Source organism: Patiria miniata, unplaced genomic scaffold (assembly GCF_015706575.1).
Source record: "Patiria miniata isolate m_02_andy unplaced genomic scaffold, ASM1570657v1 HiC_scaffold_19, whole genome shotgun sequence".
Taxonomy (NCBI): Eukaryota; Metazoa; Echinodermata; class Asteroidea; order Valvatida; family Asterinidae; genus Patiria; species Patiria miniata.
Genome location: NW_024037057.1, coordinates 16348745 through 16420833, shown reverse-complemented (window position 1 = coordinate 16420833; position 72089 = coordinate 16348745). Strand labels below are relative to the sequence as shown.

The 72089-nt window shown below is 43.8% G+C and overlaps 2 protein-coding genes and 1 long non-coding RNA gene across 3 annotated transcripts in view; 2 read left to right on the top strand and 1 right to left on the bottom strand.

Annotated features, from left to right (window-relative positions):
• The window catches only part of LOC119725488 (craniofacial development protein 2-like), a 571-nt gene extending 455 nt beyond the window's left edge, over positions 1 to 116 (top strand). The window contains exon 2 of the mRNA XM_038196894.1: positions 1 to 116. This exon is cut by the window's left edge and continues 182 nt beyond it. Coding sequence (XP_038052822.1) covers positions 1 to 116 — 116 coding nt within the window.
• Positions 117 to 31807: 31691 nt separating this feature from the next.
• Positions 31808 to 35707, bottom strand: LOC119725487. Its single transcript, XM_038196893.1, has 2 exons — positions 35578 to 35707; positions 31808 to 34227 (listed from the first exon to the last, which is right to left on the bottom strand). The coding sequence occupies exons 1-2, from the start codon at positions 35705 to 35707 to the stop codon at positions 31808 to 31810; spliced, it is 2550 nt and encodes an 849-aa protein (XP_038052821.1).
• Positions 35708 to 38453: 2746 nt separating this feature from the next.
• LOC119725922 lies at positions 38454 to 46824 on the top strand. The gene is made up of 4 exons (XR_005270760.1): positions 38454 to 38603; positions 40865 to 40951; positions 41569 to 41730; positions 45524 to 46824. It is a non-coding gene; the product is annotated as an uncharacterized LOC119725922 (long non-coding RNA).
• Positions 46825 to 72089: the final 25265 nt, after the last annotated feature.

Below are 72089 nucleotides of genomic sequence, written 5' to 3'. Positions count from 1 at the left end.
ATCAGGTAACAAATGACAACGGGGTGCGTATGCCAGATCTAATTGAGGACTACTCTCTTCTAGTCAACAACACAATGTTTGAGAAACGAAAGGGAAGGCTGTGGGCGTTACTCTGAATAGAGTAGTGAAGATTAAATGTAAGTGTACATTGTGATGCATCGTTGACTTCAAGACGGAATGATATGAACGGGCCATCTTGGATCTTGTACCTGATCATGGCTGGTACTGACCAAGGAATGTACGCAAAGTGGACCAGCTCCTCTCTTTGAATGCGTCGCAGGTGCATTTCCCTCAGCTGCTTGCGTTGGGCCCTGACTTTTGGTGTGACGTCGTCCGTTATGAAGATGTTGTTGCCCTTGAACTTGTTGTTCTTCAGATGTTTTGCTGCATTCTTTAAGATGAATTGGCGATCGCTGTATCGAAGAAACCGGCAGTGAATTGGTCTTGGGCGTGGTGAGCTGAGTGCTATAGCTGAGCCTGTACCGGGTGGTGGACCCGTGCGATGTGCCCGGTCGATCTCAATCTCGTCGGCACCCTGGAGCTTCAGATGACTGGTCAAGAGCTCATGGACGAAGCCCTCGCACGATTCCAATCAGGCCTCAGATATCTCAGGAATGCCTTGGATGACAACGTTGTTACGACGACTTCGATTGTGGATGTCATCAATCTTGTCTTCTAGGTTCCTGATGATCCGCAGGTTGTACTCGGTTTTTGTATTGATCAGTGTTTTGATGGCGTCATGACTTTCCTGGACAAACGTTACAGATGTTTTGAGTTCAGCGATGTCTGTGGTATTTGAAGACACCTGCTGATGGGTCTGTTGGTGCTTAAGCTCTAGGGAGCTCAGTTGTGATTCGATGTTGGAGATTGACGCCAGAACCTTGTCAAGCTTGTCGTCAATGATCGATAGCTTGTCACTGCATACGCATGACGCAACACAGCCGCCATCTTGGTCGCTGTCATTCGGGCTCGGGAGATCTTTTTTTGAGCTGGGTTTTCGGCGACTCCGAGGTGCTTTCGTCGCTGGATCCTTGTCGGTCATGGTAAGATGTGTCTGTCTAAGATGACTGTAAACACTAGTGGCAATATTTCTTCCAAAATGACGCAAAATTTATGTAAAAAGAGGGAGAGCGGATAGTACACAACCTTACTCGTCACGCATCACTTAACTTGACTGTCGTTCAATTTTATTCGGCGTTGCCGGCATCGCAGTTTTCTGCACTAATTTCTACATGTTCTGCTGCTCCTTTCTTTGATTTTAACATCGAGCACAGAGGATGAACGTAGCATGAACGTAGATCATCCAAAGTGATCCATGGATTGACGGTTCATAGACTTTTCCCTTCATTGACTGTCGTTCATTTAGACATCATTCAAATATACTATAAAGTTCATTAAGATTATCGTGCCATTTGTACTAAGGTTCTTTATGCTATCGTTCTTTTGTAAATACCCGATACAAATTTGTATGTATACATATTGTCTCATATTTTAGGAGCTATTCAATTGTGCTCTAAATAAAGTATTTCTTTTAGTGGAGCCACTCGGTTGGGCGGAGAGTGACAAATTTAAACTTTATTTCGCTCTCCCCGGTCACACTCCCTGGTTAGTCAAGGTTGGGCTGCACCCTCGCAACGCATCGCATCGCATCGAAATCTCTATATGGTCTTGGCGTAGAAGGGCTCCACCATCATGTGCACACTCAGGCAGGCAATCACCACAAGGACCACTTTGAGGTTGGGAATCTCCAATACTTCTCTGACCAGGCAGCCCAGGCGGTTGTTGATGTGAGGATTCTGCCTCTGGAACTCTGCCAGGTGGTCATAGTTGTATATTATTAGAACTGCTGCTGTCCTGGAGAGGTACCAAACCCGCTATCCTTGTTGGCAAACAGCACTCTGGATACATGCCTTTGCTCCAGGAAGAGGAGGAATAGCTTTTAGCGGCTCCAGGGCTTGTGATGAAATTCAGGAGCCACCAGCTTGGGGCACATAATTATGTCCAGTGCATTCTTGCTGTCTACCTCCAGATCAACCATAAAAACTCCTTCAGATCCTGCTCCATCTTCATATCTGCCTCCACCAGCCTCATAACCTTATTCATGACACTGCTGAAGCCCAGTGTAGTGTGAGTGCCACAAAATAGCTGGCCTGATGGTGTATGTTTCCAGGTCGTACATCTCTGCAAGCACGGCTTTGAAATTAAAAAAGCCCTGGTTGTGCTCGGTGTTATCTTCATATGTCTCAATAATTTATCAGTTTTATACAATAGATTGTATACTCATTTACATTTGTATCTATGCCCCAGACTGCCTGTGATATTTAGTGATATAGAGTGCATTAATAATGTTCTTAATATAAATTGTCAGTTATTTGCTCATCTATGAAAGTATTACTGACTTAAGTGGTGTGTTCAATATAAACTTTACCAAATCGATTGAAATGGGCAAAAAGGCATTCATGTCGCAATAATCCAGGATGGCTGTCACCCATTAGGAGTACACCATAAACAATGATTTACTCGGGTTCCTTGGTATAAAAAATATGGGGTTTGCCACCAAGGGCGGATCCAGAACACAATTTGGGGGGGGGGACAAAAAAATTTTTGGTCCCCCCCAAAAGTGGGTCAAAAAAAAATACTGCGTGGGGTTCGGGGCCCGCTTAAGGGTCCCGAAATTTTTTTGGATTCTAGGTGCTCTGTGGTGCGATCTGAGGCAATTTCGGACCACTTTAACCAATGGTTTTTTGAGGCAAAGATGGTGGTGTACTCATTGCCTGCCTTTATTGCGATGTCACATTAAAAAAAAATTGGTTTCGTGGGGGGGGGGGCATGGCCCCCTTTGGCCCCCCCTGGATCCGCCCTTGTTTGCCACCAAAATGAACTTCAAAGACAATCAGGTCCGAAGCAACCTCGTCCCCAGTGCTTACTTTATTTCCAACGTTGTTTCCAATTGTAAACCCTGGATAGGAAACTTCCTTCCTGCATCCTGATTCGATACCGCAATTGGCTAGAAATGGATTTATATCGTGTACTTGGTGTTGTTATTCACAATGTGCAGTACGTGTTTTCGCGATCATTCGTCCACGCCTTCTCGAAATTATTCATTTCCTTTCCCAGTTTGTTAATATTAATATGAAATGTGATACTGCATGTTGTCTCGTTAAGATCGTAACAGTTTAATTAAAATGAAATCATGTTTTCGTAACTCACGCCATGCTCGCGCTGCGACGAATTGATTCTGTTTTTACCCCAGACACCGCATACAAAAACAAACGCAAATGTAACGCACAGGCAGGCACCAGACTACTCCTAATTTGCATACGTGTTCAAAAATCTTGCACATGCAAATGATCCAATACCAGGGTGAGAGAGCAGGTAGTGGTGGACGCGTACTGCTCGACACCCTGGGGACGAGGTTGGGTCCGAAGTTATGATACAAATTAGGTCCGATCAGTGGCGTAGCCACGGGGGGTGGGGCGTGGGGGGGGGGGCGACAGCCGCCCATGAAACCTTGTCGCCCCCCAGTCGCCCCCCCCCCCACTGAGATTTTGAGTTTCTAAAAAAATAATCGTCGATCTACATGACGCCCCCCCCCCCCATGAAATGTTCCAGCCCCCCAGCCCCCCCCCCCCCTCACTAAAAAATTCCTGGCCATTTTGAAATCAAATATGGCCGCCACACGGTAGACGAAAAAAAAAATACCAGTAGATTTCTGGCTTAGGAAGGTAAAGTCTATCCAAATATGACAAAAATTACTTTGGCAGCAAAAAAAAATGCACAAGTACATAACAGCCTGTACTACACCCAACATCCCAACATAAGCATCAAGCCTACGTCGTGTTTCACACGCGCCGTGGGGGAAACACAGTAAGTTGATCTTTATTTATTCGTAAGGTTAGAAAAGCAGATCGGACGTTTTTGTAAAATGCATTTTTCTGCTTTTCTGCTTTTCTGCTATCAGAAAAGCAGATCGAACGTTTTGGACAAATCCACTTTTCTGCTTTTCTGTTTCTGAGAAAGCAGATCCAACGTTCTGTCACAGCGGTCTAAAAGTGGCCAACGGCGCTGCCGCAAGCTGCATATGCCCGGTAAAAAATGGACTGTTCCCCCAAAACGCTGCAAATTAGGCAACCAATACCAGCGGTCAAGCAATTTGCCCCTCCCGAACAGGCACATTTTCAACTGGCCCCTCCCGAACAGGCACATTTTCAACTGGCCCTGCAGTAGTTATGCTTAATGCACATTATATGCCCATTTTCACGGCGCATTATAATGGTTTTTGAGCGTTTACTTTTTGGAGGGAATGATTTCAAATGCAAATCTCTCAATTTTTTTTCGATATAATAATATTGCTGAACAAAATATGTGTAAAAAATTCCGCCGGGGGGGGGGGAGTCCCCCTGCCCCCCCCCCCCCCCCCCCTCCTCTGGATACGGCACTGGCAGGTTCGTACGTAATCCGCATTTTTTTTTTTCGTTTCTCATCAGGAAAAAGTGGGGGAGGGGCGATTCGATAGCCCATCCCCCAGTCATTTTAGGGGGGGGGGGGGAATATAATATGTACATACGCCCCTATTTTTGAATGTCTGGTCAATTATATAAGAGCACATTAAATTCAAGTTTGTACTTCTGGGATGTGGCACTTGTAAAATAGATTTTCAAATTGCATTGATAATTTTCTAGCATTATGCCTACATTAGTTATGAGCTTTCAAATGAGACATCGTACGACATCAAAAATCGGCCCACGACAAGTAAACAAGTATTTACATTGAACTTTTGAATTAAGAGTGGGGCCGGGACGCTCCTAATTCGCTCTGAATAGTGTGCACAATTTCTGAATTGGAGCCCGTCATTTAAACACACCTTTACAATAAGAATAAATACCTGAAAAAGCAAACCAATTTATTTTGCTAAAGGGCATTATATTCCTTCAAATTTCGTTCGGAAAAGAGAACCGAACTTTGGAAAAAGCCTATCTGCGCAAAGCCTAGTTGTTTACGTTGGTCCATTATTTCATGGCGTGCTAGATTTCATAGTACAGGCAATATAAGGTTTGACCTCAAACAAATTGCAACAGAATTTTTTTCACCACAGTGCATTTCTATAAGGTCCCTAAAATGACATACTAAAAGTCTTAAAAAATCGAGGTGGTGGAAATTTGCCTAATTTGCATAAATCCAAAATTAACGCATATGTTAAGACTTTCGCATTGATTTGGTCATATTGCTCATACTAGGTGGATTTTAGAGGTACTTTAAACAACAGTTTTAGTCCTTTTACATTGATTTACTCATTATTTAAGTCCTAGGTAAATTCCAAGATCCCTATGTTTCCGAAATTTTTCAAATGCCGTATAATTTGCATAAATGCCGTATATCAATTTGCATATTTAAAGTTAAAATAATGGATGCCATGTGTGGACATCTACCAATTGAGTGTTCCCTGATAATCCAAGTCAAATTTCACACCACAGTGCATTGCTATAAGGTCCCTAAAAAAGTTGTGAAAAATCCAAGTGGTGGAAATATGCCTAATTTGCATAAATTCAAAAGGCCGCTAATTACATGATTTTCATATGATTTGGCGCGGCCATAATAGTATATAGGCCGTTATGTACTTTTGCTTTTTTTGTTTGTTTAAGAAGTAATTTTTGCCATATTTGGAAAGAGTTTACCTCCCTAAGCCGGAAATGCATTGAAGACATTTTTTCCCAGCTACCGTGTGGCGGCCATCTTGGATTTCAAAATGACCGCCATTTCGAGCCTAATTTGTATCATAACTTCGGACTTGATTGTCACATGAAGTTTATTTTGATGGCAAACCCCATGTTTTTGATACCAAGGAACCTGAGTACATTATTGTTTATGGTGTACTCCAAATGGATGGCAGCCATCTTGGATATTTCAAATATATGGCCGCCATTTTCGGCTTATTTGCATAATAAATTTGGACTCGAATGGCGTACGAAGTCAATTTCGGTGGCAAACCCCATACATTTGATACCAAGTAATCTTAATGACCCATTGCTGATGATCTATCCCAGATGGATGGCAGCCATCTTGGATTTTTTTTCAAAATAGCCGCCATCTTGGATCTTATTTATAATAACATTGCACCTGAATGTCCTATGAAGTCCATGTATTTGAATGAATTCAAGTAAATCACTGTGGACGGGGTACTTACAGTTGATGGCAGCCATCTTTGATATGTCATAATTGCCGCCATTCTGAACTATTTGCATAATAAATTTGGACTTCAATGTCGTATGAAGTGACTATTGGTGGTGGCAAAGCCCATAAATTTGATACCAAGGAATCCAATTAGCACATTTAGGCATCCCAATTGGATGGCAGCCATATTGGATATTCAAAAATAGCGGCCATCTTTGATTTCATTTAAATAATAAGGTGGCACCTGAATGTCGTATGAAGTCCATTTTGGTGGCAAACTGCATATGTTCTTGATACCAAGGAACCCAAGTTAATCATTGTTGATGGGGTACTCCACTGGGAGTATACCCCATCAACAATGATTTTCGTGGGTTCATTGGTATCAAAAACATGGGGTTTGCCACCAAACTGACCTTCATATGACAATCAGGTCCGAAGTTAGATACAAATTAGGCCCGAAATGGCGGCCATTTTGAATTCCAAGATGACCGCCACATGGTAGATAGAAAAAAAAATGTTACCAATGGATTTCCAGCTTAGGAAGGTAAAGTCTATTCAAATAATTATGAGAAAAATTCCTTCTTTAGCAAAGAAAAATGCAGTGGCCAAAAATATGACATAATATGCTATCTAGTAATAACTCTCGTCCTAAGTTGCTTTTCGGGGTACTTTAAACAACATTTTGTCATTTGACATTGGGGTCATTCAGTGTGAAATCACCCCCCAAAACTTTTAAATTTGAAACCCCAACCTCTTCAAATTGGATCATATTTAGTTTATGAGGTAATTTCGGCTGAAAAGCCGAAATTTTAAGTTTTAGCACCATCGGACAAACAGTTTTCGCGCTACCGCCCAGGCAATTTTGGTCAAAATGGACATTGCTGCCATTTTTAAATGACCATATTTCTATAATCTGTGAGTCAAATGTGTTCATCTTAATTTCAAATTGTTGTTCAAAGTACTCCAAAAAGCAATGCAGGACAAGAGTTATGGCCAAATAAAAAATCATGTAATAAGTGGCCATTTTGAATTTATGCAAATTAGGCATATTTCCACCACTTGGATTTCTTTCCTTTTTTAAGGAACCTTATAGCAATGCACCATGGTGTGAGATTAATGTATGTACATGACTGGACTTGGATTATCAGGGAAAATGTTATTGTGACATGTCCACACATGACAGCCATAATTTTAACTTTAATCTATGCAAATTAATAAATGGCATTTATGCAAATTATTATCGGCATATCGCAAATTTGGGAAACATAGGGATATTGAAACTTACCAAGGTCTAGAATAATGAGTAAATTCGCCTGATGATCGCCACGCAGTGTGCGTGTGCGTGAAACCAATGGCAGCAGAATAGACTGAACCTATATGTTATATATAGATTCATATATATATATCATATTGCAGATAGTATATATATTACAGCATAATAAATGAATATAAATCATCTACAGATCTTTTCTGAAGTCAATGGGCATCTCAATAATAAATTAAGATCAACTCTCTGTGTTTAGTATTAAATATATTGTTGCAGCATCACTAAATATTCCATTATAAAGTAGCAAAAAAAGTGGTACTGGGTGTGGTTAAGAAACACATTAGAAAACTACTTTCCACCACTCGGATTTCTTAAGACTTTTAATATGTTATAGAGGAGATTTTTCTGAGTAATAACCTTTTTAAATGGTTTCTGTTGCAATTTGTTTGAGGTTACCCCTTAATTTTTAACATAATGCCTGTACTATTCATGGAAAGATCTTGGTCGTCATGAAATCGTGTTCGCAAGTAACCAAAAAAAAAACACACAAGCGCATTTTAGGCCCCCCAAAAAGTCTCCGGTTTCTGGTATGGAGCTTGCCCAAAAAGTGGTGTGGCGACGCGGCTTTTTTTTTCACCTGATTTTTTTTTGCCTCAAAGTCGGCTGATGACTGCAAATGGTGCCCGATTAAACTTAGTGCAAATATATGAGAGTCCAGAGAGGCCACATAAAGCTTATTCTCGATCATAACCCCATCCAAAAACACGTTAAAATTGTGCAGCAGCAGGATTCCAGTCAAACCAGTGAGTTTGGCGCTTTTGAGACATCATCTTTCATTGAAAAAAAATGTCATTTTGCCGACGCGCATGGCCGGCTACGGCGACGCGCGCGCATACCAGAAACCGGCCTTATGCAATGAGTCCGATTTTCATGCAGGTCGGACATTCAATCATGTGACACAGATTTCACGAAGTCGGATTTTCCACGCGGCGCGGAACGAGCCAGAATTGTTTACTTTAGACTGTATAGTGTTCCTGCGCCTGTATGCCAAGTAGTTCTCTAACCACTTTTGCCACTTTTCCAGTGATAATTTGATTTAAACACATTTGTGTGGGGATTAATATCTAGTATTGCTTGATAAATTATTTTAAATCTTTTTGATATTGAATTTGTGGCAAATTCAATTTAGTTTAACTAAGTACGAATATTATCGCGCACGAATATATTAACTAGCCTACCGTGTTATTTAGTTTGGCGCGGGATATTTTCTTGAGCTTTTAGCTCAGCTGCGAGCGCAGCAGTTATAGTAGTACATAGGGGCGAGGACGAGCCCGCGCCGACAGCAGGTGTGGGTCACTGCATCATGCATTGATTGCCATTAGCAAGACGGCCCACTGTGACTCGGGCAGGGCACACTCTGACACAAAAAATACAAAATCCGAGTTCTGAAACTCCAGCCCGGGGAATTGCTGCCCACTCCTTGGTGTCCGGGTGAGTAGGGGTTTAGGCCGGGTGTTTGATATGTCCTTGAGACGGTATTTTGCATTTAGGATGGGTTGCCATATTATCGCGGTACTTCACGTTTCTCGTTCGGAATAGAGATTGCCCACTAATCTTCCCGAATTGTCCTGTCTTTTGTGTAGTATATAACTCTTCCTTTTCAAAAAAAATCCGACGGTGGTGTGGTTTATTCCGTGCACGATGCCGGTGCAAATAGACATGCTCGGAGTGTGCGAATGGAGGTGGACTCCCTATTATCGCGGTATGCGGGAAGTGGTTTTTATATTATAGTGATCTCAACTTTTTTTATTTATAGTTAATGTTTGACTAACACATCCCTTGAATAAAGTCTGATATTTTCCCTGTAACATTCAAGTTGATTAAAGACTATATGTATGCAGGATGATTTCATAAGACCCTGCCCTTCCCCCGAAAGGAGAACACAAATCACTGAGGCAAGTCTACTGATTGGCGATTGGGGGCGCCATTCACTTTACACGATGTGCCGTTTTATTTTTGTTAACCATGTTAACGCGCTGTGCTTATTTTGATCCCGTAAAAGTTTTGGTAGTGGATATTTTGCCGGAGGTAACGCCGGCAAACTAACGTTTACTAAAGGTTTGCCGGCAGCAATCCATTTCAACAGAGGGCGCTGTACTCTTTAAGATAGGGCTGAATTATAATATGTATTAAATTCCCACCAAAGTTGTGTAGCACAATCAGTGCAGTGGATAAGCAATTGCTCTAGTGAGTGGGATGTCCCGAGTTCGAATCCTGATCCTCGCCACATTTTTAAGTTTTTTTTTTCCATCCCCAAATAAATAAGAATATTCTTCTATTATTATTTTAACATGTCTTAAACATTTTATTGCAGAGTATTACATTTTTTTTTCAGATTTGTGGCTCTGGAGGATTTTTTTTAAAAGGGAAATAAAAACCGAAATTATAAAATGGTCTGAATCCCATCTTGTGAATACCAGGTTACAACGATAATATTGGCATGGAGCCAGACTAAAATTTGTCACCGGAGTACAAAAAAACAGTAACTGCGCATGTTCAGTGCATATCCGGCAAACTAACGTTTACTGAAGGTTTGCCGTCTCCGGCAAAATATAAACTGCCAAAAGTTTTTACGATTTCGCGGTACAAATATCGTCCTTTGACTTCATTTTACATGTTTTAGGGAACCAGACAATGGAACTTTCATGGACAGAGCACCATTCAAGATTTATGTTAAAATATAAACGATACCTTTTAGCAGACACAGTGAGGGAAAATTTGCAAGTTTTGGAAAACGTTAATATTTATTAAAAATCCTTCAAAGTCCCGAAGACACAACATTTTTTAATCATCCTTTTTATACAACTCGCCGAAAAGTCCTTAATGACAGGTGAACTGGACAAAAATCGCCACTTGAAGGAGTTTTGGCAACGCAAAAAGAGAAATTTCCCATGCCGCGATAATAGGGAGTCCGACTATACTTTTTCGACGCCTATGCTATGGCATAAATGATGCATAGGCCTACAGTCTCATCAGACCCCTAGCCCAGGTTGGACGAAGTCTTCATTGCATATATGACTGACATCCATGATGAGAATTCTCTACGTAAAACCACCCAAAATTTTGACCAGATTTTTTGTTACGTTTTACCTCGTTACAGAAGCTTATTTCACGCCTAGGCCCTACATTTTCTATGTGTCCTTATCTATTGATCCGGGGGGTTCAGGAATTCCATATGTAATGCTGACCGACGTTAATCAGGAAAAAAAACTCTAGTCTAGTAGTAAAGCAACGTTAAACTTGTACGTTTTTGTAGTCTCTTTTCATCAGTTTATCACCGAGTCGTATGTCATGTATGTGTGTACGAAAGCGCGCACGCATGCTAGCGCCCTCCTTTGCTAAGTTTTGGTTGGAACAGTGACGTCACTCCAGCCAACCGACGTCACGAAAACGCTCAACCAATGACCAAAGCCGAAACATGTTTCTGGTAACTGGCGCGAAAACACGCTCGGTCATTGGATAAGTGACCACGCCTTCAAGTTAGTGCGCATGTGTATGAGGGCGGTTACTAAGCAAATCGCGCGTGCGCACTGCGTGTTCACGTTGCACGAACTCGGTCATTGTACGTGCGAGAAACTGATGAAACGAGAGCTTTAATCATCTACTGAGCGTGCATCAACTTTGGCGAAGTGCACCACGGCTGTTGCCTGTCATTCCAAAATCTTTGGCGCTCTGTCAAGTGCCCGGATGCAATACGCAACCGCGGATGAAGAGCGCACACAAGAGGGCGCGCTTCACTGCAGAGGGTTTCAAAGATTTTGGAATGACAGGTAACAGCCGTGGTGCACTTTGCCAAAGTTGACGCACGCTCAGTAGATGATTAAAGCTCTCGTTTCATCAGTTTCTCGCACGTACAATGACCGAGTTCGTGGCCGGAAGTGATCATCGATCCCATATAATCCTGTGGACAATAGACTGTTGACGCACGTGCGCTCTCGTGTGGCGAGTGGGTAATCTGTCGGACAATAGGACTTTAAGTGGCCGGAAGTAATGATTGATCACTCCGTGGGGGTTAGCCGGAACAGATCGATATTTCTTGAAAGGGGCCATCGTAGGCCGTGGTGTGAGGCATAGTTTTTGATAAATCGAAGGTCCAAGATAACTAATAATCCATGCGTATGTACGGAGACTGGTCGTCGTTCCATGATGATACGCAATTCATTATCTCCGTGCACCTATATTCCTCTTGTTATTCAATACAATATCGATGGCACTCTTCTACACTGCCACCAGAATCATCCAAGTAAAAAATGTATATCTGTGCGCGGTGATCGTAGAAATGGAAGGTTTTGACTTTAGCCAGAGCGAATGCAAGTACACATGCACCTGTATGTGACATCCTACTGCATCTTCACACTCGTCCGATCAGATGGCGCTTAATCCACGAAGGCTTAATTATTGATTAGGCTCTATATCTTTAAGTCTGTAGATGCGCGTACAATAAGGAATGGATTTTGTTGAAAAAGCATCATTATAGCCATAACAAAACGTACTTGCCTGTGGTTTTTAAAGGGACACTACGGCCTGGACAGTGCATGCTCAATTGAGCAATGCTATTCGAAAGATGATTTATCGGAAAGAGCATAACACAACCATTCTTTTACAACTGTTCATTATGTGATATTTCGAGCAAGAACGGAGTTTAGGGTTCTCCATTTGCGACCCCACCCCCCCCCCCCAAAAAACCAACCCAATTAGCAATAGTCTATCCATAGTTGAGATTTCAATCGTAAAGTGCTCGCCTTTTGCGGACGTATGAAAAACACATTGCAGCGGCCGGAAGTAATTATTGATCACTCCGTGGAGGTTAGGCGGAACAGATCAATATTTTTTTTCGAAAGGGGCCACCGTAAGCCGTGGTGTGGGGCATAGTTTAGAGATGTTGTCTGAGTTATATTTAGGAATATTCACTAATTATTTTTAACCTCTGCATTTCATACGTGAAAAAAAGTCAACGAAACTGTCGGATGGTCGAGTTTTAAAAAAGTTTGAAAAAATCAATTTATGTATTTGTAGTAAACAAACACTCACCGGTGAACAGCGTACTTGCACGGTAAAGTCCGATGATTGTTTTAACCATGGAGGAATTGTGTTAATAATAGATCAGAGAGCTAATGAATCATGCGTTCTATACGGAGACCGATGGTCGATCACCCCTCGATGACCGCACCGATCATGGAGCAAATAAATAACTCCGTGCTTCTGCATTGACATTTGCCTTGTCATATTGTGTATGTTATCCAGGTGCAATACCATTTGCACAATATTCTTCCACATTACCACCAGAACTATCTATGTACGTATATCTGTGTGCGGTGGTCGTAGAAAATACAAACTTTCAGCGTCGGCTCACTGGCAGTCGGTACGGTGTGTACAGTATGTACACGTACATCTGTATTAAGGGACTGACTTCATCCTACACATTGTATATTTACACCGTCCGATCAGATAGAGCGTTTCCCTAATCCATAAAGACGTAATTCTTTCAAGACGTGTTCATTATATCGATTATCTTTCACCGACTTAACCTATCTGTATGTACAGTGCAGTGGGAGATGGATTATTGAGCATTCTAAATGAAGTGAGATGAATCAATGAAGAACTCAGAGGAGATTATTCTCAGGTTCTGTGCCACTGCAGCTTTATTCATCAGGCATAATGTAAGAGTGAGCGCGGGCGAACTGTTCACCTAATGTGCTTGCGCGCATACAAAGTAGTGCTCATGAAGTATCACAACATCCCTCCCCTTTTGAAAGTACAATTTCAGGATTAATTACATGAAATGTGTAGTGATGGCTTTTCAATTGACAGGCATATGAAACATTGGTGGTCATATCTTACTGACAACTACAACTTTTGTTTCTCTGCAATAGTTTCTCTGCAATATGTGGCACACAGTCCTAGTACCTTCTTTTCGAACGGTAACAAATTTAACTTTAACAGTAACAAAGTTAACTTGAACAGTAACAAAGTGAACTTTAGTACTTTCTTTCTTTTGAAATTTGACTTTGGTACTTTTTTGCTTTCTTCCTTTTTGAACTGTTAACAAATTTAACTTTAAGCAACAATAAATGTACTGAAACGGGTTTAATAAACATATGAAACTTTGAGTTCTTTTTCAAATCGTGTGGGTTATTTTTTTGTTTCCATATGAAATTAAATGTGAAATATCGTTTCTGAACCAATTGTTTGAAGTATCTGCTATGTATAATCTGGGTGTGTGATATTATTCAGTGTATCTGGCTGGTTTTCGGATTGTGCGTCCAGATTTTGTTTTGCGAGTGACAGTCGGAGACTTGTTTCGATCTGTGTTGTTTCGGTCTGTTTTGTTTCGGTCTGTTTGTTTCACAGCTTCTGTGTCTAGCTTCTTGTTGGACAGTGGAAGTGATTCATCAGCGAATCGAACTCGTTTGGGCGTAGCCAGGGATTTCATCTGGCTGGGCATCTCACGTAGGTGCGAACGGTTGCGACGTAGTCTGTGTCCATTGGGTGTGGTGACTTCATATGATCTAGGTTCCTTACAGACTGTTGTGACTTCACCAGGCAACCAAGTGTGGTTCTGCTGGTCCAGGATTCGCACTCGTTGGCCAACATAGAGTTGTGGGAGTTCTTTTACTGCTTGTTTGGCATCATGGTCGGTCTTCATCTTTTGTCGTCTTGCCTCTAGCTGGTCTCTGATATCCTCAGCTTTCTGGGGGTTTGCTTGCAGGTGGTTGTTTGGCAAGGTAGTTTGTATCGGTCTGCCGAAGAGAATTTCAGCTGGTGACGGTAGTTTGGAGTCAACAGGGGTTGCACGGAGGTTCAAGAGTGCTATGTCGACATTTTGTCCAGACTTCTGGCATTTCTTGATCACTGACTTGACGGTTCTGACTGAACGTTCCACGAAACCGTTTGAACGTGGATAACGTGGAGACGAAGTTGTGTGCTTGATGCCCCATGTGTTACACATGTCTTCGTAGTGTTTGCCTACAAATTGGGGGCCGTTGTCTGACATAACCTCAGCTGGTACTCCAAGGAGGCTGAATGTGTGTGAGGTGATGCCAGCAACTGCTGCACTGGTTGTGCTGTTCAACTTGTGAACGACAGGGTACTTCGAATGATAGTCAACTATCAGTAGATAGTTGTCTCCGTGGATTTCAAACAGATCAGTGCCAAGTTTGGTCCAGGGGGTCGAAGGTACTTGATGTGGCTCCAATGGTTCCTTTTGCTGTTTGGGTTGGGATTCCTGGCAGTAGGAACACGCTTTGACAAGTTCATCAATATGGCGATTGATGTTGGGCCAGTAGACCGACTCTCTGGCTAGACGTCTTGTCTTCTCTATACCCATATGGCCTGTATGGAGCTGTTGTAAGATATCCGTCTGAAGTGAGTCTGGAATGATGACCTGTCTTCCTTTGAAGATTATTCCCCAGGAGATACCAAGCTCATCCCTGTATGGCCAGTAGACCCGTAGGTCTCGAGGTAGTTCCTTGACGGAGTCTGGCCAGCCACTGTATATTATCTGACACAGTGCACTTAGTACAGGGTCTCTTGCTGTTTCTCTCTGCAGTTGCTCTTGCTTAGACTGCCCAAAATGCACAAGGTCCATGCACATGGCATCTTGGCCTTCATAGACATCAAAACTGCCGACCAGTCTGTCTAGGGGTATGTCATCACTCTTTGTCGGGTTTGGCAATCTGCTCAGGGCATCTGATAGCGTCATTGTTTTCCCTGGTATGTACTGTACGTCAAAGTTGTATCCTTGCACCTTAATTAGCAAGCGTTGCAGACGAGGTGGTGCACTCGAGAGGGGTTTCTTCCAGATCATCTCAAGTGGCTTGTGATCAGTGTGGAGTGTAAACTCTTTCCCGAAGAGATAGCTATGGAACCTGGTGATGCCGAACACTAGGGCTAGTGTTTCTCTCTCTATGTTAGAGTAGTTGGCTTGTGCCGGGGAAAGACTCTTCGACGCAAATGCTATCGGCCTGTTGTTTTGAAGGAGGCAGGCTCCCAGACCCTTCTGTGATGCGTCGACTTCCAGCACAGTGTGTACTAGGGCTAGTGTTTCTCTCTCTATGTTAGAGTAGTTGGCTTGTGCCGGGGAAAGACTCTTCGACGCAAATGCTATCGGCCTGTTGTTTTGAAGGAGGCAGGCTCCCAGACCCTTCTGTGATGCGTCGACTTCCAGCACAGTGTGTATCTCTGGGTTGTAGTACTGGAGACACGCTTCAGTGGTGATGGAATATTTCAAGGCTTCGAATGCTGCTTGATGGTCATCCTGCCACAGATATGGCACATTCTTCTTCAGGAGATCCCTGAGGGTCGCTGCTTTGTCTGCCAGGTTAGGGATATATGCAGAGACATATGTGATCAGGCCTAGGAATTTTTGCAGGTCTTCCTTGTCCTGAGGTGTTGGAATGCTGTGGATGTCCTCAATTCTGCCTGGGTCCGGCCGGATGCCGGTGTCAGAGTACAGTGACCCAAAGAAGTTGATTTGGTTGGTCTTGATGTGGCATTTGTTGCTGTTGAAAACTAAGCCTTCACGGCTGGCTGTTTGAAGTAGATTCAGGAGGTTTGCATCGTGTTCTTCCTCAGTACGGCCATATACAGCAACAGCGTCAGCAATGCCGACGCATCCTGGAACCTGTTCTATGATGTCGTCCATGCACTGCTGGAAGATGTCTTGGCTGATGGAGAGACCAAATGGAAGGCGCTGGAAACAGTACCGGCCAAATGGCGTTCGAAAGGTGGTCAGCTCTTGGGATTCTTCCTCGAGCTTGACGGCCCAATACCCAGCTTTAGCATCAAGCTTCGAGAAGAATTTGGCTTGAGAAAATGCTGGGTTGAGTTCCTCCAGTGTGGGTATTTTGTGCGGACATCTCTTGAGGCTCTGGTTCAGCCGCTTAGGATCCAGACAGACCCTAAGTGTCCCATCTTGTTTCAAGCTCGTGGTTATCGAACTACACCAGTCGGTGTGATGGGTGACCTTTCTAATTACACCTTGCTGTTCCATCTTGTCGATCTCTATTTTGAGCTTCGGCTTCAGGTGTATGCTACACTTCCTGGGTGCGTCAATGCTCGGTTTAGCATCCTTCTTTAGATGAAGAGTTGCTCTGGCTTTGAAGTTTCCAATTGTGTCAAATTGGTTGGGGTACAACCTCATGAGGTCGTGGACCGACTTGATGGTGTCATGTGACAGATTTTGGGGTTCACCTACTCCTTGCTGTTTGGGTGATGCAGGGGGTTGAGGTGACGATTCAGTGGAGTGGATGGTGACCACTTCAAGCTCGCTGCACATGGGCAGGCCGGCTATGGCTGGTCCAGGGACATCTACGACGTAGAATCTGTTCTTTGTCCACTTCGGTGTCTTGTAGCGGCATAAAAGCTCAATGCACCCTAGGCATACAATCTCTGTACCGTTGTACGCCGTCAGCTTGGTCTTCACAGGCTGGACGAAAGACTTCCATCGACTTCCATACATCTGTTTGATCGTACGGAGTGGCAACGTGTTTCCTCCGGCTCCAGTGTCAACTTTTGTGATTAGTCGGTGTTTGCCGATGAGGTCGGGGCAGATAACGTCAAGCGTTGTGTATGCCTCCCTGTTGTTGTCTATCGAGCTCATGCAGAGGTTCGAGACAGTAACTGTGTGGAATACTGTTTCATATTCCTCTGAAGCTTCTGCTGAATGGATGGGTTGTTCATCTCTGTTGGTGTCATTTGGCTTCTGCTTGCCGGCATTGGATCGACTTTTGGATCTTGGTCTGCGAGTTGTATTTCCTCGCGATGGGCTGCGGCCACGTCTGGACGGAGATTTGCCCTTGCGTTTACCCTGGCTTCGGGTCTTTCTGCAGAATTTGGCCCAATGGCCCTTGGAACCACATGATTTACATGTGTCCCGGTAGGCAGGACACCGTCTTGGTGGGTGGGATAGACCACAGTTGCCACAGGTTCTGCCAGTGGGTCGGAAAGCATGGACAGCTGTATGTGACGCCTCCAACGTCTCAAGGCACTTTTTGCCAGCAAGGATGGCTTCGTACTTCCGTCCCTCTTGTAGCATGTCATCGATGCTAAAACCAATGGGTTTGTCTAGAAGATCTTTCTGGAAAGATTCAGATGTGGTAGACGCAATCACTAATTCGATGATGCGTTCCGTCATTTCCTCTGGTCCGAAGTTACATTCGTGTGCCTTTGCTCGGCATCTGTTGACGAAGTTGTCCAGGGATTCATCTGGTTTCTGGCGATACCGCATAAGCTCCAGGCGATGTATGCGGAAGTTCACTTTGATGTGTAGCTGCTTCTCGAACAACTCCCATAACTGGTTGGGGATCAGTTGTTCTTCTGCTGACAGGCTTGAAGAATTTATCATTTTGAGGCCTCCAGTTCCGACTGCTATTTGTATCTTAACAGCACGCTTGGCAGGATCGGTGATTTCCTGGTCCCTGAAGCTCAGGTCCATCCGTTGTTTAAAAAGCTTAAACTCTTCTGCGATGTCTGTGGCACCCCAGTTCATTTCTGGGAACTTGGCCATGATGCAGGGCTGTGGGATAGAAATCTCTGGGATACAATTCAATATGCTACAGCACACGAAATTGTAAACAATAGCAACTGCAATGTAGCTTAAAGGTAAGTGCTACGATTAGTGATCACAATAAATCACAACAATATAATTATTTCAATAATAATTTTGACTATTCAACAATATATTTGTCAAAACACATATTATTGTTCATATATGAAATGTCCAGAGTTCTTTTGGTGAGCAGTCCTTTCTCCAAGAATGTCCAAACACAGTTTGTCCTGCTTTTCCACAGAAATGAGCGATGTACTGTCAGATTTCCAACTTGACTTGATGTCCCGTACAGGCCTCCGTAGATATGATTGATGCACAGTTCCGGCACTGGCGGATGAATACGGCAAATGTTCACTGTGATGAGCGGGAAGCGCACAGTTCCGGCGATGATGCGGAGTGATAGGGTCAAAGGTCACACTTGACGTAAAGATGCGTGAAGCGGTTCACAGGGCTTGTGATGTTCACGGAACTATTTGTTCATACGCACAGCTACAAGAATGTGTGCACGATAGCGAAACAATGTTTAACAATATGAAGGTGATTCAAAGGTGTACATTGTTACGTGAACTGGCTGGGGAGGGGGGGGGGCTGATGATCACTCCCGTATATCAGACTTTTGACAAAGTTATTGTAGTGACTTGCCTTGGTCACGCGATGGTGCGACGGGCTGGTCCCTGACCGGTCGACCGTGTGTACGTGTACGGGTCGAGTAAGCTCGGTCGAGTCCCGGTGTGGTTGCGTCAAATCGGAGCTCGATCAGCTTTCACTCAGCTCCACGAAAAAGTCGAAAAAGTCCTCTGTCGCTATGATGCCGATGGTCGACTCGGGGCGAGGGGTTTTCTCCTTGTCCGTGCTGTCCACAGCACGGTATAGCGGTCCGTCTCAGCGTTGGCTCGGTGATGGCTTAGGCTTGGCTCAGTCCGGCGATGACTTCGGGCTAGGCTACGCACGCAGCTGAGTTTCAGTTACGTTGCGTGCGGTGTGCAGTGGGCTTGGCGACGGTGGGTGTGCGGCATACAGTGTGAGATGTGGTGTGCTGGATCTACGCACGCGGCGAGTACACATATGGATATGTACAGTTCAAACTGGCGATCACAGCGGAAACGTTGTTGTCGCGGAGACAATTTCTGCTGCTTTCCGGTAGTTTTCAGTTACTCTGCTTAGTTGAGAGTGATGGGTGTTCTCTGGCCTTTTTCACCACCGCTGCCACCATGAAGTGAGATGAATCAATGAAGAACTTAGAGGAGATTATTCTCAGGTTCTGTGCCATTGCAGCTTTATTCATCAGGCATAATGTAAGAGTGAGCGCGGGCGAACTGTTCACCTAATGTGCTTGCGCGCATACAAAGTAGTGCTCATGAAGTATCACAACACTAAATATCGCTTGCCAGGAGTTACGCAACAGTACTGAACGCAGACTCCCGTCGGACAATGGGACTTAATTGGCAGCGCACGGCATGTGCGGGAGCTTCATATATCTGTACGTGAAAGAAGTCAATGAAGTTGACTGACTAAACATGATTTCAAGCCTTAATACCCCTTTACCGTTGTCTGTACAGGAATGCACCGAACCCTAGTTGTACCGTCGCGCCGGACTTGTTTACAAAATCAAGGATATATATAACTAGGTCTTTTGTGTAAAAGCAATGGTATGTACTTCTATTTTATATTGAAGATTTAGAGTGTCATAAGGCAACTAACTTTTTTACCCCCAACAAGGTCCCAAAGATGGACATGGTGCGTGATAAAGTCATACATGAAGCATTAAAGACCGTAAATATTTCGGGGATTATTAACAGGGCGTGTCCAAACACTTATTATATGACTGCATGACAGTAGGGATTTCCCAACTGTAAGACAACACTAACAAAGAAAAATACAACTGCAGAAAGTGTATAAATGATAACATTATTGCTTTATTGACGTCGTTTCTCATTAAAACACTCGTGTTTTTTTAAATTTGTTTTTAAATGTATTCTTTGCAATTAAATCATCAGTGATCTTAATGTAACGTTGACTAGTCTTTAATCTTCACTGTCTTCCTCGTTAACGTCATCTTCATCTTGATGGAACAGGCCGTCAAATTTGGCCTGGTGTTTAGATATGACCCTGCTGGTGGGGGCAGATTGAGTGAGACGTCCGCATGTTGATTTGGTCAAGCGCTTCTGGTGAGATGTTGGAGGGGCGATTCAGTAGTTCTTGAAACTGCTCGCGCCACTGCTGGAGGATTGCAGGCTTTTGTGTGTGAAGAACCATGCCGTCGGCACTGAGAATTGGTGTAGAACCAATGGATTACGGGCCGTAGACTTGGAATCTTTTGAGTCAGCGAGCTTCTGGACCTCCTCTGCCATCTTAAGCCACCATCAGTCCTCCATGGCTCGCAGCTCTCTCTGGACTCTGGCTTTCGCATCATTGTAACGTTTGGTTGCTTGCCTGGTCCGGGGACCAGTCAGGAGGGCCTGATGTGCGATTCTCTTTTCTTCCAGGAGGGCCTTTATTTGCTGGTCATTCTTGTTGAACATGTCTGCGTGCTTGCGTTTTGGGTGACCCAGCTCAGAAGCCGCTATCTGGTACACGTCGTCCCTGAATTTGTCCATGCCTGTTCTCTGGTCAGTATAGCAGCAGGTGGCAGCCCTGCCAGACGCTCAGCCAAAGCAAGAGCCAGTGATCTCCGGCAGTGCGGATCTTACAGCTTGTCTGTGTTTAATTTCTTAGGTGGTGCCTTAAATTTGCAGTCCGCCTACGTCTAGCTTCGACCGTGAATCGGCAGATTGTTCGAATTATTAGAGATGCCATCGCTTTGATCGAGGGTGCTGCCAGCTGTAGAACCACCTCGGTGGGATATTGAAAAAGGTGTTGGTCACAGCTAGGTGTAGTTCGGTACAGAGGTTGAGTAATAGCTCGCTGTTCGAATTGGGCTTCCCTCTGCCAAACTTACCGATCACTCATGCCACAGCGCGTGATCGCTCCCCACACGCGCATTGAGGTCGCCCAGTAACACTAACATGTCCCACTTGGGTACAGCTTCAAGGTGATGACGCAGTGAGTGGTAAAACTCCTCCTTGATTGCATCGTCGTTCGTCATGGTTGGGGCGTATACCCAGTATAGTGTCATATGACCATTGTCAGCGGCTGAAAGTTGAAGGAGCAGAGAGATCATCCTATCGGAGATGCAGACAGGGTGGGTGGTCACCTCCGGGAGAAGTTGGTTGGCAACAGCAAAAGTGACGCCAGCCTCACGGCGCTTCCCCACATCTCGACAGGACCCAAAGTATGTGTAATTTTTCTCTCGTAAACTCCCAGCGCCACTGAACCTTGTCTCTTGGAGTGCTGCAATGTGGATGCCGTATCTTTCTAGTTCTCGATCGATCCAAGCTGTCTTCCTCTGAGGGCGCTCTGGGTTGTCTATCATTGTCCTTACCTTCCAAGATGCCAGTTTATACAGTCGTTTTGTTCTTTGTTGTGTCTTTCGGCTACAAAATGGAGATCCCGCCGGGCGTGGCGACCCGGCCAGGAGTGAGATGAGCGGGCTTTGTTTACTCCTCCTTTTATCGGAGCGTCCCAGGATTAGGGCAGGCAGTGCCTCCCTGAACAGGGATGCCAGTCGTCTGAGCAGGACCTTGGCATTCTGCCGCTCTGCAGAGGTGCCACGACTGTCACACTCAGACTGCCTACGTGCAGACTTCCAGCTAATGGCTCCCAGCTCCTCAAGCCTGCCACTGATGCTTTTAGATCCATTGCCGCAGGGCTTCTGTACTCCAGCCTTTGCTATGGTTTAAAGGTGCCAGAGCGCTCGCGACACACAGAGGTACCCTGAGATATCTCCTCCAGGCTCCAGCGGAACGTCGATGACGCGACGGCTGGTGGAAGGGATAGCTGGGTTTGAGTTTGGAGTGTCATTCTCCTAGCCTTTGACAGAATGTCTTCCAACAAGGCAGTGGGGGTTCAAAGGGGAGGCAGGCAGGCAGGGCTGCCGGCTAATCTGGTCCCAGACCAAAAGATTCTGACTATTCCTGATGAATCTTAGGTCAGGTAGCCTTCGGTAATACATTGTATTACAATTTACGTCACGTGACTAAAACGGGAGGCATTCCTCCTTTTTCCGAAACTGTCTGAAGTTTGCTGAATTTGTTTTGTTGACAATCAGATAGTGCCCGAGTATTTCCGAGTACATATAGGTTTTATTAACTACTCATTTCTTATTAAAAACTTTAAAAAATTTGTTGATAATTAATATTCATTGCTTTCATTTAGAAAACTTGAAATTCAAAGACGATTTTGTACATCAAGTATACTCGGATCTTATACGAGGGGCAATTTTTTTTGCTGCATCGTGAACTATTTTGAATTTGACAACCATTACCGGGATTTTCCAAAACTCGGCGTGGTCTCCTTTGGCTCTGCCTGCTAAACGGTGCTATTTGGGTGCCTAACTGAAGATTCCAGGTCAACATTGGTCAACGTTTTCTTACAGAAATGTCATAACTGTATTATCATAACTGTAGGCCTATGATATTTTGAAGCAAGTGATTTATTTACAAATTTGATCGGAACATTACTGCTATAAGCGATAAAGCGTATTCGGAAACGAAGCCGAGCTTTGAAAAAGGGCCGTCAGTGTTGTCATGTATAGTTTTAGCCATGGGGGCTGCCTGATCTACAATTAAGACTTGAGCGTCAGAAATAATTGTCAGGTCTGGGAACCAGACTAGGCTGCCGGCTGGAGGCACGGAACCAGTGTCTCCAGCCCGAGCGTTGACCCAAGAGATGCCGCAGTTCATCCGCTTGTGTGTCTCAAGCAGGAACAGCCCGGAAACGGCAGGAGGCCGCGGCTCGGGAGTCCAGAGCTGAACACCATTGACCCATGGCTGGGGCAGGGATAACGCAAACCCAGTGGTTGTACAGGTGGGATGCCGTTTGTAGATGCTGCAAAATCAAGAAAAACAATCACTTTCTTGTAGTCTGGTTCCCTGACAGCACTTCACTTGAAATGGAGCAATTTATAGACATCGGGAAATTGTAATAAGTTCAGGGAATCCGTCTAGCTGGCTTGTACCTGCTCACAGGTGTGTAATCGATTGCAAAGAAAATGCTAACTAACTAAATGATAAATTGGGAGCAGTACTTGAAAAAAGCCAGTTTTTTTCCATTGCTGGTCGATCGGCGGACCAGCGTTGGAAATTGATACAAAAATACCACTTTTTTTTGAAAAATGACAGCACACCCAGATGCCGAGATTTTGCAGGATGTTTAGACTTTAATTTTTGACTCTCGTTGGTTATTCCTTTAATTTTTAACTCTCGTCGGTTATTCTTTTGTGTCAAAGCGTAAGTAAAATTAGTCATAGTATGTTGGGTCAACTTCTGTCACAAGCCGCATGTTAAAATTTTTAGTGGATCAAAAAGTAAAACAAAAACTTATTACTAGAGGTGTATGTCTGTTTGAAACAGAACATAGGGCTTTTTTGCATTTTTTGTTAAAATAGGGCCTACATTTCAGAAACATTCTGTATTGTCGACGTCATGACGCAATTCTCACAATTGTAACATTTATCTGCCAATCCTTTTGTTAAAAAAATGAAATTTTTATGTTTTGTTTGTTTCGTTTGTTCCAATTCATGATACAAAATTACATGATGATGGTTATCATGACTTCAGGTAAAATTACCTGTATAACATGTGCATATCGGACTACTTTCCTATGCAATTTTAAGCCACTCGGACTGATAGTTTTTTTAATATGAGACTTTGAAAAATGCACTTCATGATGACGTCACATACCCTACGATGACGTCATCTTGACAACACTTGTAAGTGCACATCTTTGCATTGTGGTCTTGGTTTGTACCATGTTTGAAGTCAATCCGATGAAAGAAAGTGTCGAAACTTTGGAAGCAGAATGAAAATGTAAACATTAAAAAATCATTATGAATCAACCAATGACATCATGGTGACGTCCCAATGACGTCATGGTGACGCATACAGATTTTGCATACTAGTACCATTATCAAGCTATCCACCAAGTTTCATGACTATCAGACTTTCCATTATATATATAGAACTATGATTCATAATGTAATCTTTTCCTTTACTTTGCAGCCGCTGTTGTCATTGGTTGATGACTAATAAACACTACACGAACTATCAACTAAAGAGTTATACTTATTGATGACAACAGCGACAATCTAGACTCTCTGACACACTCTACCCCTCCCAATGGCTCACGTCAACTGCTCGGCTCCTGACTGTGAGGCATCCTGGCCTAGCAACACACCCCCAGAGGTGCTGCTCGCCTTGATCAACCTACACGCCCGCACCGCCCACCCAACCGTTCCTGCCCCTGCACCTACTCCCGCCTCATGCGCCGCCAAAGTGGAGAAGGTCAGGCGACCTACGGTCATGGCTGCCGGCACGAGTGAAGAATGGTCCTACTTCGAGCTACGTTGGTCCGAATACAAAGAAGCCACGCATCTCACAGGAACCGATATAGTCTACCAACTGCTTGAGTGCTGCGACGACCGACTCAGGAAAGACCTGACCAGAACATTCGGTGCCCTGACGTCGCAGGATGAACCGACCATCCTCAAAAACATCAAGAGCTTGGCAGTTCGCCGAGAGAACATCATGGTGGCTCGTGTGCAGCTCCAGCAAATGCGACAGGACCGCGACGAACCAGTGAGGGCCTTTGCCGCCCGCCTTCGTGGCCAGGCTAGCGTCTGTAACTACAAGAAGGACTGTACGTGCTCTCTAGTCGTTGACTTCAGTGACATCATGGTCAGGGACACCCTCATCCGTGGACTAGAGGATGAGGAGATCCGCCTGGATGTCCTCGGACAATCCAAACAGGACATGCATTTGGACCAAGTGCTTCAATTTGTCGAAGCGAAAGAGAGTGGCAAACGCTCTGCCGGCCGCCTCCTCGAGGGTGGTGCCACTGCCACTACGACTGCTGCAGCTGCCAGCTCCTACAAACGAAGGGAGAGATCCAAGCTACAGCCCCGCGACATTAAACCTCAGGTGTGTGACTACTGTGGCAAGGCGGGCCATGAACGTAACAAACAGGAGCGCGTGAGGAAGTGCCCCGCGTACAATCACACATGCGCGAAGTGTGGCATACTCCACCACCACGAGAGTGTGTGCCGCCAATCCCAGCGGAGACAGCAGCCAGCCACGCCCAAGGCACAGGAGTCACCTCACAATGCCACCGCAGTCTTCGAAACCCTGTGCTCTGTCGACGACGCCCCACCCATGGACGCGAATGCAATCACTCTAGAGCACCACATCTACAATCAGTTCTGCGACGCATGGGAGAGGCGAGGATCTGACCCCCAACCCATGGTGGACGTCTCTCTCAAAGCAACTCCTGAGGATGCTCGTGACCTCGGCCTCCCTACCCCCCTGCTCAGCACCACCTCCTCAGCCATCTACCCTGCTATGGCTGACACTGGCTGCCAGTCCTGCCTGGCTGGCACGAAACTCCTATCCAAACTGGGGCTTGAAAGGAAACACCTCATCCCTGTCACAATGAAAATGAATGCTGCCAACAACTGCCGCATCGACATAGCAGGTGCCCTGGTCCTCCGCATCTCTGGCACCTCCCAATCTGGAGAGAAACTCGAGACCCGGCAGATAGTGTACTTCACCGACTCATCCGACCGGCTGTTCTTGTCTAAGCAAGCCTGCGTCGCCCTGGGCATGATCTCTACCAGGTTCCCCACCATTGGCGAGGCAATCAGGCCCGACAGTGCCAGCGTCGCATCCTCTGCCACCTCCCCGACGCCCACACCAGCAGCCTGCCTCACGCCAACATGCGAGTGCCCACGACGCCAGATGCCACCGTCTCCCCCAGCAGACCTCCCATTCCCAGCCACTGAGGAGAACCGGGAGAAGCTTGAGACATGGCTGCTGGAAAACTACAAGTCGAGCACCTTCAATGTATGTGAGCACCAACTACTCCCCATGATGGCTGGCCCCCCACTGCGACTCATGGTGGACCCTGACGCTCGGCCTGTCGCCTGTCACACACCTATCCCTGTCCCTGTCCACTGGCAGGACAATGTAAAGGCAGGCCTTGACCGCGACGTCCGCCTCGGCGTCATCGAGCCAGTCCCAGTCGGTACACCTGTCACATGGTGCCACAAGATGGTGATCTGCCCCAAGAAGTCAGGCCAGCCCAGACGGACGGTTGACCTCCAGTCACTCAATCGTCACGCTGTTCGTGAGACCCACCACACACAATCACCATTCCACCAAGCACGTGCAGTCCCTCCCCAGACTCGCAAGACTGTGTTCGATGCATGGAACGGCTATCACAGCATTGCCCTAGCTGAGGAGGACCGCCACCTCACCACATTCATCACACCTTGGGGCCGCTACCGATACTGTGTCGCCCCACAGGGGTACATCGCCTCCGGTGATGGCTACAGCCGCCGCTTTGATGAGATTGTGTCTGACATCCCGAAAAAGACCAAGTGCGTGGATGATACCCTGGTATGGTCTGACTCCATCGAGGAGGCCTTCTTCCAGGCAGTTGAGTGGCTCGACACTTGTGGCAGACATGGCGTCACCTTGAACCCCAAAAAGTTCGCCTTCGCCAAGATGACTGTCAAGTTTGCTGGCTTTGAGATCACCCCGACCTCTGTACGCCCCTGCCCTGAGTACCTTGAGGCGATCCAGAATTTCCCAACGCCCCGTAATATCACAGACGTGCGCAGCTGGTTCGGGCTTATCAACCAGGTCTCCTATGCCTTCGCCATGACTGACCGCATGCTACCCTTCCGCAAACTCCTCAAACCTGGTACCCCCTTCTCGTGGACCGATGAGCTGGACTGCCTATTCGAGGAATCAAAGGCCCTCATCGTCAGCGAAATCCACAAAGGGGTGGAGATATTCGACAAGACCAAGCCGACCTGCCTCGCAACTGACTGGAGCAAAGATGGTCTGGGATTTTGGCTGCTCCAGAAGCACTGCGACTGCCCCTCCTCAAAACCCTTCTGCTGCAAGACTGGTTGGAGGGTGACTCTGGTTGGGAGCCGCTTCACTTCAGGTGCCGAGTCCCGCTACGCCCCAGTGGAGGGGGAGGCCCTTGCTGTCATCGATGCACTTGACAAGGCCCGCCACTTTGTCCTTGGCTGCTCTGACCTCATAGTGGCGGTGGATCACAAGCCCCTCCTGAAGGTGTTCGGTGACCGCTCACTTGAGGACATCCCAAACCCTCGCCTCCGCAACCTCAAGGAGAAGTCCTTGCGCTACCACTTCCGCATCGTCCACATACCTGGTGCACGCCACGCTGCAGCTGATGGGGTATCCCGCCACCCCGTGGGTAAAGGCGCACCGCTACAGCTCCCTGATGATGTCGCACCTGTGCACTATGACTCAAGCGAACCAACGACCACTGTGCTGCCACATGACTTCCTCACTGCTGTCCGCACCAGTGGCCCAGACCCTGTCGAAGTATGCAGTCAGTCTGCCACCACAGCTGCTAAGATGATCAAATCAGTCACATGGAATGATGTCCGCCTCGCCACATCCAGTGATCCAAACATGTGCAGACTGATTGAGATGATACAAGGGGGCTTCCCCACTCTCCCTGGTGACCTCCCCCGTGAGCTCCGGCCATACCACCAATTCCGTGAGAATCTGTCAGAGTTTGATGGCGTATGCCTTTACAATGACCGTGTCATCATTCCCTCGTCCCTCCGTGCCCGGGTCCTTGAAGCACTACACTCGGCCCACCAGAGCATCACCATGATGTGCGCACGAGCTCAGTCCTCATTCTTCTGGCCAGGTATGACCCCCGCCATCACCGATACACGGGCACGTTGCTCTCCCTGCAACCGTATGGCGCCATCACAGCCAGGCGCACCGCCAACGCCTCCCGTCCAGCCCGATTATCCATTCCAATGCATTGCCGCTGACTACTTCACCTACCGCGGCTGTCACTACCTGGTGGTGGTGGATAGGTACAGCAACTGGCCAATCGTCGAACAGGCAGCCAACGGCGCCAATGGACTCATTACTGCATTGCGCCGCACCTTCGTGACCTATGGAATCAGCGATGAACTGTCCTCAGACGGTGGCCCAGAGTTCACCGCAGGGTCCACCCGCGCTTTCCTCCGCAACTGGGGCGTGTGTCACCGCATCTCATCCGTCGCCTTCCCCCACAGCAACTGCCGTGCTGAAGTGGGCGTCAAGACTGTGAAGCGCCTCATCACTGACAATACTGACGCTGAAGGCACACTTAACACTGATGAATTTCAGCGTGCCATGCTCCAGTACCGCAACACGCCCGACCATGACACACACCTCTCCCCTGCTATGTGCGTCTTCGGGCGTCCCATCCGTGACTTCATACCCATCCACCCTGGGAAGTACAACCCACACAGCACATGGCGGGAGACACTCACATCCCGCGAGGAGGCACTGCGCAACCGGCACATGCGCGCTGCAGAGCGTCTCTCAGAGCACACCCGTCCCCTCACGCCACTGATTGTCAGCGACTGCGTGCGTATCCAAAACCAGACCGGACCGCACCCGACCAAGTGGGACAAGACTGGGGTTGTGGTGGAGGTGAGGCAATTCGACCAGTATGTCGTGAGGGTTGATGGATCTGGTCGAGTCACCCTACGCAACAGGCGATTCTTGCGGAAGTACTTGCCTGTCGTTCCACGTGCGCCCCTCCTAATGGCACCCGGCCCAACACCTTTGCTGCCGGGGTCGCATGCAGCTAGCCAGCACCCGAAAGCAACCCCTCTGGTGCAGGCCAACAACCGGTTACCACAGGACACCTCAGCCACACCACCTGCGATGCTTCCAGCCGTCTCCCAGCCAACCCGCACCAACCATCCTCCAACCCCGGATGGCTTGGAACCGACTCCCACCTCACCTGTGACACCCACCGTGGCCACCACGCGTCCACCCAATAGCCAGTCCCACCCAGGCTCCGTTCCCCGTGCACTCCGCGGCCTCCTGCCACACAATACTCCTGGTCTGAAGGAACACCTGGCCCCGACCGTGGATCTACCACCCCTGGACCGCTCCTTGACTGCCCCACGCCGATCCACTCGCTTGTCACGACCGCCGGCCAGGCTGCTTAGGGATGAACTATAGGACACCCATATACTCTGGACTTTTTTTTTCTTCTTCTTTTTTTTTATATAGCCAAAGTTACAGCTACAGTTTACTTCCTATAACCTATGCTTATTCTTGTTTCGATCTTTGCTTATTGTTCATGTTCACGCCTTTGCAATCTGTGCATTTCTTTAGGTTACTTAGTTATGTCTGTTACATTTGGAAACTTTTCTTCCTAGAATTGTTAGCCTTTGTTATTCCCAAAGACTTGGGGGGCATATAGAACTATGATTCATAATGTAATCTTTTCCTTTACTTTGCAGCCGCTGTTGTCATTGGTTGATGACTAATAAACACTACACGAACTATCAACTAAAGAGTTATACTTATTGAATATATGTTTTCAAAAATGGCTTATTTGATGACGTCATGATGATTTTTCAAAATTTTGTGCATATGTACCTATTACATTTGTAACTAACAAACCAAAAACAAAAAGAATTTTGAATTTAGCTAACTGCATTCATGAGATATGGCTTGAAGGTCCAAAAATTTAAAAACATAAAATCACACGATGTCAATATGACGCCATCTCAATTTTTACCTATAACACATCCCGGTCTACATACCGAATTTCAACCAAATCAGACTTAACAGTTTTGTATAGGACTTTAAAATATGCACATTTATGGTAACGTCACGTCACCCATGGTGACGTCATGATGATGTCACTCTTTAGGTCACAACTTTGCTATAGGGACTATGCCTATGCTGACTTTGGATAGGGCTCGCACACCTGCTGGTTGCTACCGATTGAAGTGAGATGAATCAATGAAGAACTCAGAGGAGATTATTCTCAGGTTCTGTGCCACTGCAGCTTTATTCATCAGACATAATGTAAGAGTGAGCGCGGGCGAACTGTTCACCTAATGTGCTTGCGCGCATACAAAGTAGTGCGCATGAAGTATCACAACATCCCTCCCCTTTTGAAAGTACAATTTCAGGAATAATTATTGGTGTACACATAAAACTGGAATTTACTTAATTAGCAAGCATTTACATGAAATGTGTATAAGATTTGAGGCTTTGCATGGTGGGGTATCGGTATCGTTTCGGTTTTGCGGTAACACCATGTGGTAATCACTACTGCTTAGAAGATATTATTTCTGAGAAGAACTTGTCCTGCTTATTATCAACTTGCTAAGTAGTTTTTGTTCTGTTTAGAACAGTCCTGCTGTAAGTTCTAAAAGAACTTGTCTTTGGTCTCAACGTTTCGACTAGCCTGCTCTAGTCATCGTCAGGAGACTGAAGATAGTTGGAGATGCTACTCCTTAAGTAGGATTGGTTAGGATTAGGAGTGCTTGCTGGGCATGCCCTGCTCGCTCGGGTGTGTCAGTTGGTTGTGAGCCATGGGCATTGTGTTGAGGGATGCCCGCTGAGCGTCCTGCTCGCTCGACTGTGTCAGTTGGCTGTGAGCCTTGGGCATTGTGTTGAGGGATGCCCGCTGAGCGTCCTGCTCGCTCAGGTGTGTCAGTTGGCTGTGAGCCACGAGTGTTGCAACTTGGAATAACTGAATGCCATATGTGGCTTATGAAGTAGCCGATATCTTGTGGGACAGTGTCATGTTTGTGGATCTCAATAGCTTCTCTGATACGACGGGTGTACCAGTGTTTCTCTGGGGCTATGATTTCCGCTTGTTCCCAATCAACAACATGATCCAGATCAGCAGAGTGTTTGACAATTGCCGATTTGTCAAGTTCCCCTCTGCGGCCGTGAGCTATGTGTTCTTTAAGCCTGGTAGTGAGGTCTCTGCCAGTCTCGCCAATGTACACTTTGCCACATGAGCAAGGAATTCGGTAAACTCCTGCTTGACTTCTCGGGTTGTGCTTGTCTTTGTGGGTGTACAATTTCGTTTCGAGTTTATTGCGAGTTCGGTAGTAGACCTTAATATTGGCTTCACGGAGGATTCGCTGGATCTTGTGTGATGCATGGCCAATATATGGAAGGACTGCAACCGGCATATCGGGTGTGTTCAGGGTCTGAGACATGCTCGAATCCGGTGCGAGGCTGTGATTCTTAGGTCTGTACCCATTGTCTCTTGGCACTTTATTGAGGTGCTTCAGTTCGGATTGTAGGTGTTCATCATCACTGATGATATGTGCCCTTCGAAGTAGGGTGCGGTTCACCGAGGTTTTCACTGATGGTGGGTGAAATGAACGAGAACGACCGACTCTCTGGCTAGACGTCTTGTCTTCTCTATACCCATATGGCCTGTATGGAGCTGTTGTAAGATATCCGTCTGAAGTGAGTCTGGAATGATGACCTGTCTTCCTTTGAAGATTATTCCCCAGGAGATACCAAGCTCATCCCTGTATGGCCAGTAGACCCGTAGGTCTCGAGGTAGTTCCTTGACGGAGTCTGGCCAGCCACTGTATATTATCTGACACAGTGCACTTAGTACAGGGTCTCTTGCTGTTTCTCTCTGCAGTTGCTCTTGCTTAGACTGCCCAAAATGCACAAGGTCCATGCACATGGCGTCTTGGCCTTCATAGACATCAAAACTGCCGACCAGTCTGTCTAGGGGTATGTCATCACTCTTTGTCGGGTTTGGCAATCTGCTCAGGGCATCTGATAGCGTCATTGTTTTCCCTGGTCTGTACTGTACGTCAAAGTTGTATCCTTGCACCTTAATTAGCAAGCTTGCAGACGAGGTGGTGCACTCGAGAGGGGTTTCTTCCAGATCATCTCAAGTGGCTTGTGATCAGTGTGGAGTGTAAACTCTTTCCCGAAGAGATAGCTATGGAACCTGGTGATGCCGAACACTAGGGTTAGTGTTTCTCTCTCTATGTTAGAGTAGTTGGCTTGTGCCGGGGAAAGACTCTTCGACGCAAATGCTATCGGCCTGTTGTTTTGAAGGAGGCAGGCTCCCAGACCCTTCTGTGATGCGTCGACTTCCAGCACAGTGTGTATCTCTGGGTTGTAGTACTGGAGACACGCTTCAGTGGTGATGGAATATTTCAAGGCTTCGAATGCTGCTTGATGGTCATCCTGCCACAGATATGGCACATTCTTCTTCAGGAGATCCCTGAGGGTCGCTGCTTTGTCTGCCAGGTTAGGGATATATGCAGAGACGTATGTGATCAGGCCTAGGAATTTTTGCAGGTCTTCCTTGTCCTGAGGTGTTGGAATGCTGTGGATGTCCTCAATTCTGCCTGGGTCCGGCCGGATGCCGGTGTCGGAGTACAGTGACCCAAAGAAGTTGATTTGGTTGGTCTTGATGTGGCATTTGTTGCTGTTGAAAACTAAGCCTTCACGGCTGGCTATTTGAAGTAGATTCAGGAGGTTGGCATCGTGTTCTTCCTCAGTACGGCCATATACAGCAACATCGTCAGCAATGCCGACGCATCCTGGAACCTGTTCTATGATGTCGTCCATGCACTGCTGGAAGATGTCTTGGCTGATGGAGAGACCAAATGGAAGGCGCTGGAAACAGTACCGGCCAAATGGCGTTCGAAAGGTGGTCAGCTCTTGGGATTCTTCCTCGAGCTTGACGGCCCAATACCCAGCTTTAGCATCAAGCTTCGAAAAGAATTTGGCTTGAGAAAATGCTGGGTTGAGTTCCTCCAGTGTGGGTATTTTGTGCGGACATCTCTTGAGGCTCTGGTTCAGCCGCTTAGGATCCAGACAGACCCTAAGTGTCCCATCTTGTTTCAAGTTCGTGGTTATCGAACTACACCAGTCGGTGTGATGGGTGACCTTTCTAATTACACCTTGCTGTTCCATCTTGTCAATCTCTATTTTGAGCTTCGGCTTCAGGTGTATGCTACACTTCCTGGGCGCGTCAATGCTCGGTTTAGCATCCTCCTTTAGATGAAGAGTTGCTCTGGCTTTGAAGTTTCCAATTGTGTCAAATTGGTTGGGGTACAACCTCACGAGGTCGTGGACCGACTTGATGGTGTCATGTGACAGATTTTGGGGTTCACCTACTCCTGGTTGTTTGGGTGATGCAGGGGGTTGAGGTGAGGATTCAGTGGAGTGGATGGTGACCACTTCAAGCTCGCAGCACATGGGCAGGCCGGCTATGGCTGGTCCAGGGACATCTACGACGTAGAATCTGTTCTTTGTCCACTTCGGTGTCTTGTAGCGGCATAAAAGCTCAATGCACCCTAGGCATACAATCTCTGTACCGTTGTACGCCGTCAGCTTGGTCTTCACAGGCTGGACGAAAGACTTCCATCGACATCCATACATCTGTTTGATCGTACGGAGTGGCAACGTGTTTCCTCCGGCTCCAGTGTCTACTTTTGTGATTAGTCGGTGTGTGCCGATGAGGTCGGGGCAGATAACGTCAAGCGTTGTGTATGCCTCCCTGTTGTTGTCTATCGAGCTCATGCAGAGGTTCGAGACAGTAACTGTGTGGAATACTGTTTCATATTCCTCTGAAGCTTCTGCTGAATGGATGGGTTGTTCATCTCTGTTGGTGTCACTTGGCTTCTGCTTGCCGGCATTGGATCGACTTTTGGATCTTGGTCTGCGAGTTGTATTTCCTCGCGATGGGCTGCGGCCACGTCTGGACGGAGATTTGCCCTTGCGTTTACCCTGGCTTCGGGTCTTTCTGCAGAATTTGGCCCAATGGCCCTTGGAACCACATGATTTACATGTGTCCCGGTAGGCAGGACACCGTCTTGGTGGGTGGGATAGACCACAGTTGCCACAGGTTCTGCCAGTGGGTCGGAAAGCATGGACAGCTGTATGTGACGCCTCCAACGTCTCAAGGCACTTTTTGCCAGCAAGGATGGCTTCGTACTTCCGTCCCTCTTGTAGCATGTCATCGATGCTAAAACCAATGGGTTTGTCTAGAAGATCTTTCTGGAAAGATTCAGATGTGGTAGACGCAATCACTAATTTGATGATGCGTTCCGTCATTTCCTCTGGTCCGAAGTTACATTCGTGTGCCTTTGCTCGGCATCTGTTGACGAAGTTGTCCAGGGATTCATCTGGTTTCTGGCGATACCGCATAAGCTCCAGGCGATGTATGCGGAAGTTCACTTTGATGTGTAGCTGCTTCTCGAACAACTCCCATAACTGGTTGGGGATCAGTTGTTCTTCTGCTGACAGGTCGAAGAATTTATCATTTTGAGGCCTCCAGTTCCGACTGCTATTTGTATCTTAACAGCACGCTTGGCAGGATCGGTGATTTCCTGGTCCCTGATGCTCGGGTCCATCCGTTGTTTAAAAAGCTTAAACTCTTCTGCGATGTCTGTGGCACCCCAGTTCATTTCTGGGAACTTGGCCATGATGCAGGGCTGTGGGATAGAAATCTCTGGGATACAATTCAATATGCTACAGCACACGAAATTGTAAACAATAGCAACTGCAATGTAGCTTAAAGGTAAGTGCTACGATTAGTGATCACAATAAATCACAACAATATAATTATTTCAATAATAATTTTGACTATTCAACAATATATTTGTCACAACACATATTATTGTTCATATATGAAATGTCCAGAGTTCTTTTGGTGAGCAGTCCTTTCTCCAAGAATGTCCAAACACAGTTTGTCCTGCTTTTCCACAGAAATGAGCGATGTACTGTCAGATTTCCAACTTGACTTGATGTCCCGTACAGGCCTCCGTAGATATGATTGATGCACAGTTCCGGCACTAGTGATGAATACGGCGAATGTTCACTGTGATGAGCGGGAAGCGCACAGTTCCGGCGATGATGCGGAGTGATAGGGTCAAAGGTCACACTTGGTTCACAGGGCTTGTGATGTTCATGGAACTATTTGTTCATACGCACAGCTACAAGAATGTGTGCACAATAGCGAAACAATGTTTAACAATATGAAGGTGATTCAAAGGTGTACATTGTTACGTGAACTGGCTGGGTGGGGGGGGGGGGGGGCTGATGATCACTCCCGTAGATCAGACTTTTGACAAAGTTATTGTAGTGACTTGCCTTGGTCACGCGATGGTGCGACGGGCTGGTCCCTGACCGGTCGACCGTGTGTACGGGTCGAGTAAGCTCGGTCGAGTCCCGGTGCGGTCGCGTCAAATCGGAGCTGGATCAGCTTTCACTCAGCTCCACGAAAAAGACGAAAAAGTCCTCTGTCGCTATGATGCCGATGGTCGACTCTGGGCGAGGGGTTTTCTCTTGTCCACAGCACGGTATAGCGGTCCGTCTCAGCGTTGGCTCGGTGATGGCTTAGGCTTGGCTCAGTCCGGCGATGACTCTGGGCTAGGCTACGCACGCAGCTGAGTTTCAGTTACGTTGCGTGCGGTGTGCAGTGGGCTTGGCGACGGTGGGTGTGCGGCATACAGTGTGTGATGTGGTGCGCTGAATCTACGCACGCGGCGAGTACACATATGGATATGTACAGTTCACACTGGCGATCACAGCGGAAACGTTGTTGTCGCGGAGACAATTTCTGCTACTTTCCGGTAGTTTTCAGTTACTCTGCTTAGTTGAGAGTGATGGGTGTTCTCTGGCCTTTTTCACCACCGCTGCCACCATGAAGTGAGATGAATCAATGAAGAACTCAGAGGAGATTATTCTCAGGTTCTGTGCCACTGCAGCTTTATTCATCAGGCATAATGTAAGAGTGAGCGCGGGCGAACTGTTCACCTAATGTGCTTGCGCGCATACAAAGTAGTGCTCATGAAGTATCACAACACCGATGATCACTTTGTGTACAAAACAAACACGTGCAACATACACACGCCCGGTGATTTTGTTTCAACAAGTCAGATTTTTTCATTCCTCATAATTTACACGTAAATTTTTTTTTAAATATTCCTCATAAATTGGCAAGATAGTTAAATCATGTAATAAACTTACATATTTTCCCATTGTAATTGGGATTGGAGTCAAAATTACACCGTGTTTTGCTGTTTGAAATGTCCCTTTTTGACTCTGAGTACGAAATGTCACGTTTGTGGACCATGTGGCGACGTAGAGACCAGTCCATGTGTTCAAAGAACTCTGTCTCGACGGTAGTATCGCATTGCAGACGTCAAGAATGTCATTCAACCATCCACCTTCCATGATAATCAGCTGACGTGTTGCAAAGTTACAATTCTTTTTGTTTTTCCCAATACTTTTCCTTTACGAAATAATTTAATAATAATAATGGAACCTTGACAATTTAAATTATTGACATCGAAGCTTGAATTTCTTTTTTTTTTAAACCGTCAAAATATGATTTCATTTTAGAGTTATAGATTTGTGTCGCTATGGATTTTCATCATTGCGCCTTCTGTCTGACATCACTCGTCATGTAAGCATCACAGTTTCGTTCCCAGCGCGCGATAATGTAAATGAAAACGGAAAATTATTATGTTTGAGATTGAGTGCATCCAAAACATTGTCACTTGATGCGTATTATTGTCACGTAATGTATATCCTACACTGGTTCCCTTCATGACCAGTACAGTCAGAATACAATCCCGCACCAAACAACACGGCAACACAGAACATGTGTGCATGATATCACTCAGTTCATCAAAATGACCATGAATTCTCGGATCATCCGATTTGGATCCAATGGCTTCAAAGAATTTTAAGATCATGGCAAGAGGTAGAGAGTCCAGAGGTTTTGGCCGTATTTCTGTAACCACGCAAAATTAGTCAATTTCAAACTGTGCTTATATACATGTAATAAGTATCAATATGGCTCTAAAAATACAAATAAGTATCCTGGTACCACGAGGAATACCAGTTTGACTCCTATTATTAAAACATTCATTCAGAACTTTGCATTCATTTGGATGGAAAAACGAATTCTGAAATCGCACTTTCCATATTGACCATTTGCGCCAAACATTACCTTGTGAGCCGGAACTTTCATTTAAATCACCGTGTAAAAATAAAATCTACTTGATAAATCGTAACTGTTTTTAATCACATCTTTATGGAAAAAAAATGGTACGGACTAGTACACTCGATCGTACCCAGAAAGTTCTGACTTTTACTGAAACAGTGGCCAATAAAAAGAAATGATTAAGCTTGCCGCACCTTACCGCAAATCATTTTTAAAGGTCAGGGTACAGAGGCCAAACGAGAAAATTTTGTACAACACTGCAACCAGACAATCTATTACCACATGTTACTGTATGCAGATGGGATTGGTGCCAGACTTGTGTAGTTTGGCACGCGGTAACAGTTATAACGCTTGCACGCACGTGGAAAGCTGAAGCGCAGGCTAGGCGAAGATGCTACGTACGTGAGTACGTTCAATGCAACCGTTTCCAGTTCATTCGTGCGTACATTGTATATGCGTTCGTTTCACGGAACCCACTGCGGCAGAATCTCGAGGGTTTGATACGGTAAAAAATCAAAATTAATTGGAATAGAAAACACATAAAAATGTGCGGCCTCGAGCCGGCCTCGGCGAATCGGAAGGCTTCGAGGCCTTGCACTCCGAGGCCAAGGCCGAGGCCATGAAAATCGGCCTCGAGGCCGGCCTCGAGACCTCCAACACTGGTACAAATGATATGTAATGTTAGGCCATAGGAATTGTGTAGGAAAATTATTACGCATAGCCATACATTAAGGCATGAGATTTGCACCAAAAATGGGATACAATAATAACCCCAAAATGAGAGGAACTTTGTTTTATAACCTAAATGCATTCCCAAGTTATCTTTGTTAAGTTTTTGTCAAATTTGGGCATTCAGAATTGGACTTAGGCCCAGGCCAATTTTACATGTAAACTTATGCTGTTTTTTGGGGGTCACTCATAGTGTGTTGGTCATTTTTAGTGTGCAAGTACATTTTTAACATCCATTTTATTGCATAGTATGATTGTTAACAACTCAAAACCAACTGAAACCAATAGTATTTTTGATAAACAATGGAAAAAAAGTTAAAGTTTACCCAAGTGTTTATTTTCACTTTAACAGGTGTTTAAATATGCCTATTTATTCAATATCACAAAAATTTACCATTTTCGTACACATTTCCTATACAAAATAATGTCATTTGATCCACATATATTTGGCCATAACTCTGGATTGCAATGGTCAATTGTGGCCATTTTACCATCGTTTGTTTTCTTTTGGGTGGGCTTTGCATGAAAGTAATCTCTTGAACAAATAAAATCATTAAACGAAGTTCTGTAGCCATACTTTGAGTTTGAACGATGTATGACAAAAATGAATGCCAAATGTTTCATGTAGAAGTGTCGCAGGATATTTGGCAACAAAAAGAAAGAAAAAATCAGAACCCCCCAAAAAGAGGCTTTTTCGAAAATTTGCTCCAAATTTTAAAGTCTGGTGCTGCCACTCATTGCGATGCCTTATTTTCTTCTTTTAATTTTTTTTATTTTTACAGCAATTGTGAATGGACAAGTCAATGCAATGCTGACGTCACAGGAGGGAATCCTTAGCTTGCACCATGAGTGGAGACAACAATGAAAATCAACAGCAAAATGCTTCAGACAGCTGTTTGTCTGCTTTTATGAAGCGCATTGTACTTCCTATTGGTATGTGTATATTAAATTATAAATACACTCCTTGAAAACAAAGCAAGAACCAGAATTTTGTTTTCCACTCCCCTTCCCTCAAATGCAACATGAAGAGTCAAGAAGTTTAAATTAAAGGGCCCATGCGTTGTAATTTTTCAACGCAATCCTTGAAAATGCACAATTGGGTCTCATTTAGCCATGATTTCTATTTTTTCAAATATATTTTCAAGGGTATTTTGGGTTTTTTTATGCTAATGAAAATTGCCATATTCATGAGCAAAATTGTGATGTCATTTCAGGTAGAAACCTCCGACCTACAGCTGTTTCTGCACAATAAGTTGCCAGAGTTGTTGATACTTTGCTGTTGTAGATTTTCTTTTCTTTGGTGATTTGTTTCGTCAGTACATGGCAGTAAGCCAATGCAGTCATGTGGTTGCTAAGGCCGAAAAAAAAGTACTTCTGCTTCCAAGACATGCCTTTCAAAAATAGGGTCGGTCGGTCAGAATTTTTTTTTTTCTGAAGTGTGTGATGCACTGTGCATGTGTGGCGCGCGGCCGACAGACGTGGTTTTTACGGTCGAAAATTTCGGGAAACATGCTGCATGTATCACTCCAAATACGAGTAGTGCGATCTCAAAATGAACTCTTGAACACGGAATATACATACACAGACAAGCTAGATCATTCTGTGAATTAACTTGCAAAAATGTTCTTACTCCATCGGTGTTTTCTAGGCATTTTTACGATGTCGAATCTGACCAGTTGACAGTGCACCGGCTTGTAATGCATAGCCATTATGTTAATGTTACCACATTTTCATCATGTTTTCTAAATTGGCCCCTGCACGGCGCGGCGGGAACCAGTCGTCGCTGCATTCAGCTAGGTTTAAGCACGTGATTATAGTCACCGTGACATCGAATTGCGAAGTAGTTATATCGCGAAGTGAATTTGTAAAAATAACGGAGATTTGTTTTGAAAAAATAGCGAATGTAAATAAGAAAACAAATAAATACAAGCATTTCTTTTACGCAAAAGGGTTGTTGAGAGGTATTTTGTGGAGGCAGAAAAGACAACAAGATTAAATTTCTATTTATTCAATCATTTGTTTTGTTTTGTTTGGAATTGCCGATAAATTTGTTTAGGGTTGCAGCCTAAAAATAGGGTCGGTAGGGTAATCGGAAGCAGAAGTAATTTTTTTTGGCCTAAGGCAAAAGTGTCTGCCGTTATTATGGAAAGCTAATCTGATAAACTTAGATGCTATAGCAGAGCAGTGAAATTCATGCACCACAAAAAAATGGCCTTTTGAACGTTGTGTTTCTCAGAAAATATGCTCAATATGATTGAAATGTTAAATTATAACAGAAGAAGAAATTCTTAACTTCATGTTAGTGTAGAGAATTTTCACAAGCCATGTGCATTGTTCAGCAAAGCGCCTTAGGCACTACGGTTGACTGATTTTGGCAACACAATAACGTATGGTAGATTAGCATATTCAGTAGTGTCACTCCACGTGTCTTGGCGCGGGTCTTGGTATCAACCAATGGAAGTTGGCAAAAAGGGTGATATTTATCAATTAATAACTCTTGAAGGAGGCTTTTCTCCAAATTTGTATTGCACACCAAAATGGATAGGAACCTTATTAATATTTGTGAGGCTTGAAAAGATTGACAGATATTGCAAACGCCAGTGCATGCAACACTTTAAAAAATGCACGTAGCCAGCCAGGGGAAATTCCCAAAATTATTGGTAAGAAAATGTTTTGACGTAGACGTAATTATTGTAAACAACAATAATCTCTTCTTTTGGGTGATTTCCTTGAACGTGTTTAAGTCCCCCACATTCGGCAACCCTTCACCTACTTTTCAGCCAAATTTATGTACACCTCGTTTCCCCCCCCCCTTTTTTCTTGGTTAAATATCACAATGTAATCGTTGTTCACACGATTTTCCATAAAGTTTTAATAGGGTAACTGTACCAGTATGCAACTTGATGAATTTGAAGCTCATCAATACTGAAGTTTGGCAAAACTACTGGATGATATCTTGAGACAAGATAAATGCACGCAACTCATTGAGCTCCATTGGCATGACTTTTCCAATATCTTAGATTTCCAACCAGAACCAACCACAGTGTGGCCTCAAGGCACCACCTAGTCAGTTACCCCCACAGTGTCACCCAATGAGCCGAAACGTTAGGCAACCCTTCGCCTAATGTTTAGTCCAATTTACGGACACCTCACTTTCCCCATTTTTCACTTGATTTCCCATTTATTTTTGTTAGGATTACTGTATCAGTAAGTAACTGTGTGAATTTGAAGCTCATCAATACCGATGTTTGGAGAGACTACTTCATGATATCTGAGGAAAGGTAAATGCGCGTAACTAATAGGGTACAATGGCAGCCGTTTTTTTATCTACATGTACATTATGTCATCATAATCCAGTCTCCAATATGCTTTAGAAAATATTAATGAAGTAAGGATGTAAGTAGAATCTCAAAAATAAACTTCTCAAAAAACATGGGAATAAATACGTATATCACACAGCAGGTATTAACGATTTATGCAAATTAGGCACCCTTCCCAAAAGAATTGTTGGTGTCACCCCTTCTAAATATCTTCTCTAGGTCTGTAAGTATCTGCCAAATTTGGTGCTTTGGACCAGTCGGTCACGATTCCTACCATATGCCACCTGACTATTCATGTTGTGAAAAAGAACATTTATGTCAAATTTTACTTGGTAAATATGGTGGCAATGATAGCTCAAATTCATATTTCTCATAGGAATAAGAGTTCAACCGAATCATACATGTATTTCATCTGCACCACATCACAGGTTCAAGCACACATGCGAGCAACTGACAACAGCAACATTACAAATAACACTCTAACATTAATTGTTTTCTAGAAAACAATATCATACTTTATTGAAACCTTGTTCAAGTTGAGTTTTTTATTTACACGTGTACATATAATTATTACATAGGGGAGAGGATTTTCATCATGTTTACAATCAAGTTGAAGAGCTTGACAGCATCCCGAGCAGTGTAGCTACCGGTACTCTTCCCACCCAAGTGAGGGACAGTGTTTTCAAAACACTTAATCTGGATCCATCTCAAGTGAAGAGTGTGTGCAAAAATCCTGACAGGTACAATATGTATGATACTGAATTCTCAGATATTCTCAGATTTCTCTTATATTAAATAACACTGCCCCGTCTTTGTTTATGATTATTAAAATAAAATATAACACAAGTTCTTGTATTGGTATTTTGAAACCAGGCCTTTAGTTAGCATATGACTAAGATTTACTCCAAAACAATTACTCCAAAAATCATTGTCCAAAGATGTCTGAAAACAGATTCACTCGTTTGGATCTTGCAGTGGTGAGGAACTAGTATAGTAAACTCATCCTACCGGTACAAGTACAGTAGGTGAATGTCTGTTTAAGTTGATGGTCAATGTTACCCACTACAAATCATAACCCTGTATTGAAGAGCTCAAAAGAAGTTCATGTGTCAGACGGCACATAATAAATGTACAATATGCTGGGTACCACTTGTTACCAAAGTCATAAGAATGTGGTCATCAAAGCCTGCATATGGCGTGTGGTGAACCAGTCAGAGACTAGTTACATGAAAGGCATTTCTACACAATGCATTCACGTAGTTTAAAGTAATCTGGTAATGGACTATGCATTCATCATTTCACTGTAGCTTAGAATACATGGGTCATTCCACCGGGTTGGGAAGCAGTGCATGTTACATCCATATATTTGGTTATACTATTAAAAGTATCAATGCATTCTAAACAATTGCTCAAGATAATATTTGTCTTAAGGTGTTTCAATACTTGAGAAAGTTTGAAATCATTTGGAAGTATTTTGACAAAAATATGAGCAAAAATGTATTAATTCGGATGTAACATTGACACCGTGTCAGTGTTAGGCCTACATCCAAATAGTCTTTTTTTGCCATTTTTTACCCGTATGTAAAATATTACCCAAACTGACATTGCATATTTACAACTGGACACCTAAGCACTAAGAAAAGCTTCATATGGAGAACTTTGCCACCCATATGTGCAGAAAATCAAAGCCCTGCATGCTCTGCGGTCACACACAACGGTGCATTGACCCGGCGACCTGCACAGCCCCACTGCGTTGACCGGACTATACATAAACAGCAGGTCGATCCTCAGAACAAAAGCGATGTCTGATTTGACAAGAAAAGTGCCCCTTGTTATTCTCAACCAATCTAAACGGTTGTTACATGAATGGAAAGCTTATTGTGTTATCTTTCAGAAACCGTGCGAGGTAATTGTATGCGACCGGGTTCACACGTGTGCTGTTCGAAGAAGTAAACCCGCACCCTCAAAAATCGGGGAAATGTGCCGTGACCTCCATAGGAAACGCGAAATTTTCACTGAGTTGCCCGTTTTTCAATGAAAAAGTGCACATAGTTGTTCGCCTTTGATCATGAAGAAATTATATTTATGTGAAAGAGGAAAATCTGTATTTTGTGATGCGATGCGAGGAAGTAAGATAAACCAACACACTTTCCGCATATTAACGAAAATTTGCCTAGACATGAGCCAGTCTTCCCACGTAAACATAGCTCCACTAGTGGCGAGTGAGCAAATGCTCCCTAGTTCTCCATATGTTGTTTTGGTATAGTCAGGATTCAAATATAGTAGAAACAATACCTCAAGTGTGGATGTACTGGTGTAAAAATCACTTAATGGAAGTGTGACATTGGGTTTTACACCGTGTCAATGTTACATCCACACAACCAAGCTATCATTTCTGCTCCATTTGATACCTGACTACCGTAACAAAAGCTTTTCTTATTGTGTTGCATGTACATAGTAAGAAGTACGCAAAGTGAATTTGGGTGATGTTTCGCACAATTTTTTTTAAAAAGGTACAAATATCACATTTGGACGTAACACTGAGACGGTGTCAATGTTACATCCAAAATGACATTTTTTGCTCAAATTTTTGGCAAAATACATTGAAATCATTTCAAACTTTCTGCAGTCGTGAAACACCCAACAACAAATATTATGTAGAGCAACTGCTAGCAAGGCATTCATGCTTTTCTTAATATGGTCATATGTCACACATTGTTCCCCAACCCGGTGGAATGACCCACATACCGTAATTTCCTGCGGATAAGACGCGTCTTATCTGACTTTCTAGACCACAAAAACATCGCTGCGCCTTATCTACAGGTGCGCCTTATCTGGTGTCGCTTGAGTTCAAAGTGACGGTCTTTGTGTGAAGAATTCTTTCAATGCCGCAATCAATAATGCGGTCAACCAAGGCTCAACTCTCCAGACATTGTGACCGTATTTTCATTCCAACAATGCCGCGATGTGTTGATCCCCCATGATCGTGCTTTCATTCCAACAATGCCGCAATGCGTTGATCCCCCTTAGTGATCGTGCTTTCGTTCCAACAATGCCGTCATACAAACGTTTTTCTTTGTGGCCGTTTTTTTCATTCCGAAAATGCTGCAATCAGAATTACTTAAACGTTTGGAAATCGCATTCACTCAAGTTCTATTGTGTGAACGTTGAGGGTGTTTATTGTACAGGATATCTTCGAAGTCTGCTTTAGACTTAGGATAATATGAAGTACTAATGTTTATTTGTTGCACTTTCGTTTGTTTCATTAAACGTTCAAATCGTTAATTTATTAATTGCCTCTTTTTAGACGTTTGTTTTAAAAAGTATTATGGGAATTTGTATTATCTTATTATAATAGTAGGTCAGGATTTTTATTTTAAATATGGTAATAGGAGTTTTGTTTTTATAAGAAATTTTTATATTTAGGATAATATTAAGTCAACAAGGTTCCTCCATTCACCGCGTGTTGGTGTTGCTCAAAGGTGTGCGGTTGGTTTTTTCTGCAAGCCTGAAGATCAAGATGAAATTCGGCGTATTCTTTCCACCAGCAACCTGACATATAGCTTCAAATAAACTTTGAAGAGTCCAACAAAACAAACCGTCCTTATCAGGACGACCAAACAAGAAAAGAGATGGTTCATGTGTCTGTTTCGTTTATTTTATTAGTAAGATATCAAATAAGTTTAATGATCTTGAAAACAAAACTAACACTAAGAGAAGCGATGTATTAAACAAATATCTTATGAACGTGATTAACAAATTATAGGTTTGAAATAAAGGAAAAGAACTTTAAATACAAAAAAACATTACAACAATTTTTAAAAAATATAATAAAACATTTTTGTTACGTCTCCCCCGGTGTGACGGGATTATTTTCGTATGGTATATACATATAGGCGACGCTAGTTTTTGTATTAGTCACCGGTAGAGGGCGCAACATCTGGCTCGGAGGGACTGGGCAAGTCTACGAATCTGATCCAGCGTGCGTGTTGCAATATCTTCAGACAGCGCGTGGACCATCGTTTCTGGCCGCTGATTGGGCCGCACTGCATTAACAAAAGGCCAAGGAAGGCCAGGATCGGACACCGCAAGCAAGCATGCACAGCGCGCGTTGGCTGAATGGATGAAGGTCGGTATCAATTTACATTGGTCTTTTCTTTATGGCTCTACATGTGACCAGCCAATGTGGTTACGGTTTGATTCATCCTCCGAATAGTGTGATCGTTCTAAGGCAACACAATGGCCCCTTTGTGGCGATGTACCGACACCGGATGACACCTGGTGTTCTTCTGTGTGCGGTCAAACATGCGTCTTATGCGGCGGTGCGCCTCATCTGTTGGCGTTTGAATTTTTTTGGGGTGATTTTAGGGACCTGCGCCTTATCCGCCGCGCGCCTTATCCGCAGGAAATTACGGTACATAAAGTCTCTAAGTATTTCCAACCCCAGTCCCCTTGCTGAGCTTGAATGTCACAATATTGATGAGTTTTAATCCCAGATATTTACATGTTTGTGTTTAAATATGTTTCATCCAGGCCAAACATATTCATCAACCATGCGAAGCCTCTCAAGAAAGATAAACAAAGCTTATGAAATTGAAGAACCTCGATGGCTACTCAGTGGACTGCATAAATGAGCTACACAGGGAAGGATGCAGCTAGGGCCAGGAAAGCAAGCATTTATTACAGGTTTGTAATCCAAGTAGGGTTCACTACTGCACTGTCTGTGTCACCTGTGACAAGATTTTACTCACACCTACATGTGGAATGATTGTGATAAAGGCAGCAACAAGAAGCTGTTTAAGCAATTGCCAAATGAAACAAATAGGATGATTTTGGTTGTGAATGCTAACGACAAACAAGTTCACAGAAATGGCTATGTGGAATTCTCTATGCTGAGTCCATTAAAACAAATCAACCTGGCTGGATTTGTTGATCAAAAGTGGACAAGGATGGCAAGTGGAAATTGTATGAAATCTTAAAATGTAGAAACACGTACTGCCTCATTTTGGGGACTGGAGAACTTTCATTTCAGTGATGTGTCGTTTAGAACTTTAGATGTGTATATTTGTTTGAATTGATCTTCACTTAAAAACAATAGAACTTGCATTATGTACATAAAAAACAGGTTTCCTAAATGACTGCTTTATCCATAATATAGATGGGTCCCAAGCCCATCCCTAGATCAAGACTTGGAATGCCAGTGTCAAAATTACACATGCATGTATTGAGTGAGAACCCTGTGCGAGAACCCCTGAAGAGTCAGGACTGTAAACTAACTTGTTATAAACACCTGTTTGTCATGTTTATAGTGTACACCTTAATACATGCCAGCGGCCCGACCACATTGTAGCCGAGTCCTTCACAATTCAGCTTCTCAGCTGCCAGTAAAGATAATTAGTCTCCAAAATGTTTCTAATTTTATGTATATTTTTTTGATAATGTTGTATAATCCTCGCAGCGGATTTAGTTTAGCATTCATTAGAACGCAGGGTTTGAGATCAAGATACGTACAACAAACAGTTCTGCGATGTCTCTCTGATGAACTTTTATTCGATGAACCTAGAGTCTAACGGACTCTACAGACGATTAATGGACGGTCCTTGACGGAATTTACAACCGGTCCATGACAGACAGACCCCTGTACATTAAGAAATAATGCAAACATGGGTTTAAAATACTACTACAGTCCTACAATAGATCACAACACACAGTTCAAAGGTCATAGTACTGGTAACCAAACACTAAAACAGTACATCAGCTGGTGCTCAATAGATGGAATGTGACAGGTTACATAACACTGTTTGGGCTAGACAGAGATTTGTCCTTGTCCCCAATTAAAGTACCAGGAGCAAAACATTGACTGTACCATAAGACCAGAAACATAGTGCATTAGCTACAGCACAACTTGGAAAACAAGATCAAATAAATACACTGTCTTGACTTATCAATTGGAATTGAGTAAACATTGTTTCCAAACATACAGTACTCAATATCTGGGATTTAATTGTGGATCAAGAACACAATGAATCAAGAGCTAACCTGGATAAAGTTAAAGAACAGCCTGTACAGCTACATGTACATCATCTTCAACACCATTTGCGTAGCTGGAAGCTATATACAATAGAATGAAATAATTCTTGAACAAATGGTTCCATAATATTATCAATGATATATTAATTAGGATACGTGTTCAATTCATATTATCAATTTAAGTTGAGTGCCAAACTTTTTATTGTAAATTTCTTAGTTCAAGCATGGTTCGAGTCAATAAAAGGGCAGCAATTATTCACACAATAATGGCTCAAGATGCAGATAACTTTGTGCACAGAAATGCAAACAAATGATTGAAACCAAGAACCACCAAATATAAGAATGAACTTCAGTCAACACCACAACTACAGAACACAAAAAGCTCTCAACTAGAAACTAAGTCTCAAAATTACAACTCAAAATAAGTGAAGAACTCACCCCTCTATGGCTATGACATTGGCTTGGCTTCAGTGGCCTGCTGGATGTGGGTGCAGACTGGTCTTTTGGCCCTGATGCGGGATCTTAAATACCTACATTGGTTGGGTGATGGACACTTCCATCCATTTGCCGATTGGCTAAATATTAACTTGATCACTCCTTCCCCGTGAAATAATTTGAATATAAACTTTTTGATTGGCTAGTTTTTCAGGGAGTCCTGGGTGAATCTGCTGACCAGCAAGATTTCTTCCAGGTTCCAACAATCATGAAACCAGCCACATTTGTGATTGCTGCATCGGATCATATAGGTTCTCCAGTATTGTTGCCACATCGATATATCCATCTTCAACACTATCACCAACATCCTAAAGCAGCTCATCCACTAAGCAGTCTGGTTGTGCATGCTGGTGGGCACAAGCAGTACTGACTTCCCTCAATGCCGAACATCCGGCTGAATGCAAGCAATTTCTCTTGTTAATCCTGGCAGCCAGACTGTCTGTTCATCAGGTAATGAAGGAAAGCTAGCAGGCACCTCGCGTGAATTATCAGTACCCCGGTACCGGTATGTGCAAGCTTCATGGCCAAAATTGTTGCATGAGGCAGTGGCAAAAGAAATCAAATGAACCACATGGTTGAAATTCTCCATTACCTTTACCTTCATTGACTTGTGGCCATAATCCTGCTTCAGATATGGTAAAGGTACCTCAAGCGGTCTTAAGCACTTTTCCCAGTGAACAGATGGTTGATAGTGTCTTAAAGCATCAGTCCTCCTCAATGAAACACTTGGGGGACTGGATGAGACTTTGCAGTCTGTCTGCAGGAGTTTCACCGACGTTTCTTGCTTGTTTAGAATCACACATTCTCTCTACTGACAATCCATCACCAAAACACACAATCGGGTACAAATGAGCTTCAGGAGAGATACTCAATTACCGGTATTTTGATGGTTCCTGCTGTTGAAGATGGGTTCTCCTCCACCACCTGTATTAAAGTTGATTATCTCACTTTTCTTACATATCTTCACAAAATCCTCATAATGTGTGACATCAGAGCCTTCGGTGGTCTCAAGAAACGGCAGATGGGACTTAAGAAATTCTTCCAAAAATGACAGCCATTTGATCCTTTAGGGCATTCCAATCACCAGCAGAAGGGAGTGGAACATCTTCAACCTTCACTACCTCCCTCTCCAGGTCATAGGTGAAGTACACACAATTCCTGGCTGCAAGTGTGAACACCCACATTTTGAATTTGTTTCCTTGCTGCCTTGACTGATGCCTTGCAGCCATTTGTATTTGGACTTTGTCCCTAACCACATACACCTCATTGATCAGTATAGTCTCACCCTCTCCTTCATCTTTGGCATATTGTCCACACCATTCTAAGTCATCTGCACTCTGAGAAGCTGATGATCAAAGATACCTACTCCGAAAGTCACCTGTGACATTTCATTGTCTTGAAGATCATCTTCATCAAATGTAGATGCACTTACCCAACTTGTGATGTCAGCTGCACCAAAATCTTCACTACTGGTACGTGTCACTTTTTTCACTGACCCACAAGTTCTGCTGAGACGCACCTGCAACTGTTGAAGCAGTAAACTGGCTCTCAAGATTGGCCTTCGAATATTCAAGCTTTAGTTTTGAATCCTTCAAATTCAGTCAAAAGTTCCAATGATGCCTTTGGGTCCTTTGAAATCCCCAGACGTTGCATACACTGCAGGAGCTTCTGACTGCACCCATGTTTCCAAAACTGCATGGACATTGAGGCAGCCCTGCAAAGACTTGAATACTTGTTGAGTGAGACAAGATTGAAGACAATATGAACCCCATCCTTTGATTAATATGTGTTACTTGTCTGCTAGCAGAAGCAGGTAAAGGCAGCTTTGATTGCACCCATCAGCAAAGGCGTGTGTGCCTGCCAACTCCAATTTCCCATATCTTCTACTGTAACATCTTGCAAAAACCATGATTTATTGGGATATGAGGATGATTCCTTTTCTTTTTGGGGGCTGCATGGTCTTGATAAATGCAGCTCTTCTACTCTGTGACCTCAAGAGACATGCATTGGCTGGCTCTGCCATACTTACTCCTGTTGATGTATTTGATGATTCGTTTTTTGGAATTCTGGTGACTATTGGGTATGTTTCATCTTTGATGGTGTACTGCTTAACCTGCCGACTTTGACTCTTGGCTTGCAAGGGGTGCTATATTACCCATTATACCTCTTGTTAAGGTATTTCCTTCAATTTACATATGGGCCTTTCCACACTAATGGACCAAAAAGTGTGACAAGCGAGCCAAAACTTGAAAGTATTTTGTTTTCTGTAATTCCACTTTATATATAACTCCCTCAAGCACCACTGTTTAATTCCAATACGGCTTGATAACTTCCAACACACTTGTTATTTTACAGGTACCGGTACTTGAATGTCACCAGTGCAAGTGTGTTACGTATATAACAGGGACAGACAAAGGGCCATAAAATGCCACATCAGATGGCTTCATTTGTAACATTGTGAGGTTTACCCCTGTTCTCTCTGTCCATTGATAAGAAACAAACACAGTTACAATGATTATGAAGAAATCTCAAGAATTACTATTTATTGGAGGACAATTTCTTCATGACAATCATTTATTTCACAGAAGCTTACTTTCCTTTTTTTTTTCTTTTCCCGAGGGAAACTTGAGATCTGTTAACCAAAAATGCTGAAGGAGTTTGACCATGCTGTCAAAGAAATAGACAGAACCCTCAAACATGAAGCACTATACATATGTTGATACTGCACCTACATTTGTTTGTTCATAAAATTGCCATGTTGTAGTAACGTTCGTAACGGTGGACGGACAAATGATGTGAGAGTTACAAAATGGATTGTGAAGCAGTTGACTCAGCAAAATCTTATGATGGCAGATTTCAATTGTCATTACAATGCAGGCTGCTCAATAAAACATGCTTGATGTTGAATCTTGCTCACACAATTGTATACTTCTACAGTTGTCAGTGCATTTCAAAATGTGATCATCTTTGAATCCTACATGTATATTTATTCTTAAACATGAAATGTAACAATGTCTTTTGTCACAGTACATGCATGTAGGATTCAAGTTAATGCTTAAACCAAACATGTGAACTGTGACATTTAAGGTTACATGTATTTGACAATGTTTCCCTGTTTGTTTTTAAGGAATGCTCTAGTCACGTATGTAACAGTGGACGGCCAAACTATGACAAAGTGACATGATGACCGGCCATGCATCTGTACACAGGAAATATTTTATGGAAACTTCAATATTAAGATAAAAACACCTGCAATCAATATTATATTCAAGCCTCCAGCATCCAACCCCCCCCCCCCCTGCCCACAAGACCAGAAATGTTGTAAGCTGGTTTGGTGTTTCAAACATTCCTTAAAATTTTCCGGCCACTTTCTGATATATTTGAGGATCTTGACATAGCCCGCAGCGACCAACTTCTGGATCTTCTCGTTGTGGATTTTGGCAAGGTCTGGCTGCTTTTGCAGTTTTCGCTGAGTGTGTTTAAGTCTGGACATGACTGCTTCCTTGTCAGCATGAAACTGAGCCTCGTCTTTTGCACGAAGAAGAGGGGTGACATAGAGCAGTGTTCCTTCGTCATCGACTCGTATAGTCTGGGCTTCGAGAAGGTCGATCACTTGCTGGTCTTGTTTTGAATGAGAGGACAATTTCTCGTTGCAATAGGGGAGGACATCAGCCTGCCACAGTGGTTCAACATGCTGCATGATGTCCTTGGTGTCAGGAAAGACTGCAGTTTTGAAGCACTTCTGCTCGCGGAACTGTTCCTTCAGGATTCCGGCGGGCCCTTGGAGAGTCCAGCCTAACTTGGTGTTCACAGTCACTGGTGCCCCACTTGGTCCACACCTGACTGGTTGCCTCGGGATGATAAGGTCTGCATGGTCCAAATCGATATATATCCATCTTCAACACTATCACCAACATCCTAAAGCAGCTCATCCACTAAGCAGTCTGGTTGTGCATGCTGGTGGGCACAAGCAGTACTGACTTCCCTCAATGCCGAACATCCGGCTGAATGCAAGCAATTTCTCTTGTTAATCCTGGCAGCCAGACTGTCTGTTCATCAGGAAATGAAGGAAAGCTAGCAGGCACCTCGCGTGAATTATCAATATGTGCAAGCTTCATGGCCAAAATTGTTGCATGAGGCAGTGGCAAAAGAAATCAAATTAACCACATGGTTGAAATTCTCCATTACCTTTACCACTTGTGGCCATAATCCTGCTTCAGATATGGTAAAGGTACCTCAAGCGGTCTTAAGCACTTTTCCCAGTGAACAGATGGTTGATAGTGTCTTGAAGCATCAGTCCTCCTCAATGAAACACTTGGGAGACTGGATGAGACTTTGCAGTCTGTCTGCAGGAGTTTCACCTACGTTTCTTGCTTGTTTAGAATCACACATTCTCTCTACTGACAATCCATCACCAAAACACACAATCGGGTACAAATGAGCTTCAGGAGAGATACTCAATTATCTTGATGGTTCCTGCTGTTGAAGATGGGTTCTCCTCCACCACCTGTAAGTTGATTATCTCAATTTTCTTACATATCTTCACAAAATCCCCATGTTGTGTGACATCAGAGCCTTCGGTGGTCTCAAGAAACAGCAGATGGGACTTTCGAAATTCTTCCAAAATGACAGCCATTTGATCCTTTAGGGCATTCCAATCACCAGCAGAAGGGAGTGGAACATCTTCAACCTTCACTACCTCCCTCTCAAGGTCATGGGTGAAGGACACACAATTCCTGGCTGCAAGTGTGAGCGTCCATATTTTGAATTTGTTTCCTTGCTGCCTTGACTGATGCCTTGCAGCCGTTTGTATTTGGACTTTGTCCCGAACCACATACACCTCATTGATCAGTATAGTCTCACCCTCTCCTTCATCTTTGGCATATTGTCCACACCATTCTAAGTCATCTGCACTCTGAGAAGCTGATGATCAAAGATACCTACTCCGAAAGTCACCTGTGACATTTCGTTGTCTTGAAGATCATCTTCATCAAATGTAGATGCACTTACCCAACTTGTGATGTCAGCTGCACCAAAATCTTCACTACTGGTACGTGTCACTTTTTTCACTGACCCACAAGTTCTGCTGAGACGCACCTGCAACTGTTGAAGCAGTAAACTGGCTCTCAAGATTGGCCTTCGAATATTCAAGCTTTAGTTTTGAATCCTTCAAATTCAGTCAAAAGTTCCAATGATGCCTTTGGGTCCTTTGAAATCCCCAGACGTTGCATACACTGCAGGAGCTTCTGACTGCACCCATGTTTCCAAAACTGCATGGACATTGAGGCAGCCCTGCAAAGACTTGAATACTTGTTGAGTGAGACAAGATTGAAGACAATATGAACCCCATCCTTTGATTAATATGTGTTACTTGTCTGCTAGCAGGAGCAGGTAAAGGCAGCCTTGATTACACCCATCAGCAAAGGCGTGTGTGCCTGCCAACTCCAATTTCCCATATCTTCTACTGTAACATCTTGCAAAAACCATGATTTATTTGGATATGAGGATGATTCCTTTTCTTTTTGGGGGGGCTGCACAGTCTTGATAAATTATTCAGCTCTTCTACTCTGTGACTTCAAGAGACATGCATTGGCTGGCTCTGCCATAGGCCTACTTACTCCTGTTGATGTATTTGATGATTCGTTTTTTGGAATTCTGGTGACTAACGGGTATGTTTCATCTTTGATGGTGTAATGCTTAACCTGCCGACTTTGACTCTTGGCTTGCAAGGGGTGCTATATTACCCATTATAACTCTTTTTAAGGTATTCCCTTCAATTTACATATGGGCCTTTCCACACTAATGGACCAAAAAGTGTGACAAGCGAGCCAAAACTTGAAAGTATTTTGTTTTCTGTAATTCCACTTTATATATAACTCCCTCAAGCACCACTGTTTAATTCCAATACGGCTTGATAACTTCCAACACACTTGTTATTTTACAGGTACCGGTACTTGAATGTCACCAGTGCAAGTGTGTTACGTATATAACAGGGACAGACAAAGGGCCATAAAATGCCACATCAGATGGCTTCATTTGTAACATTGTGAGGTTTACCCCTGTTCTCTCTGTCCATTGATAAGAAACAAACACAGTTACAATGTACAAATCTTTAGAATTACTATTTATTGGAGGACAATTTCTTCATGACAATCATTAAGTTCACACAAGCTTACTTTCCTCTCCTTTTTCCCGAGGGAAACTTGAGGTCTGTTAACCAGAAATGCTGAAGGAGTTTGACCATGCTGTCAAAGAAATAGACAGAACCCTCAAACATGAAGCACTATACACATCAAATTAGGTTTTGCTCTTTTATATATGTGCACCTACATTTGTTTTGTTCATAAAATTGCCATGTTGTAGTAACGTTCGTAACGGTGGACGGACAAATGATGTGAGAGTTACAAAATGGATTGTGAAGCAGTTGACTCAGCAAAATCTTATGATGGCAGATTTCAATTGTCATTACAATGCAGGCTGCTTAATAAAACATGCTTGATGTTGAATCTTGTTCACGCAATTGTATACTTCTACAGTTGTCAGTGCATTTCAAAATGTGATCATCTTTGAATCCTACATGTATATTTATACTTAAACATGAAATGTAACAATGTCTTTTGTCACAGTACATGCATGTAGGATTCAAGTTAATGCTTAAACCAAACATGTGAACTGTGACATTTAAGGTTACATGTATTTGACAATGTTTCCCTGTTTGTTTTTAAGGAATGCTCTAGTCACGTATGTAACAGTGGACGGACAAACAATGACAAAGTGACATGATGACCGGCCATGCATCTGTACACAGGAAATATTTTATGGAAACTTCAATATTAAGATAAAAACACCTGCAATCAATATTATATTCAAGCCTCCATTATATTCGAAACTCCAAGCTGGACCATGAAGGAGAATTTGGACGACCTTCAACATGACATTGTGTGGCCCACGGGGCTGGTCAATGTACACCGTCTGTGTGGTCATTGCCAGTGTGTAGATTTTACTGGCTCCCTGCTGGATTGCTTCGTGCAGCACTGTCAAGTGGACTACTTTGCAGTTGCTGCATGGTTTCTTTAGCGTACAGTTTTCTGGCTTGTGGGTCCAGCATCGGGTTTTCTCCTTCAGCCATTCGATTATCTGGTGAGTGGAGAGTTTCTTGAAGTCTGCACAGCCATTCAAGTAGTGTACGTGGCTGTCACAGTGTGGACAATTGGCAGAATGCTTGTTCTGCTTTGAAGGTGCTGACTGTTGGTGAGGCTTCGACTTCATTTGCTTTCCATCGTCAGTCTGGAAAACTGCTGTGGGAGAAGTTTTCTTCCTCTTGAAACCTCTTTCTCTCTTGTCAGATCTGGAGCTGTCATCCCTCATCCCTGAACCACACTTCAGCTGGAAGCCATGCTCTCCCTTGAGTGAGCGGAGCATGCCCATGAGGAAGTGGACGGAGAGGGCAAAGTTGTCAAATGCTTCATGGTTGCCTGTCTTGACATATGGCATGTGTAGGATGAAGCCTAACTCACTCCGAACCAACTGTCTCGGCCGGCCGTATTTGTCCTTTAACGCTCGGAGTGCTGCCGAGTAGGGCTTGGGATCGTGCCTGTAGAAAGTCGCAGGATGTTGCCCCCAAGTCTACCCAGCAAAACTTGGTACTTGTTCTGCTCCGTAAGGTGGGGTTGAACATTGACGAGATTGTCCAATGCAATCTTGAGGAGGGCAAAGTCACGTTCCTTGCTGGTGGTGAAGGTGGGCAAGGTAGGTCGCGGTACACCATAAGATGAAGCAATGAGTAGCTCCGTCATGTTTGGCATAGCTGGCAGCATGGGGTGCAGTCCTGGCAGAGCAGATGCTTGTCCAAATGTTGGCATAACACTGGACGGCAGGGCTGAAGGATACGGAACTGCACCAGGTAATGGAGTGGGAATTGGAATGGATGATGTTGTCGTTGACATGTTCATCGAAGGAGAAGACCAGGTCATGGATGTGGTCTCTATGGGTTGTCGACTGGGTCCACTGTGTGTGGCGAGTGACATCACCGGTGCACCATGGGAAGTAGAGTGTGGCAGTTGTGTGGTAGAAACAGCAATGGTGTCCTGTGGATGAGTGGGGTAGGGTTTAGGCAAGGCATCCTTGGGACGTAACAGTTGCTGTGGAGGGATTGGAGGATTAGCAAACACTTACTTGGTTGCTACTCGGTGTGGGGATCTGCATGCTAGCAGCGTCATGGTCCACAGAAGAAACGGGGTTTCCCTCTGTTGAGGTGGAGATTGGCTTTCAGTGTCTATTTCTGATTCGCCATTGGCCATAGCAAAAAATCAGTTCAGCTTCGTTGAACTCCTTTTCTGCCTCTCGCAACCGTCTCTGTCTCGACAGCCGGGTGTTGATAATTTCTCGGCGTCGGTCGGCTTCACGTGCGATAGCATCAGCACGTTTCTTTGCTGCGAAAGCTTCCTCCTCTGCTGCGATGCGTGAGGCAATACGTGGCCTCGTCAAGTTGTCGTAGCTCTTCATCGGCTTCTTTCTCCTCTGCAAGCTGACGTTTCAATTCTTCCAATTCTGTTTTCTAACGTCGCAAACGTGCTTGTTGTGCACTGCTAAGTGTTATTGACGCTTCACATTGGGAGGTTGTGGAGCCTCTGTCCAAACAGGAATCTGCATCCTGGTGTTCTTCTGCTGTTACTTCTTTGGTAGGGGATCTACACCCGACCACAAAGTCATCAAGGTGTCCCAGAATTCGTGTTTTGCGAGTGGGGGTCTGATTGTCGATGGGAATTGACCCAGCTGTTGCAGAAGGATTGTCAATGTTCTCTTGCTCCATTGGATCCATAGGTCACTGTGTGATGTCCAGTTCGAAGGACCATGTGAAATAGTGTAGGGGTACACCGGAAAGGGAAGGCGGTTGGATCGAAGGTTACACACAGTAACAAATGGACAGCGGTCAGACTGTGTTGGGCAAGGAACATTAACTGTTTACTTAGATCAAATCATGCAGGAATACAATACTTGGGTGGATGATTACAGGTGGAATTACAGCAGGAGCTTGTGATACAATCAGGACAGGAATATGGATGCCTGTGTACCTTTGTGCCTGTGGTCCAGCAAAATAAAGGAATATAAACAACTTATTAGTTTACTGAAACGTACCTACTGCAATGAGGCGAGGCGTACGTGTCACGTATTCACAATGTACATGTTCAAAACAATAATTTTCTTCAGATTAGGCCAAAAACTTTAGGCTAAAATCATGCCAAATTAACGGTCTAAGATTTAAAACACTATATCATGCATGTCTTTATATATCAATAAAGGGCTGATAGTATTCACATGTCGTCAGTGATGCACAGAAAGGGTAAAATTTTGGTAAATTTGGGTGTAATCAAATGAAGGTTTTTAACGGTTTGCAATAACGGAAATGCGGAAATGGGTCTAAAACACTCGAATGAGGGCACTATAACGTTTTCTGAGCGCATCAAGCGCTGAGCTTGGGACTTTCTGACAGCAGGTCCAAGAACAAAACTATAAAATAATGTCAATGAACCACACACTTGTGTGAATGTACATTTCCACCTGCTAAGAACTCTTCCAACAAACAATAAGGGGCCAGAACATCTACCAGATATACAAAGACTGCTCTCCAATAGACAGAATGTGAATCTATTGGAAAAAAAGTCATAATTTTTTTGATGTACATGTATGTAACAAATTTTGTCTGACCTAGTAGCAAAGTCTTCTAATGAAACAATGTTTCAAATTGACTTTGCAATGATCACCACAGAGTATTGTACCTAATAAATTACCATCAGATTCAACATCATCCCAGCAGTGGTACTCGCTGTACTCTTTGAAGCTGCAGTAGAACTGTCAAAGTCTGAAGTCTGGCAATGAAACATTCACAGTTATCACTGTTCTACATCTATGTCCCTCTAAGGTGACAAACCACTCGGAGGAAGTCCTATTAAAAATAATGGGCCATGGGTACCAAAGACTTTCTGGCACAGGATGTATAGACACACATTTTGATTTGTGAGTTTTACCTCATAGCTGTTCAGATGCGAATTAAACAGTACAATTTCCAGCTTGCTCAAAATGAAATACTTCTGCATGTTTCTAACCATGATTTCTAGGATTTGGCCAAAGTACCGGTTATCTTGTTCTCTTTTGTAGTAAAGAACATCCCCAATTTTGTACGTCACTCCACTGATGGTAACTTTTTCTGTAGACATGAAAACCACAGGAGTAATACCCTCAATTTCTGGACATGTGACCACTAGGGAGGGATAAAGATGATGGTTCCTATATATTAATTCCTCTGTCCCATCTGTCACTTTGTCTGCTTCTTTTATGAAATAAGGCAGACCTTTGCCGTCACCTGAAGTCTTTTTTCCACACATCCACTTCTGATAATACACACTGACAGAGTATGGCATGTTTCTGAGATTCTTCCACTTCCTCTAATATGGTGCACAAGGTTTAGGAGAACAGTTGTGTTTCTGTGCAGTGGTCTCATCCAACCTGCAGTAAATTGAGAATATGCCTCAATTTTCAATTCCTGCCTTGTACATGTAACTTTTAACTCTTTTTAACAATCATAATTTATGTGACTGTCCTGTTTCATAACGAAAACTGGTACACACTTTGTTTCGGAGGTTACACTTACTGTTTACAAAGAACATTTTGTACGTGTCCAGGTTTTTTGTATATAGGGACAAAGAGCTCATAGAAGATGTTATTAGCCTCATGCCTCTCAACCCATCTTGTAGTGCATAGTTTCTTCAAACATTTGTGTGAGGACTCTGGGGCCGTCCTGGTGATGTAGTCACTTAGGAGGCTTTGTCTCTTGGCCGAAGAACCAAAAAACGAACTAATCTCCTGAATGGTGCTGATCGTGTTTAGGATTGTAGGCACCGGTAAGTTACTTCCATGTGAGACAATTCAATTCAATTAACTTTACTTTCCACAAAAAAAAAGATAATCAGAGTTAACTGTATACAAAATATGTGGATGGGGATCCCTAAAATGCATGAATGCTTGTAGAGTAGAAAAATACAAAAATATACAAGTTACACACACAAACAACACATAAGGACATAACACCAGACATGAATATTGGAATAACATGCAGCTGCAACCCCGTGAAAAATAAGGAAACAATTACCGTAAGTACTTAAATAATTTTCCAATAACTTATTTTTGTATTTGCGCTTAAAGAGCGAGAGACGGGAGATATTTTTCAGGGAAAAATCAACCGAGTTCTGCAGCTTCACAGGGACCCTCATGCTTCACAGTTGCCCTAGAGATTGCAGTACGAGCGTACGGGTGTCTTCAGAGCTACTCTCGTTGCTTACTGCAGGTCAAAGCTTAATTTTGGCTTGCTTCAGTTTCTTGGGTGGGGGCCCACAGGTGTTCAGAAAGTACAATTTAGAATCACACATTTTAATACAAACCCTTCATTTGAATCTTGAACATGGTGTTTATTTTTGGTATTGGATATAAGGCCGGAATATAGGGGCATATGTATTTAGTTGTAAACTTATTTGTTCGGCAGATTTGTAATATTTATAGGCTCACAACTAGAAATGGGGCCCAAGTATGTTTGACTACAGGCGAGACACCAAAAATACATTGACCGTTCGCACGCGTGCGCACGGGTTCCTTCCCGTTCTGCACGCCTTCCTTTGCGTGCCGAACTGTGTTCCACATGCGTTCCTCATCCCGTTCTCTCAGTGGCTTCACTGAGAGGGTATTATGCACCGTTCCTTTGCGTGCGAGAACGGGAACATCACAAGCAAGATGCGAAGTACATTTTCTTGGGGGCAAAAAAACTTTGGTGCCAGCGATAAATAAATCATAGACATTCCAGGGTTTTAGGATTCATGTGGAGTTTGATCAGATTTATTCTTCTTTTCTAACACGATTAACTCGTAACCATTTGATTTGCCGACCTCTCCAACTGAGCACTTCCATATATATTCTTGTCTTGTGATAAATAAACGAATGAATAAAAATAAAAGTATGCCTGGTCCAGGCTCCATATTTCGGCAGGCGTGATACAGAATAAAACATATAATAATTACGCGGTCGGGCGGGGTGAAAATAAAACCCGACGGAAGGGTTAATATTTTGGGTGGGCTGGATACTCGAAATAAAAAAATAAATTACGTGGTTATGGGCGGGGTGAAAAATAAAAACCGACGGAAGGGGTTAAAAAACAAATTGGTTGGGCTGGATACTCGGAATAAAAATAAAAAACTACGCGGTTGGGTGGGGTGAAAAATGTAACTCCGACGGAGAGCTTAATACTTTTTTGGGTGGGCTGGATGCTCGGACTAAAAATAATAATTATGCGGTCGGGTGGGGTGAAAAATAAAACCCTGACGGGAGGGTTTATATCTTTTGTGGGCTGCCTACTCGGAATAAAAAGTAATAATTACGAGGTCGGACCGGGCAGAAAAAAAACCAATGTAGTCAAGATTTCAACAAAGAAACTGAGATGGGAAGCCATTGGTTAATATTTTTGGTTGGCTAGGCTGGATACTCCGACTAAAAATTCCGCGGTTTTGGTTGGCGAAATAAAATAGGGATTTGGCAATCTCTTATTATTACATGTATATATATTTTTACAAATGAAATTTCAATGGTTATTGCAAGTGGGACTTCCTTTGATACTTGAAAAATAAGAGGAACAAGCGTTACAATTTGGTGTAAATTACTATTTGGTTTTATAAATTAAAATCAATCATTTAATAAAGGTCATAATACACGAATGAAATCTGGTTCAAGCGTTTTGTTTGATTTATTTGTCACAGCTCTCAAATAATCTCATTAATTAAAGATGATTATTGTATAAGGTCAGAATTTAATTTAAATATGCATGGTCGATTGGACATTAATGTTTCAGGTGCTCGAAATAAACATCCATCCATTACAGTTGGAAGAGAGTAACTTTACATAATCAGGTGGTGGTTTTTACGATTTTACAAAACCCTACAAGATATAAATCAACTATAAACAAAATCTGCAAATATGCCCTGATCTTGCCTAACTAGACTACAGCCTACGATCTTAACATGGAAGACTTTTTTCTACATTTTGCATTGACTGCATCCTTCAGTGCTTTTTGCAGTTTCTCGTCAATTTTGTGTCTTGGGAATTCAATGGCCGCTTGGGACATTATTGCAATGAACTCGGGCTTCTTCCTCAAACATTCTTTGGTGACCTTTTCTTTGCCATTGAAGATAACACCGCCATGGTAATTTGATCTGGCGAGTTCCTCTGGGGTGAAGACTTCTGCCATTAATTTGACGATCAAGTGCTTGGGGTTGTCCACCTTGTCGAAGATTTTGTCGTAAGTGTCCTTGTCCATTGTATGGGTGGCATTGTTCGGTGTGCCTATTAGCACTGTGTTGAGATGCTTGTCGGCGATGACATACTGTGGCTCCCGATGTTCACTGGTGATACTTGAGGCGTTCTTCTCCTCAGACTGAAGCTCTCGTACCTCTGCCCGCAGCTCGTTTACCTCTGCCTGAGGCCCTCGTATCTCTCCCCGCAGCTCTTTTGTCTCGGTTGACTGCTCATCCAGCTTGGCGATCACCATCGCAAGTTGTGACGTCACAAGTTGGATGAGGGGACTTTCTGTGCTGGCCCCGGTGATCGCCGAAAGATCGAGATACAGATCCAAATTGGCTATCGGCTCGTACTGCAACTGGAGAAGGGTGGGCTGGGGCTGGGGCTCGGGAACGCTGGCTATTGCTCATCGTTGGGAGATCCCTATTGTACATGTATGCGCATAAAGTAGGGATTTTCCCACAATGAGCAATGGCTGTGCTTGACCGTGATTCTTTTTTTCAAGACGGCATAGTAGTACTGACGGAATAGCGCTTTGGGCCGTGGGGAATGATGTCACTGGATGCCATTTTTAAGCTCCCTTTAGCCATGTACAAGTATATGCAAAGTCATAAAATAAAATTAAATATTTGAACAAATATATTTACATGAGTAAAGTAACACTGTGGACAAAATGAATAAATAAAAACGTGTTTGGCGATCCAAAATTGCTTCCGAAACTACTGTAATTCTGTGCTCCGTGCGTTGAGGGGCTTTTTAGGGGACTTCAAAATGGCCGCCGTGTGTGTGCGAGGGAAATAACTTGCCCCGATGGAGTAACTAGACGCGAATTAGATGCGTCAATTAGGTGATATATTTGGCCCTTAGTTAGTGTTCATTGTTCATACTCTGCTGCTGTCGACTTTGCATAGCCAACCTGCCACTGTGGTAGTCCGAAGGCTGAGTTGGCTGGAAGCAGGTACCCGTTAAACTTGACAGAGTAGATTCGCCCGTCTGGGAAATGTGCTGCCTCCACCACCTGACGGTAAATCAGGCCGTGATTTAGTTGATGAAGTTCGTTGTCCTATTGTCTGACGAAGCCTCGAGAGTAGGCCTCTCTTCAAAGATTGCTGACTTCGGCCCCTGTGGAACTCTGTGGAGGGCTGTTCCTCAGGTAGCGAGGCGTAGTGACGTTTGGCCTAGTCACGGGAGGCTGGACGGTGGCGGTGGCTCCGGTGTTTGGCTTGTGCTGCTTTGGCTGGGTAGGGCACGTTGCTAGGCCTACTGCGGGAGTTTCTAGAGTTTCTTGGTCCTGGAAAAGTTCCCTGTCCAGAGTCATCGGAGGAAATGGGTCTCGGGGAGAAGTGCCTGGGGATGAGGAGGCAACATCGAAGCTGGGTGAAGTCGGCGGTGATGGTGTAGCAATTAGAGGAATAGGAGAGAGGCGGGGTAGAGAGATCATCGCTATCTCCTCCAAGATTTGCCCAACAACCTCGCTACCTTTCTCGCTTTCTTGTGCATTTTGAAAGACCTTGCTCTTGAGCTCTTGCACTTGGTGGGTCCCTCTTCTCTGTTTTCAGCCCATCAGGTCTTGAAACTATCTTTGACTTGATGCTCGGAGTCCGCGGTGCCGGTGTCAACTGCCATTGCCGGTTACAGGTCACTTGTGTTTTCCGACAGTCCCGGGGGTGTATCTTGAGCTCCCGGAACATATGCTGCTCTTCCTTTGTCGACTGTCTTGCACTTACTTGCTTGTTCTGCTATCTTTTATGATCTTTACTCTTTCAATCGCTCCGTTATAATGAAAATCACGCAGTGCACATGTGATGCCCCAGGCAGGATGTTACGTCATTGTGGTTTTAGCCTCTTTTTCCACAGGAGTTGAACTTGGCGCCAAGTATAGTGATGTCATTGACTTTCAATAGATTCTCTTCTGCTCATCGTTTTTACCACTGTTTCACAGCTTTTCTTGGGTGATTCTTGGGGGAAAGGCAGTTTTCTATACTTTCTTGATTAATAAGTCCCGATAATTGCTCTTGTGGGCCTCTGAAACACATTAAGTTATTGTTGAGTCTGATATTTTAATTTATTCTATCCATCTTGGCACGCAATTTAGCGATCAGTTTCTTTTTATACTTGAAGACCTTCCTCTCTTGAATGAACTCTTGTGGTCAACTCTTTAGCTCATCTCATAAGCTACCATATTCTAGTTTCTTGAACAATTATACACTGTAATACTGAACTTTTACACAGACCCACCCATGCGGCTCTTCTGCAAAACAATGAGGGCGTCCTTCATAAACATAAGCCGCTCCATTGCATAATACCTGTATGCACGAGCGCGCAGAATACACATCATTCCATCTGATTGTGGATGCAGTGCTGATGTTTTAGTCTTGTCAAATTTCTCTGAACATATTGGATTCAAAATTCCTCCCTTGATCAGTATGCAGTTGCATTGGGCCTCCATATGGACACACAAACTGTTCAACAAAAACTCTTGCTACCTTGATTGCCTCTTGGTTCGGCAATGCATATGCCTCTGTCCATTTTGTGAAGCAGTCGCCTACAACCAAAATGTACTTGTTCCATTGGCATCCCAACATTATATGTCTTCATGGGGCTTCGTCTTGTCTTGTTGGGGGATTTTCTTGACGCGCACTTGTCATAGGTGGAACAGATGAGATTAACATCCCGTTGCCATCTATTCCAGTAAAATCTGCGTCTGACTCTCCCTCTTGTCTTGTTCTGTCCGAGATGACCACATGTCTTGTCGCAGTGAATTCCTGTTACTCAAACTTTTTGGTAGCACAATTTGCCATGTCACTTAATTTATCACCTGCCGGAGTTTCCCATCGTTGACATAATATGCCGTCATGGATCTGCATGCAATCACATTGTGCCCAGTAACTTTTCACCTCTGCACTTTCTGGCGGAACGTCACACCATTCTGGTCGGACATTAAAGGCTTCTTTCCAGTGAAGGATCTTGCCAATGTTTCTATCTTTCCTCTGTTCCTCACTGATTTCTTGCCCTGTTATTATTTCATCTGCCACCTCATTAGTGACTTCATCAGCATCCTCACTGATTTCTTGCCCTGTTATTATTTCATCTGCCACCTCATTAGTGACTTCATCAGCATGCGAAACGTCCTTTGAGAGTCTGGTTACAATTGCACAGTGTGGATTATGCAATGCTGCGCTTGGTTCTTGTGTCTTGTTATTCTTGTTGACACTTGGATTTCGCTGATGGGGGCATCAGACTGTGCTTGATTGTCGATGCATTTTCTTCAGCTTTTCTATCCTTTCACATTGTTGGCACTCAATGCATGGTTTTCTTGACAGGCCATCCGCGTTTCCATGCTGCTTGCTGGGTCAATGTTGAATTTCAAATTCATACGTGCCTGGCGAGGGAAGGAATGGCTCGGTAGGGTTCAAGTATTGAGATAAAGGATTTTATTCAATTCTGCAACGAATCAAACAGGAAAAATAAACATTAAGTTAACAGTGGATATGATAGCAGAACTAACAGAACAGCCGTAAGGTACATGTACATGTATATGCTTAAAGTTCATAAAACTGACTTAATTACTTAAAGCACTGTAAAATTACACTTGTTAAAATACTGAAGTGCGTTTCCAGTATTTATAATCCAGATTTTACAGACGGAAAAACAACTTACAACTTTTCACCCCAACATATCCATACAGCATGAATATCAGTTACATCAATAGTAGTCACTTCAGATCAGGATAACAAAATATGGTTTTCAGTCAGATTCAGCTAAGACAGGCACAGTTTACATCAGTCAGATTCAACTATCAGCCTAACAGATAGACACAGTTTACATCAGTCAGAATCAGCTATCGGCCTAACAGATAGGCACAGTTTACATCAGTCAGATTCAGCTATCTGCCTAACAGATAGGCACAGTTTACATCAGTCAGATTCAGCTATCAGCCTAACAGATAGGCACAGTTTACATCAGTCAGATTCAGCTATCAGCCTAACAGATAGGCACAGTTTACATCAGTCAGATTCAGCTATCGGCCTAACAGATAGGCACAGTTTACATCAGTCAGATTCAGCTATCAGCCTAACAGATAGGCACAGTTTACATCAGCCAGATTCAGCTATCAGCCTAACAGATAGGCACAGTTTACATCAGTCAGATTCAGCTATCAGCCTAACAGATAGGCACAGTTTACATCAGTCAGATTCAGCTATCAGCCTAACAGATAGGCACAGTTTACATCAGTCAGATTCAGCTATCGGCCTAACAGATAGGCACAGTTTACATCAGTCAGATTCAGCTATCGGCCTAACAGATAGGCACAGTTTTCAGTCAGATTCAGTTTATATCATCACATCAGAAACAGATCAGCAAGCGGACAAAATACAGTTAACGTCAAGCAGGCAAGTTGCATCAATGTGAAACAAAACAAAATCAGCGTTATATTTTGAAATTAAAGTTAGATTCGAATTAATTGACGCCATGCACGTGATTTCACGCACACACATACGTGTGCCCTCAACAAGTTTGCACGCAATGAAGGACACCCTCAAGAAAGTGTTGCACACTGCCCATCACTTCTAGCCATCTTGCAATTTGTCCTTCGGGGCTCTTGAAATTCATGAGCCAACGCAAAGCGCTGTGATCTGTTCAAATCAAAAACTTCTTGCTGTACATGTGATGGTGGAAATGTTTTGTTGCAGCGACAACAGCCAACAGTTCCTTACTTGTTACAAGTAAGGAACTTTGTAAATAAGCAATAACCTGTTCTTGTCCAGCTTGCACTTGGGAAAGTACAGCTCTTATACCTTGGTTACTTGCATCTGCATCCAGTACGAAGGTGTCTTCACTTGTTGGATAAGCAGGATGGGCACCGAAATTAATGCTCTCTTCAGCTCCCTGAACGCATAGTCACATTCTTGACTCCATTGAAAATTCTGAGTCTTTTCTGTCAATCTGTGGAGTGGTCTTGCAATTTTAGCAAATCCCTTGACAAATCTTCTTTAATATGAACAGAGCCCGAGGAAGCTTCTCGCATCTGTCACGGTTCTCGGTGTCGGCCATGTTTTGACACTTTCTGTTCTGTATTCCTTCCTGCGATACGATGTGCCCAAGAAAGTTGATGCTCTTCTGAAAGAAAAGACATTTCTTTGGGATCAATTTAAGCCCTTCTCTTCTGATTCTTGCTAGCACCTCTTGTAATCTCTGCATGGATGCCTGAAAATAGTCTCCATATACCAAGACATCATCAATTTACACCAGACACGTCTGCCACTGTAAACCAGACAAAACTGTTTCCATAAGCCGTTCAAAGGTTGCGGGTGCATTACACAACCAAAATGGCATTACCTTGAATTCATAAAGTCCTTGATTGGTGATAAACGCTGTCTTTGGTTTGTCCTTGTAAGTCATCTCTACTTGCCAGTACCCACTCGCTGAATCTAAGGTAGAAAACCACTTGGACCCTGACAAAGTATCCAATGTGTCATCAATTCTTGGTAAGGGATATGAATCGTTGATCGTAGCCGCGTTAATTTTCCAATAATCTACACAGAATCTAGTAGATCCATCCTTCTTCACTAACAAAATGGGCAAAGCCCAGGGGCTATACAAAGGTTCTTGTCAATTTCCTCTCTTGCGACTTGTCGTTGATGAATCGGTAGTCGTCTTAGCGACTATCAAATTGGCTTTGACGATCCTGTGTCAATTTTATGTTGAACAGCAGATGTCCTGCCAAGATCATCGCCAAGATCGGCGTGCCAAGATCTTAACAACAGAACGATATACACAAAATGGTTGTTTTTGCCACTTTTTTTTCATTAAAATCAGCATTTCTGTGAATGAAACCTGAAACTGTAGGTATTAAATATAGGAATAAATGTGTTATAAATGTGTGTTTGGGAGGTATTATAACACTCTGTTTAAGACCGGTTTGCATGAGTCTGGATGGGCGCGAGGGTAATTATCACCCATCCAGACTCACACCGGTCTTAAACAGAGTGTTTAATACCGACCGAACACACATTTATTCCCATTCATAAATACCTTTTCGGTCCAATTTTACATCATGTTTTACGAAACATCCCTCTGACTATAATATGGAATGCCCCCCCCCCCCACAACTCGTTACCTTATAGGGACATTGGCGTGCGCGTCGCGCGTACTGCGCGATGCTGCGGAAAACGCAGTTAGGCTGTTGAAGTGTGAATTTCGGACCATGAAAAACTGATTCACTGGTAGTAAATTGCGCATGCATACGGGAGGAATTTGAACGTGCTCGTCTGTTGTCGTGGTTGGGTTCACTGTCGTTCTTAGACGCAAGTACTCGCAGTGCGTCAGCAAGTACTTTGGGGTTAGGAAGCCATGGTTGTAGTAATTTGGATGATCATCTATGGGTAAAAGTGCTTATTCCTCGTCCTTCGTTTCACAGCAAGCGTTGTACGACCAACCTTAATCTTGTCCGTATAAGGAGGGTCTTCCTCTTTTGGTCGGTGGCTGGTCTTTGCTTGGCGCAGTCATTTTCCTTTTTTGTGTACCTCTGATTGCTGCAGAGGGAAAATGAATATTTTTTTTCAAGCACTGTTTCATTCAAATATTTGTCTTCAAGGGTGGCTAATAGGAAAAGAAAGAGCGAAATTGGACTAAAAAGTGATCAGACAGGTGCTCGACACCACAGTAAGTAGTCGGAAAATGAATTCAATTTCACGCTCTGCATACCAAAATGCTGTACATTTAGGCCTATACCAGAGTCGTTTTACATTTTTAACCTGTTGTATTTTCTTCTTTTAATTCTCAAATCTTAAATGATTTGATAACTACGGTGTTCATGTATATATAGCGTCATTTGTTACTAAAAGTTGGGAATAATCCAACCTCCATGGGAGATCAAACAAGTCGCTTGCTGAAAAACCACAGTACATGAAAATACATGAAAATATAAATAACTTATGGAAGAATGTTGCAACCTGAAGTCTTTGGTTTTTTCGTCACATATCTCAATGAAGGTCAGTCATTGCAAAAATTACGATAAGACATGAATCTGGGACTGAGAAACATTTCCAATGTTGTTAGGAAAAATTTCCATCTTGCTTACTGCCCTTCTAGGTTACAGAAGTTTGTGAGTGATGACAGGGAGCCATGATCCGTCCGGATTATAATCTTGCACCCATAGAGGTATAGCTTGCTTTGCTTGAGGAAGTGGACAACCACTACATGTAGCAGTTCACGCCTCGTTTCACACGTTCGGGTTTGGACAATGCTTGACTGGCGCAAGGGATCACTCTCTCTTTCCCATCCTGAAGTTGCAAGAGAACTGCGCTAATCCCATCGAGTATGAATTGTATCGAGTACTGCGCCGATCCCATCGAGTATGAATTGTATCGAGTACTGTGCTGATCCCATCGGGTATGAATTGTATCGAGTACTGCGCTGATCCCATCGAGTATGAATTGTATCGAGTACTGCGCTGATCCCATCGGGTATGAATTGTATCGAGTACTGCGCTGATCCCATCGAGTATGAATTGTATCGAGTACTGCGCTGATCCCATCGAGTATGAATTGTATCGAGAACTGCGCTGATCCCATCGAGTATGAATTGTATCGAGTACTGCGCAGATCCCATCGAGTATGAATTGTATCGAGTACTGCGCTGATCCTATTGAGTATGAATTGTATCGATTACTGCGCTGATCCCATCGAGTATGAATTGTATCGAGTACTGCGCTGATCCCATCGGGTATGAATTGTATCGAGTACTGTGCCGATCCCATCGAGTATGAATTGTATCGAGTACTGCGCTGATCCCATCGAGTATGAATTGTATCGAGTACTGCGCTGATCCCATCGGGTATGAATTGTATCGAGTACTGCGCTGATCCCATCGAGTATGAATTGTATCGAGTACTGCGCTGATCCCATCGAGTATGAATTGTATCGAGTACTGCGCTGATCCCATCGAGTATGAATTGTATCGAGTACTGCGCAGATCCCATCGAGTATGAATTGTATCGAGTACTGCGCTGATCCTATTGAGTATGAATTGTATCGATTACTGCGCTGATCCCATCGAGTATGAATTGTATCGAGTACTGCGCTGATCCCATCGGGTATGAATTGTATCGAGTACTGTGCCGATCCCATCGAGTATGAATTGTATCGAGTACTGCGCTGATCCCATCGAGTATGAATTGTATCGAGTACTGCGCTGATCCCATCGGGTATGAATTGTATCGAGTACTGCGCTGATCCCATCGAGTATGAATTGTATCGAGTACTGCGCTGATCCCATCGGGTATGAATTGTATCGAGTACTGCGCCGATCCCATCGAGTATGAATTGTATCGAGTACTGCGCCGATCCCATCGGGTATGAATTGTATCGAGTACTGCGCCGATCCCATCGAGTATGAATTGTATCGAGTACTGCGCTGATCCCATCGGGTATGAATTGTATCGAGTACTGCGCTGATCCCATCGGGTATGAATTGTATCGAGTACTGCGCTGATCCCATCGAGTATGAATTGTATCGAGTACTGCGCTGATCCCATCGGGTATGAATTGTATCGAGTACTGCGCCGATCCCATCGAGTATGAATTGTATCGAGTACTGCGCCGATCCCATCGGGTATGAATTGTATCGAGTACTGCGCTGATCCCATCGGGTATGAATTGTATCGAGTACTGCGCTGATCCCATCGGGTATGAATTGTATCGAGTACTGCGTCGATCCCATCGAGTATGAATTGTATCGAGTACTGCGCTGATCCCATCGAGTATGAATTGTATCGAGTACTGCGCTGATCCCATCGAGTATGAATTGTATCGAGTACTGCGCTGATCCCATCGAGTATGAATTGTATCGAGTACTGCGCTGATCCCATCGAGTATGAATTGTATCGAGTACTGCGTCGATCCCATCGAGTATGAATTGTACCGAGTACTGCGCTGATCCCATCGAGTATGAATTGTATCGAGCACTGCGCTGATCCCATCGGGTATGAATTGTATCGAGTACTGCGCTGATCCCATCGGGTATGAATTGTATCGAGTACTGTGCCGATCCCATCGAGTATGAATTGTATCGAGTACTGCGCTGATCCCATCGGGTATGAATTGTATCGAGTACTGCGCTGATCCCATCGGGTATGAATTGTATCGAGTACTGCGTCGATCCCATCGAGTATGAATTGTATCGAGTACTGCGCTGATCCCATCGAGTATGAATTGTATCGAGTACTGCGCTGATCCCATCGGGTATGAATTGTATCGAGTACTGCGCTGATCCCATCGAGTATGAATTGTATCGAGTACTGCGCTGATCCCATCGGGTATGAATTGTATCGAGTACTGCGCTGATCCCATCGGGTATGAATTGTATCGAGTACTGCGCTGATCCCATCGAGTATGAATTGTATCGAGTACTGCGCCGATCCTATCGAGTATGAATTGTATGTATTGGCCCCCTGGTTGAGGGTAGCCAAGTGTGGGGGCCTCCTGTAATCGTGTCTTGAGGATTGATGTTGAAAGAGTGCTCGCATTCTTCATCCCGTAGAAAATCATGATTTGTCTCTGTTAAACAGTGTAGTGGACGTGCTGTGTCTGCGAAGCTCCTTATAAACCTATATAATAGGAGACAAGTCCAAGAAAACTTCAGACCTTCTTTTACATTATTCAGTGTCGGCCAATCTCTGAATTGGCTTCTACTTTTTTCAGGGTCTCTCACAATGCCTCTTTTGGAGACTTTGTGGCCGAGATACGTTGTACTTAATCATCTCTCTAAACAGAGAACACTGCTCTCGTTTTGTCTTTAGGCCAGCTTTTCACAGTCTTGTGAAGACCTCACTCAGCCACTCTGTCTCCTCTACTGTACACACACTCTTGTTTTACTATACTCTCGAGGACAATGCTTTTTTCCTGTAATTGTCCCTGTAATATTTTCCATAGACGCTTTTCTTCTTCATCAAGTGTGACCTGCCAATACCCGGATGTTAGATCAAAAGTTGAAACCAGCTCGCACCGGATCTGAACATCTTCATTCCTTAAAAATTTGTTAAAGAGCCATTTTCCCTTGAATTTACAGTGAACCATGTTTTCATGGATTTTTCAACATATTAAAGCTATAGTCCATCATTTGCAGCCATCCGAAAAGTAACTGGCCTAATTATTGTTGAAAAACATACTTTGTTGAAAGATAGTAAGGGAACTAAACTCCCTGTGAAATTATTCTTTCTGGCAAGCTGTCATTTTGAAGTTATCAACGAAAGAAGGCATTTCCAACGGTGCGTAAGACGCACCGTAAGAAAATTTGAATTAGTAGTTCGTTTTGTTATTCAGCGAAGTGCGCGCAAGCATTAGCATGACGCGCGCTCGGTTGCTATAATTCGTCGAATCAGTGCAATCGGCTCAGTGAGAACGCGTCTCGGACGCTGAATTCAGGCGCAATTCAAAACATGATTCAGCAACTTCTGATTTGAAATTGAGATCCTAGAATGCTGTTTTTCTCGGGATATACAGCTGAAGCTGAGCTGAAACTTCATCAGGTTAGTTGTTCGGTATCCTTCATTAGATTTTGAACACTTTTGTTGCTTCATACGAACAAACTGCACAAATTACAATTTTGGGTTCGCCATGCGGGTCGCTAAGTTTGCACATGATTTATTAATATATGCATGTACTTACAGAACTTGCAGTTCGATACGCAATGTGCAAGGCATGTTATAACATTTCCAAAGTTTGTCTCCCAAATTGGGACAAGTTAAGTTGGGAAAAAATTGAGTTACCATAAACCGATCCGCCTTGGCTTTTTTGCCAGCAAAAACCGACTTCAAACTTTAATTTACTGCCGCATTATTTGACTAAAGTAGGCTTGTGCTTAAAAACTAAAAGTTAAACTCTTTGCAGGGTGTTTGGTATTTTTGAATGTATGTTGTTCAATTTGCTCTAAGCATGTCACATAGTTCCAACACACTCCTCTTTCAGAGATGCCACTTTTCCGGTTTTAACCGGAATTCCGGTTTTTAAAAAAAATCTCACAAAATTCCGGTTTTTTCCGGCTGTCAAATTAACCGGAAAAAGGGAAGAAAAACTGTGGAAATGCGTTGATTTTTACCTCGTTAGCGCTCTCGATTTAGTACATTTAGGCGCACGCACGAACGTTGTTCGTTGAAGGAGTCTTAAAAACAGTCCTTGTGTATGTTAACGTTGTTGCCGAGCCTGCATGCGATACAGGCAGCCAAACGTACCGG

Coding starts and splice junctions, on each gene's coding strand:
- LOC119725487 (XM_038196893.1), bottom strand. CDS start 35,707: ATGAATAAAGCTGCAGTGGCACAGAACCTGAGAATAATCTCCTCTGAG. Junction 34,228..35,577: donor ATCACTCTCAACTAAGCAGA/GTAACTGAAAAC, acceptor TCGACCTGTCAG/CAGAAGAACAACTGATCCCC.